The following is a 72,089-nucleotide window of genomic DNA, read 5'->3' as shown; positions in this document are numbered from 1 at the left end:
AAACCTAGAAATCCGTCCGTTTTCGACATTTGTTATCGAATCCACTTAAAGCCAGATCGTCATATTGGCCGCATTTATGTCTAAAACGGTTGTACTTATCGACTGCAAAGCTATGTCGCGTGCTGCGGTATGCGGAGACACTAAAAGCATCATAGTAGAACACAGATGAAGCTTCTAAGTTGATGTAATAGCCAGTAAGAAGTAGACCAATTCAAGTTTTAGGTATCGATTATTGATTTTTTAGCAGGCTTTGGTTCCTTGGACATGAGCTAGGACCTTAAGATTCTGCATGAAAAGAGGACTAGCTGCCGAGTTGCACGAGAGAATGTGAAAAGTGTTCATATGTAGTAAAAACCTGAGAAATCCGTCCGTTTTCGTCATTTGTTATCGACTCGACTTAAAGCCAGATCTTCACATTGGCCGCTCTTCTCTCTGAAACGGTCCTAATTATCGTCTGCAAAGCTATGTCTCGTGCTCCGGTATGCGGAGACACTAAAAGCACCATAGTAGAAAACAGATGAAGCTTCTAAGTTGATGTAATAGCGAGTAAGATATAGTACAATTCAAGTTTTAGGTTTCGATTATTGACTTTTTAGCTGGCTTTGGTGCCTTGGACATGAGCTAGGACCTTAAGATTCTGCATGAAAGGAGGACTAGCAGCCGAGTTGCACGGGAGAATGTGAAAAGTGTTCAGTTGAATTAAAAACCTAGAAATCCGTCCGTTTTTGTCATTTGTTATCGAATCGACTTAAAGCCAGATCGTCACATTGGTCGCTCTTCTCTCTGAAACGATTGTACGTATCGTCTGCAAAGCTATGTCGCGTGCTGCGGAATGCGGAGACACTAAAAGCACCATAGTAGAACACAGATGAAGCTTCTAAGTTGATGTAATAGCCAGTAAGATATAGTACAATTCAAGTTTTAGGTATCGATTATTGACTTTTTAGCTGGCTTTGGTGCCTTGGACATGAGCTAGGACCTTAAGATTCTGCATGAAAGGAGGACTAGCAGCCGAGTTGCACGGAAGAATGTGGAATGTGTTCATATGTAGTAAAAACCTAGAAATCCGTCCGTTTTCGTCATTTGTTATCGAATCGACTTAAAGCCAGATCGTCACATTGTCCGCTCTTTTCTCTGAAACGGTTGTACTTATCGTCTGCAAAGCTATGTCGTATGCTGCGGTAGGCGGAGACACTGAAACCACCACAGTAGAACACAGATGAAGCTTCTAAGTTGATGTAATAGCCAGTAAGAAGTAGCACATTTCAAGTTTTAGGTATCGATTATTGACTTTTTAGCTGGCTTTCGTGCCTTTGACATGAGCTAGGACCTTAAGATTCTGCATGAAAGGAGGACTATCAGCCGAGTTGTACCGGATAATGTGAAAAGTGTTCATATGTAGTAAAAACCTAGAAATCCGTCCGTTTTCGACATTTGTTATCGAATCCACTTAAAGCCAGATCGTCATATTGGCCGCATTTATGTCTAAAACGGTTGTACTTATCGACTGCAAAGCTATGTCGCGTGCTGCGGTATGCGGAGACACTAAAAGCATCATAGTAGAACACAGATGAAGCTTCTAAGTTGATGTAATAGCCAGTAAGAAGTAGACCAATTCAAGTTTTAGGTATCGATTATTGATTTTTTAGCAGGCTTTGGTTCCTTGGACATGAGCTAGGACCTTAAGATTCTGCATGAAAAGAGGACTAGCTGCCGAGTTGCACGAGAGAATGTGAAAAGTGTTCATATGTAGTAAAAACCTGAGAAATCAGTCCGTTTTCGTCATTTGTTATCGACTCGACTTAAAGCCAGATCTTCACATTGGCCGCTCTTCTCTCTGAAACGGTCCTAATTATCGTCTGCAAAGCTATGTCTCGTGCTCCGGTATGCGGAGACACTAAAAGCACCATAGTAGAAAACAGATGAAGCTTCTAAGTTGATGTAATAGCGAGTAAGATATAGTACAATTCAAGTTTTACGTTTCGATTATTGACTTTTTAGCTGGCTTTGGTGACTTGGACATGAGATGGGACCTTAAGATTCTGCATGAAAGGAGGACTAGCAGCCGAGTTGCATGGGAGAATGTGGAATGTGTTCATATGTAGTAAAAACCTAGAAATCCGTCCGTTTTCGTCATTTGTTACCGAATCGACTTAAAGCCAGATCGTCACATTGGCCGCTCTTCTCTCTGAAACGGTTGTACTTATCGTCTGCAAAGCTATGTCGCGTGCTGCGGTATGCGGAGACAATAAAAGGACCATAGTAGAACACAGATGAAGCTTCTAAGATGATGTAATTGCCAGTAAGAAGTAGTACAATTCAAGTTTTAGTTACTGATTATTGACTTTTTAGCTGGCTTTGGTGCCTTGGACATGAGCTAGGACCTTAAGATTCTGCATGAAAGGAGAACTAGCAGCCGAGTTGCACGGGAGAATTTGAAAAGGGGTCATATGTAGTAAAAACCTGAGTAATCCGTCCGTTTTCGTCAATAGTTATCGAATCGACTTAAAAGCCTGATCGTCACATTGGCCGCTCTTCTCTCTGAAACCGTTGTACTTATCGTCTGCAAAGCTATGTCGCGTGCTGCGATATGCGGAGACACTAAAAGCACCATAGTAGAACACAGATGAAGCTTCTAAGTTGATGTAATAGCCAGTAAGAAGTAGTACAATTCAAGTTTTAGGTATCGATTATTGACTTTTTAGCTGGCTTTGGTGCCTTGGACATGAGCTAGGACCTTAATATTCTGCATGAAAGGAGAACTAGCCCCGGAGTTGCACGGGAGAATGTGAAAAGTGTTTATATGTAGTAAAAACCTAAGAAATCCGTCCGTATTCGTCATTTGTTATCGACTCAACTTAAAGCCAGATCATCATATTGGCCGCTCTTCTCTCTGAAACGATCGTAATTATCGTCTGCAAAGCTATGTCTCGTGCTCCAGTATGCGGAGACACTAAAAGCACCATAGTAGAAAACAGATGAAGCTTCTAAGTTGATGTAATAGCCAGTAAGATATAGTACAATTCAAGTTTTAGGTATCGATTATTGACTGTTTAGCTGGCTTTGGTGCCTTGGACATGAGCTAGGACCTTAAGATTCTGCATGAAAGGAGGACTAGCAGCCGAGTTGCACGGGAGAATGTGGAATGTGTTCATATGTAGTAAAAAACTAGAAATCCTTCCGTTTTCGTCATTTGTTATCGAATCGACTTAAAGCCAGATCGTCATATTGGCCGCATTTATGTCTAAAACGGTTGCACTTATCGTCTGCAAAGCTATGTCGCGTGCTGCGGTATGCGCAGACACTAAAAGCACCATAGTAGAAAACAGATGAAGCTTCTAAGTTGATGTAATAGCCAGTAAGAAGTATTACAACTCAAGTTTTAGGTATCGATAATTGACTTTTTAGCTTGCTTTTGTGCCTTGGATATGAGCTAGGACCTTAAGATTCTGCATGAAAGGAGGACTAGCAGCCGATTTGCCTGGGAGAATGTGGAATGTGTTCATATGTAGTAAAAACCTAGAAATCCGTCCGTTTTCGTCATTTGTTACCGAATCGACTTAAAGCCAGATCGTTACATTGGCCGCTCTTCTCTCTGAAACGGTTGTACTTATCGTCTGCAAAGCTATGTGGCGTGCTGCGGTATGTGGAGACACTAAAAGCACCATAATAGAACACAGATGAAGCTTCTAAGTTGATGTAATAGCCAGTAAGAAGTAGTCCAATTCAAGTTTTAGGTATCGATTATTGACTTTTTAGCTGGCTTTGGTTCCTTGAACATGAGCTAGGACCTTAAGATTCTGCATGAAAGGAGGCCTAGCTGCAGAGTTGCACGGGAGAATGTGAAAAGTGTTCATATGTAGTAAAAACCCGAGAAATCGGTCCGTTTTCGTCATTTGTTATCGACTCGACTTAAAGCCAGATCATCACATTGGCCGCTCTTCTCTCTGAAATGGTCCTAATTATCGTCTGCAAAGCTATCTCTCTTGCTCCGGTATGCGGAGACACTAAAAGCAACATAGTAGAAAACAGATGAAGCTTCTAAGTTGATGTAATAGCCAGTAAGATATAGTACAATTCAAATTTTAGGTTTCGATTATTGACTTTTTAGCTGGCTTTGGTGTCTTGGACATGAGCTAGGACCTTAAGATTCTGCATGAAAGGAGGACTAGCAGCCGAGTTGCACAGGCGAATGTGGAATGTGTTCATATGTAGTAAAAACCTAGAAATCCGTCCGTTTTCGTCATTTGTTACCGAATCGACTTAAAGCCAGATCGTCACATTGGCCGCTCTTCTCTCTGAAACGGTTGTACTTATCGTCTGCAAAGCTATGTCGCGTGCTGCGGTATGCGGAGACACTAAAAGCACCATAGTAGAACACAGATGAAGCTTCTAAGTTGATGTAATAGCCAGTAAGAAGTAGTACAATTCAAGTTATAGGTATCGATTATTGACTTTTTAGGGGGCTTTGGTGCCTTGGACTTGAGCTAGGACCTTAAGATTCTGCATGAAAGGAGGACTAGCAGCTGAGTTGCACGGGAGAATGTGAAAAGTGTTGATATGCAGTAAAAACCTGAAAAGTCCGTTCGTTATCGTCATTTTTTGTATCGAATCGTCATAAGGCCAGATCGTCACATTGGCCGCTCTTCTCTCTGAAATGGTTGTACTTATCGTCTGCAAAGCTATGTCGCGTGCTGCGGTATGCGGAGACACTAAAAGCACCATAGTAGAACACAGATGAAGGTTCTAAGTTGATGTAATAGCCAGTAAGAAGTAGACCAATTCAAGTTTTAGGTATCGATTATTGACTTTTTAGCTGGCTTTGGTGTCTTGGACATGAGCTAGGACCTTAAGATTCTGCATGAAAGGAGGACTAGCTGCCGAGTTGCACGGGAGAATGTGAAAAGTGTTCATATGTAGTAAAAACCTGAGAAATCCGTCCGTTTTCGTCATTTGTTATCGACTCGACTTAAAGCCAGATCTTCACATTGGCCGCTCTTCTCTCTGAAACGGTCCTAATTATCGTCTGCAAAGCTATGTCTCGTGCTCCGGTATGCGGAGACACTAAAAGCACCATAGTAGAAAACAGATGAAGCTTCTAAGTTGATGTAATAGCCAGTAAGATATAGTACAATGCAAGTTTTAGGTTTCGATTATTGACTTTTTAGCTGGCTTTGGTGCCTTGGACATGAGCTAGGACCTTAAGATTCTGCATGAAAGGAAGACTAGCAGCCGAGTTGCATGGGAGAATGTGGAATGTGTTCATATGTAGCAAAATCCTAGAAATCCGTCCGTTTTCGACATTTGTTACCGAATCGACTTAAAGCCAGATCGTCACATTGGCCGCTCTTCTCTCTGAAACGGTTGTACTTATCGTCTGCAAAGCTATGTCGCGTGCTGCGGTATGCGGAGACACTAAAAGCACCATAGTAGAACACAGATGAAGCTTCTAAGTTGATGTAATAGCCAGTAAGAAGTAGTACAATTCAAGTTTTAGGTATCGATTATTGACTTTTTAGGGGGCTTTGGTGCCTTGGACTTGGGCTAGGACCTTAAGATTCTGCATGAAAGGAGGACTAGCAGCTGAGTTGCACGGGAGAATGTGAAAAGTGTTGATATGCAGTAAAAACCTGAAAAATCCGTTCGATATCGTCATTTTTTTATCGAATCGTCATAAGGCCAGATCGTCACATTGGCCGCTCTTCTCTCTGAAATGGTTGTACTTATCGTCTGCAAAGATGTGACGTGTGCTGCGGTATGCGGAGACACTAAAATCACCATAGTAAAACACAGATGAAGCATCTAATTTAATGTAATAGCCAGTAAGAAGTAGTACAATTCAAGTTTTAGGTATCGATTATGGACTTTTTAGCTGGCTTTGGTGCCTTGGACATGAGCTAGGACCTTAAGAATCTGCATGAAAGGAGGACTAGCAGCCGAGTTGCACGGGAGAATGTGAAAAGTGTTCATATGTAGTAAAAACCTGAGAAATCCGTCCGTATTCGTCATTTGTTTTCGAATCGACTTAAAGCCAGATCGTCACATTGGTCGCTCTTCTCTCTGAAACGATTGTACTTATCGACTGCAAAGCTATGTCGCGTGCTGCGGTATCCGGAGACACTAAAAGCACCATAGTAGAACACAGATGAAGGTTCTAAGTTGTTGTAATAGCCAGTAAGAAGTAGTCCAATTCAAGTTTTAGGTATCGATTATTGACTTTTTAGCTGGCTTTGGTGCCTTGGACATGAGCTACGACCTTAAGATTCTGCATGAAAGAAGGACTAGCAGCAGAGTTGCACGGGACAATGTGAAAAGTGTTCATATGTAGTAAAAACCTAGAAATCCGTCCGTTTTCGTCATTTGTTATCGAATCGAATTAAAGCCAGATCGTCACATTGGCCGCTCTTCTCTCTGAAACGATTGTACTTATCGTCTGCAAAGCTATGTCGCGTGCTGCGGTATGCGGAGACACTAAAAGCACCATAGTAGAACACAGATGAAGGTTCTAAGTTGATGTAATAGCCAGTAAGAAGTAGACCAATTCAAGTTTTAGGTATCGATTATTGACTTTTTAGCTGGCTTTGGTACCTTGGACATGAGCTAGGACCTTAAGATTCTGCATGAAAGGAGGACTAGCTGCCGAGTTGCACGGGAGAATGTGAAAAAGTGTTCACATGTAGTAAAAACCTGAGAAATCCGTCCGTTTTCGTCATTTGTTATCGACTCGACTTAAAGCCAGATCTTCACATTGGCCGCTCTTCTCTCTGAAACGGTCCTAATTATCGTCTGCAAAGCTATGTCTCGTGCTCCGGTATGCGGGGACACTAAAAGCACCATAGTAGAAAACAAGATGAAGCTTGTAAGTTGATGTAATAGCCAGTAAGATATAGTACAATTCAAGTTTTAGGTATCGATTATTGACTTTTTAGCTGGCTTTGGTGCCTTGGACATGAGCTAGGACCTTAAGATTCTGCATGAAAGGAGGACTAGCAGTCGAGTTGCACGGAAGAATTTGGAATGTGTTCATATGTAGTAAAAACCTAGAAATCCGTCCGTTTTCGTCATTTGTTATCGAATCGACTTAAAGCCAGATCGTCACATTGGCCGCTCTTCTCTCTGAAACGGTTGTACTTATCGTCTGCAAAGCTACGTCGCGTGCTGCGGTATGCGGAAACACTAAAAGATCCATAGTAGAACACAGATGAAGCTTCTAAGTTGATGTAATAGCCAGTAAGAAGTAGCACAATTCAAGTTTTAGGTATCGATTATTGACTTTTTAGCTGGCTTTGGTGCCTTGGACATGAGCTAGGACCTTAAGATTCTGCATGAAAGGAGGACTATCAGAAGAGTTGTACGGGAGAATGTGAAAAGTGTTCATATGTAGTAAAAACCTAGAAATCCGTCCGTTTTCGTCATTTGTTATCGAATCGACTTAAAGCCAGATCGTCACATTGGCCGCATTTATGTCTAAAACGTTTGTACTCATCGTCTGCAAAGCTATGTCGCGTGCTGCGGTATGCGGAGACAGTAAAAGCATCATAGTAGAACACAGATGAAGCTTCTAAGTTGATGTAATAGATAGTAAGAAGTAGTACAATTCAAGTTTTAGGTATCGATTATTGACTTTATAGCTATCTTTGGTGCCTTGGACATGAGCTAGGACCTTAAGATTCTTCATGAAAGGACGACTAGCAGCTGATTTGCACGGGAGAATGTGAAAAGTGTTCATATGTAGTAAAAACCTGAGAAATCCGTCCGTTTTCGTCATTTGTTATCGACTCGACTTAAAGCCAGATCTTCACATTGGCCGCTCTTCTCTCTGAAACGGTTGTACTTATCGTCTGCAAAGCTATGACGTGTGTTGCGGTATGCGGAGACACTAAAACCACCATAGTAAAAGACAGATGAAGCTTCTAAGTTGATGTAATAGCCAGTAAGATATAGTACAATTCTAGTTTTAGGTATCGATTATTGACTTTTTAGCTGGCTTTGGTGCCTTGGACATGAGCTAGGACGTTAAGATTCTGCATGAAAGGAGGACTAGCAGCCGCGTTGCACGGGAGAATGTGAGAAGTGTTCATATGTAGTAAAAACCTGAGAAATCCGTCCTTTTTCGTCATTTGTTATCGAATCGACTTAAAGCCAGAATGTCACATTGGCCGCTCTTCTCTCTGAAACGGTTGTACTTATCGTCTGCAAAGCTATGACGTGTGCTGCGGTATGCTGAGAAACTAAAACCACAATAGTAAAACACAGATGAAGCATCTAATTTAATGTAATAGCCAGTAAGAAGTAGTCCAATTCAAGTTTTTGGTATCGATTATTAATTTCTTAGCTGGCTTTGGTGCCTTGGACATGAGCTAGGACCTTAAGATTCTGCATGAAAGGAGGACTAGCAGCTGAGTTGCACGGGAGAATGTGAAAAGTGTTCATATGCAGGAAAAACCCGAAAAATCCGTTCGTTATCGTCATTTGTTATCGAATCGACTTAAAGCCAGATCGTCACATTGGTCGCTCTTCTCTCTGAAACGATTGTACTTATCGTCTGCAAAGCTATGTCGCGTGCTGCGGTATGCGGAGACACTAAAAGCACCATAGTAGAACACAGATGAAGGTTCTAAGTTGATGTAATAGCCAGTAAGAAGTAGACCAATTCAAGTTTTAGGTATCGATTATTGACTTTTTAGCTGGCTTTGGTTCCTTGGACATGAGCTAGGAATTTAAGACTCTGCATGAAAGGAGGACTAGCTGCCGAGTTGCACGGGAGAATGTGAAAAGTGTTCATATGTAGTAAAAACCTGAGAAATACGTCCGTTTTCGTCATTTGTTATCGACTCGACTTAAAGCCAGATCTTCACATTGGCCGCTCTTCTCTCTGAAACGGTCCTAATTATCGTCTGCAAAGCTATGTCTCGTGCTCCGGTATGCGGAGACACTAAAAGCACCATAGTAGAAAACAGATGAAGCTTCTAAGTTGATGTAATAGCCAGTAAGATATAGTACAATGCAAGTTTTAGGTTTCGATTATTGACTTTTTAGCTGGCTTTGGTGCCTTGGACATGAGCTAGGACCTTAAGATTCTGCATGAAAGGAAGACTAGCAGCCGAGTTGCATGGGAGAATGTGGAATGTGTTCATATGTAGTAAAATCCTAGAAATCCGTCCGTTTTCCACATTTGTTACCGAATCGACTTAAAGCCAGATCGTCACATTGGCCGCTCTTCTCTCTGAAACGGTTGTACTTATCGTCTGCAAAGCTATGTCGCGTGCTGCGGTATGCGGAGACACTAAAAGCACCATAGTAGAACACAGATGAAGCTTCTAAGTTGATGTAATAGCCAGTAAGAAGTAGTACAATTCAAGTTTTAGGTATCGATTATTGACTTTTTAGGGGGCTTTGGTGCCTTGGACTTGAGCTAGGACCTTAAGATTCTGCATGAAAGGAGGACTAGCAGCTGAGTTGCACGGGAGAATGTGAAAAGTGTTGATATGCAGTAAAAACCTGAAAAATCCGTTCGATATCGTCATTTTTTTATCGAATCGTCATAAGGCCAGATCGTCACATTGGCCGCTCTTCTCTCTGAAATGGTTGTACTTATCGTCTGCAAAGATGTGACGTGTGCTGCGGTATGCGGAGACACTAAAATCACCATAGTAAAACACAGATGAAGCATCTAATTTAATGTAATAGCCAGTAAGAAGTAGTACAATTCAAGTTTTAGGTATCGATTATGGACTTTTTAGCTGGCTTTGGTGCCTTGGACATGAGCTAGGACCTTAAGAATCTGCATGAAAGGAGGACTAGCAGCCGAGTTGCACGGGAGAATGTGAAAAGTGTTCATATGTAGTAAAAACCTGAGAAATCCGTCCGTATTCGTCATTTGTTTTCGAATCGTCTTAAAGCCAGATCGTCACATTGGTCGCTCTTCTCTCTGAAACGATTGTACTTATCGACTGCAAAGCTATGTCGCGTGCTGCGGTATCCGGAGACACTAAAAGCACCATAGTAGAACACAGATGAAGGTTCTAAGTTGTTGTAATAGCCAGTAAGAAGTAGTCCAATTCAAGTTTTAGGTATCGATTATTGACTTTATAGCTGGCTTTGGTGCCTTGGACATGAGCTACGACCTTAAGATTCTGCATGAAAGAAGGACTAGCAGCAGAGTTGCACGGGACAATGTGAAAAGTGTTCATATGTAGTAAAAACCTAGAAATCCGTCCGTTTTCGTCATTTGTTATCGAATCGACTTAAAGCCAGATCGTCACATTGGCCGCTCTTCTCTCTGAAACGATTGTACTTATCGTCTGCAAAGCTATGTCGCGTGCTGCGGTATGCGGAGACACTAAAAGCACCATAGTAGAACACAGATGAAGGTTCTAAGTTGATGTAATAGCCAGTAAGAAGTAGACCAATTCAAGTTTTAGGTATCGATTATTGACTTTTTAGCTGGCTTTGGTTCCTTGGACATGAGCTAGGACCTTAAGATTCTGCATGAAAGGAGGACTAGCTGCCGAGTTGCACGGGAGAATGTGAAAAGTGTTCACATGTAGTAAAAACCTGAGAAATCCGTCCGTTTTCGTCATTTGTTATCGACTCGACTTAAAGCCAGATCTTCACATTGGCCGCTCTTCTCTCTGAAACGGTCCTAATTATCGTCTGCAAAGCTATGTCTCGTGCTCCGGTATGCGGAGACACTAAAAGCACCATAGTAGAAAACAAGATGAAGCTTGTAAGTTGATGTAATAGCCAGTAAGATATAGTACAATTCAAGTTTTAGGTATCGATTATTGACTTTTTAGCTGGCTTTGGTGCCTTGGACATGAGCTAGGACCTTAAGATTCTGCATGAAAGGAGGACTAGCAGTCGAGTTGCACGGAAGAATTTGGAATGTGTTCATATGTAGTAAAAACCTAGAAATCCGTCCGTTTTCGTCATTTGTTATCGAATCGACTTAAAGCCTGATCGTCACATTGGCCGCTCTTCTCTCTGAAACGGTTGTACTTATCGTCTGCAAAGCTACGTCGCGTGCTGCGGTATGCGGAAACACTAAAAGATCCATAGTAGAACACAGATGAAGCTTCTAAGTTGATGTAATAGCCAGTAAGAAGTAGCACAATTCAAGTTTTAGGTATCGATTATTGACTTTTTAGCTGGCTTTGGTGCCTTGGCATGAGCTAGGACCTTAAGATTCTGCATGAAAGGAGGACTATCAGGAGAGTTGTACGAGAGAATGTGAAAAGTGTTCATATGTAGTAAAAACCTAGAAATCCGTCCGTTTTCGTCATTTGTTATCGAATCGACTTAAAGCCAGATCGTCACATTGGCCGCATTTATGTCTAAAACGGTTGTACTTATCGTATGCAAAGCTATGTCGCGTGCTGCGGTATGTGGAGACAGTAAAAGCATCATAGTAGAACACAGATGAAGCTTCTAAGTTGATGTAATAGATAGTAAGAAGTAGTACAATTCAAGTTTTAGGTATCGATTATTGACTTTATAGCTATCTTTGGTGCCTTGGACATGAGCTAGGACCTTAAGATTCTTCATGAAAGGACGACTAGCAGCTGATTTGCACGGGAGAATGTGAAAAGTGTTCATATGTAGTAAAAACCTGAGAAATCCGTCCGTTTTCGTCATTTGTTATCGACTCGACTTAAAGCCAGATCTTCACATTGGCCGCTCTTCTCTCTGAAACGGTTGTACTTATCGTCTGCAAAGCTATGACGTGTGTTGCGGTATGCGGAGACACTAAAACCACCATAGTAAAAGACAGATGAAGCTTCTAAGTTGATGTAATAGCCAGTAAGATATAGTACAATTCTAGTTTTAGGTATCGATTATTGACTTTTTAGCTGGCTTTGGTGCCTTGGACATGAGCTAGGACGTTAAGATTCTGCATGAAAGGAGGACTAGCAGCCGCGTTGCACGGGAGAATGTGAGAAGTGTTCATATGTAGTAAAAACCTGAGAAATCCGTCCTTTTTCGTCATTTGTTATCGAATCGACTTAAAGCCAGAATGTCACATTGGCCGCTCTTCTCTCTGAAACGGTTGTACTTATCGTCTGCAAAGCTATGACGTGTGCTGCGGTATGCGGAGACACTAAAACCACAATAGTAAAACACAGATGAAGCATCTAATTTAATGTAATAGCCAGTAAGAAGTAGTCCAATTCAAGTTTTAGGTATCGATTATTAATTTCTTAGCTGGCTTTGGTGCCTTGGACATGAGCTAGGACCTTAAGATTCTGCATGAAAGGAGGACTAGCAGCTGAGTTGCACGGGAGAATGTGAAAAGTGTTCATATGCAGGAAAAACCCGAAAAATCCGTTCGTTATCGTCATTTGTTATCGAATCGACTTAAAGCCAGATCGTCACATTGGTCGCTCTTCTCTCTGAAACGATTGTACTTATCGACTGCATCGTTATGTCGCGTGCTGCGGTATACGGAGACACTAAAAGCACCATAGTAGAACAAAGATGAAGCTTCTAAGTTGATGTAATAGCCAGTAAGAAGTAGTACAATTCAAGTTTTAGGTATCGATTATTGACTTTTTTGCTGGCTTTGGTGCCTTGGACATGAGCTAGGACCTTAAGATTCTGCATGAAAGGAGAACTAGCAGCCGAGTTGCACGGGAGTATGTGAAAAGTGTTCATATGTAGTAGAAACCTGAGAAATCCGTCCGTATTCGTCATTTGTTATCGAATCGACCTAAAGCCAGAATGTCACACTGGCCGCTCTTCTCTCTGAAACGGTTGTACTTATCGTCTGCAAAGCTATGACGTGTGCTGCGGTATGCGGAGACACTAAAACCACCATAGTAAAACACAGATGAAGCATCTAATTAATTGTAATAGCTAGTAAGAAGTAGTACAATTCAAGTTTTAGTTATCGATAATGGACTTTTTAGCTGGCTTTGGTGCCTTGGACATGAGGTAGGACCTTAAGAATCTGCATGAAACGAGGACCAGCAGCCGAGTTGCACTGGAGAATGTGAAAAGTGTTCATATGTAGTAAAAAAATGAGAAATCCGTCCGTTTTCGTCATTTTTTATCGAATCGACTTAAAGCCAGATAGTCACATTGGTCGCTCTTCTCTCTGAAACGATTGTACTTATCGTCTGCAAAGCTATGTCGCGTACTGCGGTATGCGGAGACACTAAAAGCACCATAGTAGAACACAGATGAAGGTTCTAAGTTGATGTAATAGCCAGTAAGAAGTAGTACAATTCAAGTTTTAGTTATCGATTATTGACTTTTTAGCTGGCTTTGGTTCCTTGGACATGAGCTAGGACCTTAAGATTCTGCATGAAAGGTGGACTAGCAGCTGAGTTCCACGGGACAATGTGAAAAGTGTTCATATGCAGTAAAAACCTGAGAAATCCGTCCGTTTTCTTCATTTGTTATCGAATCGACTTAAAGCCAGATCGTCACATTGGTCGCTCTTCTCTCTGAAACGATTGTACTTATCGTCTGCAAAGCTATGTCGCGTGCTGCGGTATGTGGAGAACTAAAAGCACCATAGTAGAACACAGATGAAGCTTCTATGTTGAGGTAATAGCCAGTAAGAAGTAGTACAATTCAAGTTTTAGGAATCGATTATTGACTTTTTAGGTGGCTTTGGTGCCTTGGGCATGAGCTACGACCTTAAGATTCTGCATGAAAGGAGGACTAGCAGCTGAGTTGCACGGGAGAATGTGAAAAGTGTTCATATGCAGTAAAAACCAGAAAAATCCGTTCGTTATCGTCATTTGTTATCGAATCGCTTAAAGCCAGATCGTCACATTGGCCGCTCTTCTCTCTGAAACGGTTGTACTTACCGTCTGCAAAGCTAAGCCGTGTGCTGCGGTATGTGGCGACACTAAAACCACCATAGTAAAACACAGATGAAGCATCTAATTAAATGTAATAGCCTGTAAGAAGTAGTACAATTCAAGTTTTAGGTATCGATTATGGACTTTTTAGCTGGCTTTGGCGCCTTTAACATGTGCTAGGGCCTTAAGAATCTGCATGAAAGGAAGACTGGCAGCCGAGTTGCACGGGAGAATGTGAAAAGTGTTCATATGTAGTAAAAACCTGAGAAATCCGTCCGTATTCGTCATTTGTTATCGAATCGACTTAAAGCCAGATCGTCACATTGGTCGCTCTTCTCTCTGAAATGGTTATACTTATCGTCTGCAATACTATGACGTGTGCTGCGGTAAGCGGAGACACTAAAACCACCATAGTAAAACACAGATGAAGCATCTAATTAAATGTAATAGCCTGTAAGAAGTAGTACAATTCAAGTTTTAGGTATCGATTATGGACTTTTTAGCTGGCTTTGGCGCCTTGGACATGAGCTAGGACCTTAAGAATCTGCATGAAAGGAGGACTGGCAGCCGAGTTGCACGGGAGAATGTGAAAAGTGTTCATATGTAGTAAAAACCTGAGAAATCCGTCCGTATTTGTCATTTGTTATCGAATCGACTTAAAGCCAGATCGTCACATTGGTCGCTCTTCTCTCTGAATCGATTGTACTTATCGTCTGCAAAGCTATGTCGCGTGCTGCGGTATGCGGAGACACTAAAAGCACCATAGTAGACCACAGATGAAGGTGCTAAGTTGATGTAATAGCCAGTAAGAAGTAGTCCAATTCAAGTTTTAGGTATCGATTATGGACATTTTAGCTGGCTTTGGCGCATTTAACATGAGCTAGGGCCTTAAGAATCTGCATGAAAGGAAGACTGGCAGGCGAGTTGCACGGGAGAATGTGAAAAGTGTTCATATGTAGTAAAAACCTGAGAAATCCGTCCGTTTTCGTCATTTGTTATCGACTCGACTTAAAGCCAGATCTTCACATTGGCCGCTCTTCTCTCTGAAACGGTTGTACTTATCGTCTGCAAAGCTATGACGTGTGTTGCGGTATGCGGAGACACTAAAACCACCATAGTAAAAGACAGATGAAGCTTCTAAGTTGATGTAATAGCCAGTAAGATATAGTACAATTCTAGTTTTAGGTATCGATTATTGACTTTTTAGCTGGCTTTGGTGCCTTGGACATGAGCTAGGACGTTAAGATTCTGCATGAAAGGAGGACTAGCAGCCGCGTTGCACGGGAGAATGTGAGAAGTGTTCATATGTAGTAAAAACCTGAGAAATCCGTCCTTTTTCGTCATTTGTTATCGAATCGACTTAAAGCCAGAATGTCACATTGGCCGCTCTTCTCTCTGAAACGGTTGTACTTATCGTCTGCAAAGCTATGACGTGTGCTGCGGTATGCGGAGACACTAAAACCACAATAGTAAAACACAGATGAAGCATCTAATTTAATGTAATAGCCAGTAAGAAGTAGTCCAATTCAAGTTTTAGGTATCGATTATTAACTTCTTAGCTGGCTTTGGTGCCTTGGACATGAGCTAGGACCTTAAGATTCTGCATGAAAGGAGGACTAGCAGCTGAGTTGCACGGGAGAATGTGAAAAGTGTTCATATGCAGGAAAAACCCGAAAAATCCGTTCGTTATCGTCATTTGTTATCGAATCGACTTAAAGCCAGATCGTCACATTGGTCGCTCTTCTCTCTGAAACGATTGTACTTATCGACTGCATCGTTATGTCGCGTGCTGCGGTATACGGAGACACTAAAAGCACCATAGTAGAACAAAGATGAAGCTTCTAAGTTGATGTAATAGCCAGTAAGAAGTAGTACAATTCAAGTTTTAGGTATCGATTATTGACTTTTTAGCTGGCTTTGGTGCCTTGGACATGAGCTAGGACCTTAAGATTCTGCATGAAAGGAGAACTAGCAACCGAGTTGCACGGGAGTATGTGAAAAGTGTTCATATGTAGTAGAAACCTGAGAAATCCGTCCGTATTCGTCATTTGTTATCGAATCGACCTAAAGCCAGAATGTCACACTGGCCGCTCTTCTCTCTGAAACGGTTGTACTTATCGTCTGCAAAGCTATGACGTGTGCTGCGGTATGCGGAGACACTAAAACCACCATAGTAAAACACAGATGAAGCATCTAATTAATTGTAATAGCTAGTAAGAAGTAGTACAATTCAAGTTTTAGTTATCGATAATGGACTTTTTAGCTGGCTTTGGTGCCTTGGACATGAGCTAGGACCTTAAGAATCTGCATGAAACGAGGACCAGCAGCCGAGTTGCACTGGAGAATGTGAAAAGTGTTCATATAAAGTAAAAAAATGAGAAATCCGTCCGTTTTCGTCATTTTTTATCGAATCGACTTAAAGCCAGATACTCACATTGGTCGCTATTCTCTCTGAAACGATTGTACTTATCGTCTGCAAAGCTATGTCGCGTGCTGCGGTATGCGGAGACACTAAAAGCACCATAGTAGAACACAGATGAAGGTTCTAAGTTGATGTAATAGCCAGTAAGAAGTAGTACAATTCAAGTTTTAGTTATCGATTATTGACTTTTTAGCTGGCTTTGGTTCCTTGGACATGAGCTAGGACCTTAAGATTCTGCATGAAAGGTGGACTAGCAGCTGAGTTGCACGGGACAATGTGAAAAGTGTTCATATGCAGTAAAAACCTGAGAAATCCGTCCGTTTTCTTCATTTGTTATCGAATCGACTTAAAGCCAGATCGTCACATTGGTCGCTCTTCTCTCTGAAACGATTGTACTTATCGTCTGCAAAGCTATGTCGCGTGCTGCGGTATGTGGAGAACTAAAAGCACCATAGTAGAACACAGATGAAGCTTCTATGTTGAGGTAATAGCCAGTAAGAAGTAGTACAATTCAAGTTTTAGGTATCGATTATTGACTTTTTAGGTGGCTTTGGTGCCTTGGGCATGAGCTACGACCTTAAGATTCTGCATGAAAGGAGGACTAGCAGCTGAGTTGCACGGGAGAATGTGAAAAGTGTTCATATGCAGTAAAAACCCGAAAAATCCGTTCGTTATCGTCATTTGTTATCGAATCGCTTAAAGCCAGATCGTCACATTGGCCGCTCTTCTCTCTGAAACGGTTGTACTTATCGTCTGCAAAGCTAAGACGTGTGCTGCGGTATGTGGCGACACTAAAACCACCATAGTAAAACACAGATGAAGCATCTAATTAAATGTAATAGCCTGTAAGAAGTAGTACAATTCAAGTTTTAGGTATCGATTATGGACTTTTTAGCTGGCTTTGGCGCCTTTAACATGAGCTAGGGCCTTAAGAATCTGCATGAAAGGAAGACTGGCAGCCGAGTTGCACGGGAGAATGTGAAAAGTGTTCATATGTAGTAAAAACCTGAGAAATCCGTCCGTATTCGTCATTTGTTATCGAATCGACTTAAAGCCAGATCGTCACATTGGTCGCTCTTCTCTCTGAAATGGTTATACTTATCGTCTGCAATACTATGACCTGTGCTGCGGTAAGCGGAGACACTAAAACCACCATAGTAAAACACAGATGAAGCATCTAATTAAATGTAATAGCCTGTAAGAAGTAGTACAATTCAAGTTTTAGGTATCGATTATGGACTTTTTAGCTGGCTTTGGCGCCTTGGACATGAGCTAGGACCTTAAGAATCTGCATGAAAGGAGGACTGGCAGCCGAGTTGCACGGGAGAATGTGAAAAGTGTTCATATGTAGTAAAAACCTGAGAAATCCGTCCGTATTTGTCATTTGTTATCGAATCGACTTAAAGCCAGATCGTCACATTGGTCGCTCTTCTCTCTGAATCGATTGTACTTATCGTCTGCAAAGCTATGTCGCGTGCTGCGGTATGCGGAGACACTAAAAGCACCATAGTAGAACACAGATGAAGGTTCTAAGTTGATGTAATAGCCAGTAAGAAGTAGCACAATTCAAGTTTTAGGTATCGATTATTGACTTTTTAGCTGGCTTTGGTGCCTTGGACATGAGCTAGGACCTTAAGATTCTGCATGAAAGGAGGACTATCAGAAGAGTTGTACGGGAGAATGTGAAAAGTGTTCATATGTAGTAAAAACCTAGAAATCCGTCCGTTTTCGTCATTTGTTATCGAATCGACTTAAAGCCAGATCGTCACATTGGCCGCTCTTCTCTCTGAAACGGTTGTACTTATCGTCTGCAAAGCTATGACGTGTGTTGCGGTATGCGGAGACACTAAAACCACCATAGTAAAAGACAGATGAAGCTTCTAAGTTGATGTAATAGCCAGTAAGATATAGTACAATTCTAGTTTTAGGTATCGATTATTGACTTTTTAGCTGGCTTTGGTGCCTTGGACATGAGCTAGGACGTTAAGATTCTGCATGAAAGGAGGACTAGCAGCCGCGTTGCACGGGAGAATGTGAGAAGTGTTCATATGTAGTAAAAACCTGAGAAATCCGTCCTTTTTCGTCATTTGTTAACGAATCGACTAAAAGCCAGAATGTCACATTGGCCGCTCTTCTCTCTGAAACGGTTGTACTTATCGTCTGCAAAGCTATGACGTGTGCTGCGGTATGCGGAGACACTAAAACCACAATAGTAAAACACAGATGAAGCATCTAATTTAATGTAATAGCCAGTAGGAAGTAGTCCAATTCAAGTTTTAGGTATCGATTATTAATTTCTTAGCTGGCTTTGGTGCCTTGGACATGAGCTAGGACCTTAAGATTCTGCATGAAAGGAGGACTAGCAGCTGAGTTGCACGGGAGAATGTGAAAAGTGTTCATATGCAGTAAAAACCCGAAAAATCCGTTCGTTATCGTCATTTGTTATCGAATCGCTTAAAGCCAGATCGTCACATTGGCCGCTCTTCTCTCTGAAACGGTTGTACTTATCGTCTGCAAAGCTAAGACGTGTGCTGCGGTATGTGGCGACACTAAAACCACCATAGTAAAACACAGATGAAGCATCTAATTAAATGTCATAGCCTGTAAGAAGTAGTACAATTCAAGTTTTAGGTATCGATTATGGACTTTTTAGCTGGCTTTGGCGCCTTGGACATGAGCTAGGACCTTAAGAATCTGCATGAAAGGAGGACTGGCAGCCGAGTTGCACGGGAGAATGTGAAAAGTGTTCATATGTAGTAAAAACTTGAGAAATCCGTCCGTATTCGTCATTTGTTATCGAATCGACTTAAAGCCAGATCGTCACATTGGTCGCTCTTCTCTCTGAAATGGTTATACTTATCGTCTGCAATACTATGACGTGTGCTGCGGTAAGCGGAGACACTAAAACCACCATAGTAAAACACAGATGAAGCATCTAATTAAATGTAATAGCCTGTAAGAAGTAGTACAATTGAAGTTTAAGTATCGATTATGGACTTTTTAGCTGGCTTTGGCGCCTTGGACATGAGCTAGGACCTTAAGAATCTGCATGAAAGGAGGACTGGCAGCCGAGTTGCACGGGAGAATGTGAAAAGTGTTCATATGTAGTAAAAACCTGAGAAATCCGTCCGTATTCGTCATTTGTTATCGAATCGACTTAAAGCCAGATCGTCACATTGGTCGCTCTTCTCTCTGAATCGATTGTACTTATCGTCTGGAAAGCTTTGTCGCGTGCTGCGGTATGCGGAGACACTAAAAGCACCATAGTAGAACACAGATGAAGCTTCTAAGTTGATGTAATAGCCAGTAAGAAGTAGTCCAATTCAAGTTTTAGGTATCGATTATTGACTTTTTAGCTGGCTTTGGTGCCTTGGACATGAGCTAGGACTTTAAGATTCTGCATGAAAGGAGGACTAGCAGCCGGGTTGCACTGGAGAATGTGAAAAGTGTTCATATGTAGTAAAAACCTGAGAAATCCGTCCGTTTTCGTCATTTGTTATCGACTCGACTTAAAGCCAGATCTTCACATTGGCCGCTCTTCTCTCTGAAACGGTTGTACTTATCGTCTGCAAAGCTATGACGTGTGTTGCGGTATGCGGAGACACTAAAACCACCATAGTAAAAGACAGATGAAGCTTCTAAGTTGATGTAATAGCCAGTAAGATATAGTACAATTCTAGTTTTAGGTATCGATTATTGACTTTTTAGCTGGCTTTGGTGCCTTGGACATGAGCTAGGACGTTAAGATTCTGCATGAAAGGAGGACTAGCAGCCGCGTTGCACGGGAGAATGTGAGAAGTGTTCATATGTAGTAAAAACCTGAGAAATCCGTCCTTTTTCGTCATTTGTTATCGAATCGACTTAAAGCCAGAATGTCACATTGGCCGCTCTTCTCTCTGAAACGGTTGTACTTATCGTCTGCAAAGCTATGACGTGTGCTGCGGTATGCGGAGACACTAAAACCACAATAGTAAAACACAGATGAAGCATCTAATTTAATGTAATAGCCAGTAAGAAGTAGTCCAATTCAAGTTTTAGGTATCGATTATTAACTTCTTAGCTGGCTTTGGTGCCTTGGACATGAGCTAGGACCTTAAGATTCTGCATGAAAGGAGGACTAGCAGCTGAGTTGCACGGGAGAATGTGAAAAGTGTTCATATGCAGGAAAAACCCGAAAAATCCGTTCGTTATCGTCATTTGTTATCGAATCGACTTAAAGCCAGATCGTCACATTGGTCGCTCTTCTCTCTGAAACGATTGTACTTATCGACTGCATCGTTATGTCGCGTGCTGCGGTATACGGAGACACTAAAAGCACCATAGTAGAACAAAGATGAAGCTTCTAAGTTGATGTAATAGCCAGTAAGAAGTAGTACAATTCAAGTTTTAGGTATCGATTATTGACTTTTTAGCTGGCTTTGGTGCCTTGGACATGAGCTAGGACCTTAAGATTCTGCATGAAAGGAGAACTAGCAACCGAGTTGCACGGGAGTATGTGAAAAGTGTTCATATGTAGTAGAAACCTGAGAAATCCGTCCGTATTCGTCATTTGTTATCGAATCGACCTAAAGCCAGAATGTCACACTGGCCGCTCTTCTCTCTGAAACGGTTGTACTTATCGTCTGCAAAGCTATGACGTGTGCTGCGGTATGCGGAGACACTAAAACCACCATAGTAAAACACAGATGAAGCATCTAATTAATTGTAATAGCTAGTAAGAAGTAGTACAATTCAAGTTTTAGTTATCGATAATGGACTTTTTAGCTGGCTTTGGTGCCTTGGACATGAGCTAGGACCTTAAGAATCTGCATGAAACGAGGACCAGCAGCCGAGTTGCACTGGAGAATGTGAAAAGTGTTCATATAAAGTAAAAAAATGAGAAATCCGTCCGTTTTCGTCATTTTTTATCGAATCGACTTAAAGCCAGATAGTCACATTGGTCGCTATTCTCTCTGAAACGATTGTACTTATCGTCTGCAAAGCTATGTCGCGTGCTGCGGTATGCGGAGACACTAAAAGCACCATAGTAGAACACAGATGAAGGTTCTAAGTTGATGTAATAGCCAGTAAGAAGTAGTACAATTCAAGTTTTAGTTATCGATTATTGACTTTTTAGCTGGCTTTGGTTCCTTGGACATGAGCTAGGACCTTAAGATTCTGCATGAAAGGTGGACTAGCAGCTGAGTTGCACGGGACAATGTGAAAAGTGTTCATATGCAGTAAAAACCTGAGAAATCCGTCCGTTTTCTTCATTTGTTATCGAATCGACTTAAAGCCAGATCGTCACATTGGTCGCTCTTCTCTCTGAAACGATTGTACTTATCGTCTGCAAAGCTATGTCGCGTGCTGCGGTATGTGGAGAACTAAAAGCACCATAGTAGAACACAGATGAAGCTTCTATGTTGAGGTAATAGCCAGTAAGAAGTAGTACAATTCAAGTTTTAGGTATCGATTATTGACTTTTTAGGTGGCTTTGGTGCCTTGGGCATGAGCTACGACCTTAAGATTCTGCATGAAAGGAGGACTAGCAGCTGAGTTGCACGGGAGAATGTGAAAAGTGTTCATATGCAGTAAAAACCCGAAAAATCCGTTCGTTATCGTCATTTGTTATCGAATCGCTTAAAGCCAGATCGTCACATTGGCCGCTCTTCTCTCTGAAACGGTTGTACTTATCGTCTGCAAAGCTAAGACGTGTGCTGCGGTATGTGGCGACACTAAAACCACCATAGTAAAACACAGATGAAGCATCTAATTAAATGTAATAGCCTGTAAGAAGTAGTACAATTCAAGTTTTAGGTATCGATTATGGACTTTTTAGCTGGCTTTGGCGCCTTTAACATGAGCTAGGGCCTTAAGAATCTGCATGAAAGGAAGACTGGCAGCCGAGTTGCACGGGAGAATGTGAAAAGTGTTCATATGTAGTAAAAACCTGAGAAATCCGTCCGTATTCGTCATTTGTTATCGAATCGACTTAAAGCCAGATCGTCACATTGGTCGCTCTTCTCTCTGAAATGGTTATACTTATCGTCTGCAATACTATGACCTGTGCTGCGGTAAGCGGAGACACTAAAACCACCATAGTAAAACACAGATGAAGCATCTAATTAAATGTAATAGCCTGTAAGAAGTAGTACAATTCAAGTTTTAGGTATCGATTATGGACTTTTTAGCTGGCTTTGGCGCCTTGGACATGAGCTAGGACCTTAAGAATCTGCATGAAAGGAGGACTGGCAGCCGAGTTGCACGGGAGAATGTGAAAAGTGTTCATATGTAGTAAAAACCTGAGAAATCCGTCCGTATTTGTCATTTGTTATCGAATCGACTTAAAGCCAGATCGTCACATTGGTCGCTCTTCTCTCTGAATCGATTGTACTTATCGTCTGCAAAGCTATGTCGCGTGCTGCGGTATGCGGAGACACTAAAAGCACCATAGTAGAACACAGATGAAGGTTCTAAGTTGATGTAATAGCCAGTAAGAAGTAGTCCAATTCAAGTTTTAGGTATCGATTATTGACTTTTTAGCTGGCTTTGGTGCCTTGGACATGAGCTAGGACTTTAAGATTCTGCATGAAAGGAGGACTAGCAGCCGAGTTGCACTGGAGAATGTGAAAAGTGTTCATATGTAGTAAAAACCTAGAAATCCGTCCGTATTCGTCATTTGTTATCGAATCGACTTGAAGCCAGATCGTCACATTGGCCGCACTTCAGTCTGAAACGGTTACATTTATCGTCTGCAAAGCTATGTCGCGTGCTGCGGTATGCGGGGACACTAAAAGCACCATAGTAGAACACAGATGAAGCCTCTATGTTGATGTAATAGCAAGTGAGAAGTAGTACAATTCAAGTTTTAGTTATAGATTATTGAATTTTTAGCTGGCTTTGGTGCCTTGGACATGAGCTAGGACCTTAACATTTTGCATGGAAGGAGGACCAGCAGCCGAGTTGCACGGGAGAATGTGAAAAGTATTCATATGTAGTAGAAAACCTAAGAAATCCGTCCGTTTTCGTCATTTGTTATCGAATCGATTTAAAGCCAGATTGTCACATAGGCCGCTCTTCTATCTGAAACGGTTACATTTATCGTCTGCAAAGCTATGTCGCGTGCTGCGGTATGCGGAAACACTAAAAGATCCATAGTAGAACACAGATGAAGCTTCTAAGATGATGTAATAGCCAGTAAGAAGTAGCACAATTCAAGTTTTAGGTATCGATTATTGACTTTTTAGCTGGCTTTGGTGCCTTGGACATGAGCTAGGACCTTAAGATTCTGCATGAAAGGAGGACTATCAGAAGAGTTGTACGGGAGAATGTGAAAAGTGTTCATATGTAGTAAAAACCTAGAAATCCGTCCGTTTTCGTCATTTGTTATCGAATCGACTTATAGCCAGATCGTCACATTGGCCGCTCTTCTCTCTGAAACGGTTGTACTTATCGTCTGCAAAGCTATGACGTGTGTTGCGGTATGCGGAGACACTAAAACCACCATAGTAAAAGACAGATGAAGCTTCGAAGTTGATGTAATAGCCAGTAAGATATAGTACAATTCTAGTTTTAGGTATCGATTATTGACTTTTTAGCTGGCTTTGGTGCCTTGGACATGAGCTAGGACGTTAAGATTCTGCATGAAAGGAGGACTAGCAGCCGCGTTGCACGGGAGAATGTGAGAAGTGTTCATATGTAGTAAAAACCTGAGAAATCCGTCCTTTTTCGTCATTTGTTAACGAATCGACTTAAAGCCAGAATGTCACATTGGCCGCTCTTCTCTCTGAAACGGTTGTACTTATCGTCTGCAAAGCTATGACGTGTGCTGCGGTATGCGGAGACACTAAAACCACAATAGTAAAACACAGATGAAGCATCTAATTTAATGTAATAGCAAGTAGGAAGTAGTCCAATTCAAGTTTTAGGTATCGATTATTAATTTCTTAGCTGGCTTTGGTGCCTTGGACATGAGCTAGGACCTTAAGATTCTGCATGAAAGGAGGACTAGCAGCTGAGTTGCACGGGAGAATGTTAAGAGCGTTCATATGCAGTAAAAACCCGAAAAATCCGTTCGTTATCGTCATTTGTTATCGAATCGCTTAAAGCCAGATCGTCACATTGGCCGCTCTTCTCTCTGAAACGGTTGTACTTATCGTCTGCAAAGCTAAGACGTGTGCTGCGGTATGTGGCGACACTAAAACCACCATAGTAAAACACAGAGGAAGCATCTAATTAAATGTCATAGCCTGTAAGAAGTAGTACAATTCAAGTTTTAGGTATCGATTATGGACTTTTTAGCTGGCTTTGGCGCCTTGGACATGAGCTAGGACCTTAAGAATCTGCATGAAAGGAGGACTGGCAGCCGAGCTGCACGGGAGAATGTGAAAAGTGTTCATATGTAGTAAAAACCTGAGAAATCCGTCCGTATTCGTCATTTGTTATCGAATCGACTTAAAGCCAGATCGTCACATTGGTCGCTCTTCTCTCTGAATCGATTGTACTTATCGTCTGGAAAGCTTTGTCGCGTGCTGCGGTATGCGGAGACACTAAAAGCACCATAGTAGAACACAGATGAAGCTTCTAAGTTGATGTAATAGCCAGTAAGAAGTAGTCCAATTCAAGTTTTAGGTATCGATTATTGACTTTTTAGCTGGCTTTGGTGCCTTGGACATGAGCTAGGACTTTAAGATTCTGCATGAAAGGAGGACTAGCAGCCGAGTTGCACTGGAGAATGTGAAAAGTGTTCATATGTAGTAAAAACCTAGAAATCCGCCCGTATTCGTCATTTGTTATCGAATCGACTTGAAGCCAGATCGTCACATTGGCCGCACTTCAGTCTGAAACGGTTACATTTATCGTCTGCAAAGCTATGTCGCGTGCTGCGGTATGCGGGGACACTAAAAGCACCATAGTAGAACACAGATGAAGCCTCTATGTTGATGTAATAGCAAGTGAGAAGTAGTACAATTCAAGTTTTAGTTATAGATTATTGAATTTTTAGCTGGCTTTGGTGCCTTGGACATGAGCTAGGACCTTAACATTTTGCATGGAAGGAGGACCAGCAGCCGAGTTGCACGGGAGAATGTGAAAAGTATTCATATGTAGTAAAAACCTGAGAAACCCGTCAGTTTTCGTCATTTGTTATCGAATCGATTTAAAGCCAGATTGTCACATTGGCCGCTCTTCTATCTGAAACGGTTACATTTATCGTCTGCAAAGCTATGTCGCGTGCTGCGGTATGCGGAAACACTAAAAGATCCATAGTAGAACACAGATGAAGCTTCTAAGTTGATGTAATAGCCAGTAAGAAGTAGCACAATTCAAGTTTTAGGTATCGATTATTGACTTTTTAGCTGGCTTTGGTGCCTTGGACATGAGCTAGGACCTTAAGATTCTGCATGAAAGGAGGACTATCAGAAGAGTTGTACGGGAGAATGTGAAAAGTGTTCATATGTAGTAAAAACCTAGAAATCCGTCCGTTTTCGTCATTTGTTATCGAATCGACTTAAAGCCAGATCGTCACATTGGCCGCTCTTCTCTCTGAAACGGTTGTACTTATCGTCTGCAAAGCTATGACGTGTGCTGCGGTATGCGGAGACACTAAAACCACAGTAGTAAAACACAGATGAAGCATCTAATTTAATGTAATAGCCAGTAAGAAGTAGTCCAATTCAAGTTTTAGGTATCGATTATTAATTTCTTAGCTGGCTTTGGTGCCTTGGACATGAGCTAGGACCTTAAGATTCTGCATGAAAGGAGGACTAGCAGCTGAGTTGCACGGGAGAATGTGAAAAGTGTTCATATGCAGTAAAAACCCGAAAAATCCGTTCGTTATCGTCATTTGTTATCGAATCGCTTAAAGCCAGATCGTCACATTGGCCGCTCTTCTCTCTGAAACGGTTGTACTTATCGTCTGCAAAGCTAAGACGTGTGCTGCGGTATGTGGCGACACTAAAACCACCATAGTAAAACACAGATGAAGCATCTAATTAAATGTCATAGCCTGTAAGAAGTAGTACAATTCAAGTTTTAGGTATCGATTATGGACTATTTAGCTGGCTTTGGCGCCTTGGACATGAGCTAGGACCTTAAGAATCTGCATGAAAGGAGGACTGGCAGCCGAGTTGCACGGGAGAATCTGAAAAGTGTTCATATGTAGTAAAAACCTGAGAAATCCATCCGTATTCGTCATTTGTTATCGAATCGACTTAAAGCCAGATAGTCACATTGGTCGCTCTTCTCTCTGAAATGGTTATACTTATCGTCTGCAATACTATGACGTGTGCTGCGGTAAGCGGAGACACTAAAACCACCATAGTAAAACACAGATGAAGCATCTAATTAAATGTAATAGGCTGTAAGAAGTAGTACAATTCAAGTTTTAAGTATCGATTATGGACTTTTTAGCTGGCTTTGGCGCCTTGGACATGAGCTAGGACCTTAAGAATCTGCATGAAAGGAGGACTGGCAGCCGAGTTGCACGGTAGAATGTGAAAAGTGTTCATATGTAGTAAAAACCTGAGAAATCCGTCCGTATTCGTCATTTGTTATCGAATCGACTTAAAGCCAGATCGTCACATTGGTCGCTCTTCTCTCTGAATCGATTGTACTTATCGTCTGGAAAGCTTTGTCGCGTGCTGCGGTATGCGGAGACACTAAAAGCACCATAGTAGAACACAGATGAAGCTTCTAAGTTGATGTAATAGCCAGTAAGAAGTAGTCCAATTCAAGTTTTAGGTATCGATTATTGACTTTTTAGCTGGCTTTGGTGCCTTGGACATGAGCTAGGACTTTAAGATTCTGCATGAAAGGAGGACTAGCAGCCGAGTTGCACTGGAGAATGTGAAAAGTGTTCATATGTAGTAAAAACCTAGAAATCCGTCCGTATTCGTCATTTGTTATCGAATCGACTTGAAGCCAGATCGTCACATTGGCCGCACTTCAGTCTGAAACGGTTACATTTATCGTCTGCAAAGCTATGTCGCGTGCTGCGGTATGCGGGGACACTAAAAGCACCATAGTAGAACACAGATGAAGCCTCTATGTTGATGTAATAGCAAGTGAGAAGTAGTACAATTCAAGTTTTAGTTATAGATTATTGAATTTTTAGCTGGCTTTGGTGTCTTGGACATAAGCTAGGACCTTAACATTTTGCATGGAAGGGGGAACAGCAGCCGAGTTGCACGGGAGAATGTGAAAAGTATTCATACGTAGTAAAAACCTGAGAAATCCGTCCGTTTTCGTCATTTGTTATCGAATCGATTTAAAGCCAGATTGTCACATTGGCCGCTCTTCTATCTGAAACGGTTACATTTATCGTCTGCAAAGCTATGTCGCGTGCTGCGGTATGCGGAGACACTAGAAGCACCATAGTAGAACACAGATGAAGCTTCTAAGTTGATGTAATAGCCAGTAAGAAGTAGTACAATTCAAGTTTTAGTTATAGATTATTGACTTTTTAGCTGGCTTTTGTGACTTGGTCATGAGCTAGGACCTTAACATTTTGCATGAAAGGAGGACTAGCAGCCGAGGTGCACTGGAGAATGTGAATAGTGTTCATATGTAGTAAAAACCTGAGAAATCCGTCCGTTTTCGTCATTTGTTATCGAATCGACTTAAAGCCAGATCGTCACATTGGCCGCTCTTCTCTCTGAAACGGTTGTACTTATCGTCTGCAAAGCTACGTCGCGTGCTGCGGTATGCGGAAACACTAACAGATCCATAGTAGAACACAGATGAAGCTTCTAAGTTGATGTAATAGCCAGTAAGAAGTAGCACAATTCAAGTTTTAGGTATCGATTATTGACTTTTTAGCTGGCTTTGGTGCCTTGGACATGAGCTAGGACCTTAAGATTCTGCATGAAAGGAGGACTATCAGAAGAGTTGTACGGGAGAATGTGAAAAGTGTTCATATGTAGTAAAAACCTAGAAATCCGTCCGTTTTCGTCATTTGTTATCGAATCGACTTAAAGCCAGATCGTCACATTGGCCGCATTTATGTCTAAAACGGTTGTACTTATCGTATGCAAAGCTATGTCGCGTGCTGCGGTATGCGGAGACACTAAAAGCATCATAGTAGAACACAGTTGAAGCTTCTGAGTTGATGTAATAGATAGTAGGAAGTAGTACAATTCAAGTTTTAGGTATCGATTATTGACTTTATAGCTATCTTTGGTGCCTTGGACATGAGCTAGGACGTTAAGATTCTGCATGAAAGGAGGACTAGCAGCCGCGTTGCACGGGAGAATGTGAGAAGTGTTCATATGTAGTAAAAACCTGAGAAATCCGTCCTTTTTCGTCATTTGATATCGAATCGACTTAATGCCAGAATGTCACATTGGCCGCTCTTCTCTCTGAAACGGTTGTACTTATCGTCTGCAAAGCTATGACGTGTGCTGCGGTATGCGGAGACACTAAAACCACAATAGTAAAACACAGATGAAGCATCTAATTTAATGTAATAGCCAGTAAGAAGTAGTCCAATTCAAGTTTTAGGTATCGATTATTAATTTCTTAGCTGGCTTTGGTGCCTTGGACATGAGCTAGGACCTTAAGATTCTGCATGAATGGAGGACTAGCAGCTGAGTTGCACAAGAGAATGTGAAAAGTGTTCATATGCAGGAAAAACCCGAAAAATCCGTTCGTTATCGTCATTTGTTATCGAATCGACTTAAAGACAGATCGTCACATTGGTCGCTCTTCTCTCTGAAACGATTGTACTTATCGACTGCATCGCTATGTCGCGTGCTGCGGTATGCGGAGACACTAAAAGCACCATAGTAGAACACAGATGAAGCTTCTAAGTTGATGTAATAGCCAGTAAGAAGTAGTACAATTCAAGTTTTAGGTATCGATTATTGACTTTTTAGCTGGCTTTGGTGCCTTGGACATGAGCTAGGACCTTAAGATTCTGCATGAAAGGAGAACTAGCAGCCGAGTTGCACGGGAGTATGCGAAAAGTGTTCATATGTAGTAGAAACCTGAGAAATCCGTCCGTATTCGTCATTTGTTATCGAATCGACCTAAAGCCAGAATGTCACACTGGCCACTCTTCTCTCTGAAACGGTTGTACTTATCGTCTGCAAAGCTAAGACGTGTGCTGCGGTATGCTGAGACACTAAAACCACCATAGTAAAACACAGATGAAGCATCTAATTTATTGTAATAGCTAGTAAGAAGTAGTACAATTCAAGTTTTAGGTATCGATAATGGACTTTTTAACTGGCTTTGGTGCCTTGGACATGAGCTAGGATCTTAAGAATCTGCATGAAAGGAGGACCAGCAGCCGAGTTGCACGGGAGAATGTGAAAAGTGTTCATATGTAGTAAAAAAATGAGAAATCCGTTCGTTTTCGTCATTTGTTATCGAATCGACTTAAAGCCAGATCGTCACATTGGTCGCTCTTCTCTCTGAAACGATTGTACTTATCGTCTGCAAAGCTATGTCGCGTGCTGCGGTAAGCGGAGACACTAAAAGCACCATAGTAGAACACAGATGAAGCTTCTAAGTTGATGTAATAGCCAGTAAGAAGTAGTACAATTCAAGTTTTAGGTATCGATTATTGACTTTTTAACTGGCTTTGGTTCCTTGGACATGAGGTAGGACCTTAAGATTAAGCATGAAAGGTGGACTAGCAGCTGAGTTGCACGGGAGAATGTGAAAAGTGTTCATATGCAGTAAAAACCTGAGAAATCCGTCCGTTCTCTTCATTTGTTATCGAATCGACTTAAAGCCAGATCGTCACATTGGTCGCTCTTCTCTCTGAAACGATTGTACTTATCGTCTGCAAAGCTATGTCGCGTGCTGCGGTATGTGGAGAACTAAAAGCACCATAGTAGAACAGAGATGAAGCTTCTATGTTGATGTAATAGCCAGTAAGAAGTAGTACAATTCAAGTTTTAGGTATCGATTATTGACTTTTTAGGTGGCTTTGGTGCCTTGGGCATGAGCTAGGACCTTAAGCTTCTGCATGAAAGGAGGACTAGCAGCTGAGTTGCACGGGAGAATGTGAAAAGTGTTCATATGCAGTAAAAACCCGAAAAATCCGTTCGTTATTGTCATTTGTTATCGAATCGCTTAAAGCCAGATCGTCACATTGGCCGCTGTTCTCTCTGAAATGGTTGTACTTATCGTCTGCAATGCTATGACGTGTGCTGCGGTATGCGGAGTCACTAAAACCACCATAGTAAAACACAGATGAAGCATCTAATTAAATGTAATAGCCTGTAAGAAGTAGTACAATTCAAGTTTTAGTTATCGATTATGGACTTTTTAGCTAGCTTTGGCGACTTGGACATGAGCTAGCACCTTAAGAATCTGCATGAAAGGAGAACTAGCAGCCGAGTTGCACGGGAGAATGTGAAAAGTGTTCACATGTAGCAAAACCTGAGAAATCCATCCGTTTTCGTCATTTGTTATCGAATCGACTTAAAGCCAAATCGTCACATTGGCGTCTCTTCTCTCTGAAACGGTTGTACTTATCGTCTGCAAAGCTATGTCGCGTGCTGCGGTATGTGGAAATACTAAAAGCACCATAGCAGAACACAGATGAAGCTTCTATGTTGATGTAATAGCCAGTAAGAAGTAGTACAATTCAAGTATTAGGTATCGATTATTGACTTTTTAGCTGCGCTTTGGTGCGGTTGGACATGAGCTAGGACCTTAAGATTCTGCATGAAAAGAGAACTAGCAGCCGAGTTGCACGGCAGAATGTGAAAAGTGTTCATATGTAGTAAAAACCTGAGAAATCCGTCCGTTTTCGTCATTTGTTATCGAATCGACTTAAAACCAGAATGTCGCACTTGCCGCTCTTCTCTCTGAAACGGTTGTACTTATCGTCTGCAAAGCTAAGACGTGTGCTGCGGTATGTGGCCACACTAAAACCACCATAGTAAAACACAGATGAAGCATCTAATTAAATGTAATAGCCTGTAAGAAGTAGTACAATTCAAGTTTTAGGTATCGATTATGGACTTTTTAGCTGGCTTTGGCGCCTTGGACATGAGCTAGGACCTTAAGAATCTGCATGAAAGGAGGACTGGAAGCCGAGTTGCACGGGAGAATGTGAAAAGTGTTCATATGTAGTAAAAACCTGAGAAATCCGTCCGTATTCGTCATTTGTTATCGAATCGACTTAAAGCCAGATCGTCACATTGGTCGCTCTTCTCTCTGAAATGGTTGTACTTATCGTCTGCAATACTATGTCGTGTGCTGCGGTTTGCGGAGACACTAAAACCACCTTAGTAAAACACAGATGAAGCATCTAATTAAATGTAATAGCCTGTAAGAAGTAGTACAATTCAAGTTTTAGGTATCGATTATGGACTTTTTAGCTGGCTTTGGTGCCTTGGACATGAGCTAGGACCTTAAGAATCTGCATGAAAGGAGGACTGGCAGCCGAGTTGCACGGGAGAATGTGAAAAGTGTTCATATGTAGTAAAAACCTAAAATATCCGTCCGTATTCGTCATTTGTTATCGAATCGACTTAAAGCCAGATCGTCACATTGGTCGCTCTTCTCTCTGAATCGATTGTACTTATCGTCTGCAAAGCTATGTCGCGTGCTGCGGTATGCGGAGACACTAAAAGCACCATAGTAGAACACAGATGAAGGTTCTAAGTTGATGTAATAGCCAGTAAGAAGTAGTCCAATTCAAGTTTTAGGTATCGATTATTGACTTTTTAGCTGGCTTTGGTGCCTTGGACATGAGCTAGGACTTTAAGATTCTGCATGAAAGGAGGACTAGCAGCCGAGTTGCACTGGAGAATGTGAATAGTGTTCATATGTAGTAAAAACCTGAAAAATCCGTTCGTTTTCGTCATTTGTTATCGAATCGACTTAAAGCCAGATCGTCACATTGGCCGCACTTCAGTCTGAAACGGTTACATTTATCGTCTGCAAAGCTATGTCGCGTGCTGCGGTATGCGGGGACACTAAAAGCACCATAGTAGAACACAGATGAAGCCTCAATGTTGATGTAATAGCAAGTGAGAAGTAGTACAATTCAAGTTTTAGTTATAGATTATTGAATTTTTAGCTGGCTTTGGTGCCTTGGACATGAGCTAGGACCTTAACATTTGCATGGAAGGAGGACCAGCAGCCGAGTTGCACGGGAGAATGTGAAAAGTATTCATATGTAGTAAAAACCTGAGAAATCCGTCAGTTTTCGTCATTTGTTATCGAATCGATTTAAAGCCAGATTGTCACATTGGCCGCTCTTCTATCTGGAACGGTTACATTTATCGTCTGCAAAGCTATGTCGCGTGCTGCGGTATGCGGAGACACTAGAAGCACCATAGTAGAACACAGATGAAGCTTCTAAGTTGATGTAATAGCCAGTAAGAAGTAGTACAATTCAAGTTTTAGTTATAGATTATTGACTTTTTAGCTGGCTTTTGTGACTTGGTCATGAGCTAGGACCTTAACATTTTGCATGAAAGGAGGACTAGCAGCCGAGTTGCACTGGAGAATGTGAATAGTGTTTATATGTAGTAAAAACCTGAGAAATCCGTTCGTTTTCGTCATTTGTTATCGAATCGACTTAAAGCCAGATCGTCACATTGGCCGGTCTTCTCTCTGAAACGGTTGTACTTATCGTCTGCAAAGCTATGTCGCGTGCTTCGGTATGCGAGACACTAAGAGCACCATAGTAGAACACACATGAAGCTTCTCAACTGATGTAATAGCCAGTAAGAAGTAGTACAATTCAAGTTTTAGTTATGGATTATTGACTTTTTAACCTTCTTTGGTGCCCTGGACATGAGCTAGGAACTTAAGATTTTGCATGAAAGGAGGACTAGCAGCCGCGTTGCACAGGAGAATGTGAAAAGTGTTCATATGTAGTAAAAGCCTGAGAAATCCGTCCGTTTTTGTCATTTGTTATCGAATCGACTTAAAGCTAGATTGTCACATTGTCCGCTCTTCTGTCTGAAACAGTTACATTTATCGTCTGCAAAGCTATGTCGCGTGCTGCGGTATGCGGAGACACTAGAAGCACCGTAGTAGAACACTGATGAAGCTTCTAAGTTGATGTAATAGCCAGTAAGAAGTAGTACAATTCAAGTTTTAGTTATAGATTATTGACTTTATAGCTGGCTTTGGTGCCTTGGACATGATCTAGGACCTTAACATTTTGCTTGAAAGGAGGATTAGCAGCCGAGTTGCACGGGAGAATGTGAATTGTGTTCATATGTAGTAAAAACCTGAGAAATCCGCCCGTTTTCGTCATTTGTTATCGAATCGCCTTAAAGCCAGATCGTCACATTGGCCGGTATTCTCTCTGAAACGGTTGTACTTATCGTCTGCAAAGCTATGTCGCGTGCTGTGGTATGCGAGACATTAAATGCACCATAGTAGAACACAGATGAAGCTTCACAACTGATATAATAGCCAGTAAGAAGTAGTACAATTCAAGTTTTTGTTATCGATTATTGACTTTTTAACCTTGTTTGGTGCCCTGGACATGTGGTAGGACCTTAAGAAATTTCATGAAATTAGGACTAGCAGCCGCGTTTCACGGGAGAATGTGAAAAGTGTTCATATGTAGTAAAAACCTGAGAAATCCGTTCGTTTTCGTCATTTGTTATCGAATCGACTTGAAGCCACATCGTCACATTGGCCGCACTTCAGTCTTAAACGGTTACATTTATCGTCTGCAAAGCTATGTCTCGAGCTGCGGTATGCGGAGACACTAAAAGCACCATAGTAGAACAGAGATGGAGCTTCTAGGTTGATGTAATAGCCAGTAAGAAGTAGAACAATTCAAGTTTTAGTTTTCGATTATTGACTTTTTACACTACTTTGGTGCCTTGGACATGTTCTAGGACCTTAACGTTTTGCATGAAAGGAGGACTAGCAGCCGCGTTGCACGGGAGACTGTGGAAGGTGTTCATATGTAGTAAAAACCTGAGAAAGGCGTCCGTTTTCTTCATTTGTTATCGAATCGACTTAAAGCCAGATCATCACATTGGCCGCTCTTCTCTCTGAAACGGTTACATTTATCGTCTGCAAAGTTATGTCGCGTGCTGCGGTATGCGGGGACACTAAAGGCACCATAGTAGAACACAGATGAAACTTCTATGTTGATGTAATAGCAAGTAGTGAGAAGTAGTACAATTCACGTTTGAGGTATCGATTAATGACTTTTTACACTTCTTTGGTGCCTTGGATATGAGCTAGGACCTTAACATTTTGCATGAAAGGATGACCAGCAGCCGAGTTGCACGGGAGAATGTGAATAGGTTTCATATGTAGTAAAAACCTGAGATATCCGCCCGATTTCGTCATTTGTTATCGAATCGACTTAAAGCCAGATCGTCACATTGGCCGCTCTTCTCTCTGAAACGGTTGTACTTATCGTCTGCAAAGCTATGTCGCGTGCTGCGGTATGCGGAGACACTAAAATCGCCATAGTAGAACACAGATGAAGCTTCAAAGTTGATGTAATAGCCAGTAAGAAGTAGTACAATTCAAGTTTAAGGCATCGATTATTGACTTTTTAGCTGGCTTTGATGCCTTGGACATGAATTAGAACCTTAACGTTTTGCATGAAAGGAGGACTAGCAGCCGAGTTTCACGGGAGAATGTGAGAAGTGTTCATATGTAGTAAAAACCTGAGAAATCCGTCCGTTTTCGTCATTTGTTAACGAATCGACTTAAAGCCAGATCGTCACATTGTCCGCTCTTCTCTCTGAAACGGTAGTAATTACCGTCTGCAAAGCTATGTCGCGTGCTGCTGTATGCGGCGACACTGAAAGCACCATAGTAGAATACAGATGAAGCTTCTAAGAAGGTGTAATAGCCAGTAAGAAGTAGTACAATTCAAGTTTTAGGTATCGATTTTTGAATTTCTACCCTTCTTTTGTGCCTTGGACATGAGCTAGGAACTTAATTTTTTGCATGAAAAGAGGACTAGTAGCTGCGTTGCACGGGAGAATGTGAAAAGTGTTCATATGTAGTAAAAACCTGAGAAATCCTTCCGTTTTCGTCATTTGTTATCGAATCGACTTAAAGCCAGATTGTCACATTGGCCGCTCTTCTGTCTGAAACGGTTACATTTATCGCCTGCAAACCTATGTCGCGTGCTGCGGTATGCGGAGACACTAAACGCACCATAGTAGAACACAGATGAAGCTTCAAAGTTGATGTAATAGCCAGTAAGAAGTAGTACAATTCAAGTTTTAGTTATAGATTATTGAATTTTTAGCTGGCTTTGGTGCCTTGGACATGAGCTAGGACCTTAACATTTTGCATGAAAGGAAGACTAGCAGCCGAATTGCACAGGAGAATGTGAATAGTCTTCATATGTAGTAAAAACCTGAGAAATCCGCCCGTGTTCGTCATTTGTTATCGAATCGACTTAAAGCCAGATCTTACCATTGGCCGCTCGTCTCTCTGAAACGGTTGTACTTATCGTCTGCAAAACTATGTCGCGTGCTGCGGTATGCGGAGACACTAAAAGCACCATAGTAGAACACAGATGAAGCTTCTAAGTTGATGTAATAGCCAGTAAGATGTAGTACAATTCATGTTTTCGTTATGGATTATTGACTTTTTACCCTTCTTTGGTGCCTTGGACATGAGCTAGGACCTTAACATTTTGCATGGAAGGAGGACCAGCAGCCGAGTTGCACGGAAGAATGTGAAAAGTATTCATATGTAGTAAAAACCTGAGAAATCCTTCCGTTTTCGTCATTTGTTATCGAATCGACTTAAAGCCAGATTGTCACATTGGCCGCTCTTCTGTCTGAAACGGTTACATTTATCGTCTGCAAAGCTATGTCGCGTGCTGCGGTATGCGGAGACACTAGAAGCACCATAGTAGAACACAGATGAAGCTTCTAAGTTGATGTAATAGCCAGTAAGAAGTAGTACAATTCAAGTTTAGAGGACCATACGCAACCGTCTCCATGAAGCTGGGCTACGGTCCCGCACACCGTTAGGCCGTCTTCCGCTCACGCCCCAACATCGTGCAGCCCACCTCCAGTCGTGTCGCGACAGGCGTGAATGTAGGGACAAATGGAGACGTGTCGTCTTCAGTGATGAGTATCGCTTCTGCCGTGGTGCCAATGATGGTCGTATGCGTTTTTGGCGCTGTGCAGGTGAGCGCCACAATCAGGACTGCATACGACCGAGGCACACAGGGCCAACACCCGGCCTCATGGTGTGGGGAGCGATCTCCTACACTGGCCGTACACCTCTGGTGATCGTCGAGGGGACACTGAATAGTGCACGGTACATCCAAACCGTCATCGAACCCATCGTTCTACGATTCCTAGACCGGCAAGGGAACTTGCTGTTCCAACAGGACAATGCACGTCCGCATGTATCCCGTGCCACCCAACGTGCTCTAGAAGGTGTAAGTCAACTACCCTGGCCAGCAAGATCTCCGGATCTGTCCCCCATTGAGCATGTTTGGGACTGGATGAAGCGTCGTCTCACGCGGTCTGCACGTCCAGCACGAACGCTGGTCCAAGTCGCCACGTGGAAATGGCATGGCAAGCCGTTCCACAGGACTACATCCAGCATCTCTACGATCGTCTCCGTGGGAGAATAGCAGTTTGCATTGCTGCGAAAGGTGGATATACCCTGTACTAGTGCCGACATTGTGCATGCTCTGTTGCCTGTGTCTATGTGCCTGTGGTTCTGTCTGTGTGATCATGTGATGTATCCGACCCCAGGAATGTGTCAATAAAGTTTCCCCTTCCAGGGACAATGAATTCACGGTGTTCGTATTTCAATTTCCAGGAGTGTATTATGGTGCTACTAGTGTCTCCGCATACTGCAGCACGCGACATAGTTTTCCACATGATAAATGTAACCGATTCAGATAGAGGAGCGGCCAATATGACGATCTGGCATTACGTCGATTCGATAGCAAGTGACAAAAACCTGCGAATTCCTCACGTTTTCACTACATATGAAGAGTTTTCACATTCCCCGGTGCAACGCGGCTGCTAGACCTCCCTTCATGCAAAAGCTTAAGGTCCTAGCACATATCCAAGGCACCAAAGAAGGGTAAAAAGTCAATAATCGATAACTAAAGCTTGAATTGTACTACTTCTAACTGGCTATTATATCAACTTAGAAGCTTCATCTGTGTTTTACTATGGTGCTTTTACTGTCTCCTCGTACCGCAGCACACGACATAGCTTTGCAGACGATAAATATAATCGTTAAAGAGAGACGTGTGGCCAATGTGACGATCTGGCATTAAGTCGATTCGATAGCAAATGACGAAAACGTGCGAATTTCTCAGGATTCCACTACAAACGAACGCGTTTCACATTCCCCCGTGCAACGCGGCTGCTAGACCTCCCTACATGCAAAATCTTAAGGGTCTAGCTCATATCCAAGGCACCAAAGCCTTCGAAAATTTCAATAATCGATAAATAAAATTTGAATTGTACTGCTTCGTACTCATTATCACATCAAATTAGAAGCTTCTTCTGTGTTCTATTATAGTGCTATCAGTGTCTCCGCATACCGCAGCACGCTATATAGCCTTGCACACGATAAATGTAACCGTTTCAGAGAGAAGAGCGGCCAATATGACGATCTGGCTTTAAGTCGATTCGATAGCAAATGACGAAAACGGGCGCATTTCTGAGGTTTTCACTACGTATGAACACTTTTCACATTCCCCGTGCAACGCGTATTCTAGACAACCACTCATGCAAAATCGTAAGGTCATAGCTCATGTCCAAGGCAACGCGGCTGTTAGTCCTCCTTTCGTGCAAAATCTTAAGTTCCTAGCTCATGTCCAAGGCACCAAAGAAGGGTAAATAGTCAATAATCGATACCTAAAACTTGAATTGTACTACTTCTTACTGTCTATTACACCTTCTTAGAAGCTTCATCTGTGTTCTACTATGGTGCTTTTAGTGGCTCCGCATACCGCATCACGCGACATAGCTTTGGAGACGATAAGTACAACCGTTTCAGAGAGAAGAGCGGCCAATGTGACGATCTGGCTTTAAGTCGATTCGATAACAAATGACGAAAACGGACGGATTTCTCTAGTTTTTACTACATATGAACGCTTTTCACATTCTCCCGTGCAACTCGGCTGCTAGTCCTCCTTTCATGCAAATCGTTAACGTCCTAGCTCATGTCCAAGGCATCAAAGCCAGCTAAAAAGTCAATAATCGATAACTAAAACTTGAATTGTACTACTTCTTTCTGGCTATTACATCAACTTAGAAGCTTCATCTGTGTTCTACTATGGTGCATTTAATGTCTCGCATACCACAGCACGCGACATAGCTTTGCAGACGATAAATGTAACTGTTTCAGACAGAAGAAAGGACAATGTGACAATCAACCTTTAAGTCGATTCGATAACAAATGACGAAAACGGACGAATTTCTCAGGTTTTTACTACATAAGAACACTTTTCACATTCTCCCGTGCAACGCGGCTGCTAGTCCTCCTTTCATGCAGAATCTTAAGTTCCTAGCTCATGTCCAAGGCACCAAAGAAGGGTAAAAAGTCAACAATCGATACCGAAAACTTGAATTGTACTACTTCTTAATGGCTATTACATCAACTTAGAAGCTTCATCTGTTTTCTACTATGGTGCTTTTAGTGTCTCCGCATACCGCAGCACGCGACATAGCTTTGCAGATGATAAGTAGAACCGTTTCAGAGAGACGAGCGGCCAATATCAAGATCTGGCTTAAAATCGATTCAATAATAAATGACGATACGGACGGATTTCTCAGGTTTTTTACTACATATGAACACTTTTCACATTCTCCCGTGCAACTCGGCTGCTAGTCCTCCTTTCATGCGGAATATTAAGGTCCTAGCTCATGTCCAAGCCACCAAAGCCAGCTAAAAAGTCAATAATCGATACCTAAAACTTGAATTGTACTACTTCTTACTTCTAAGCTTCTAAGTTGATATAATAGCCAGTTAGAAGTAGTACAATTCAAGCTTTAGTTATCGATTATTGACTTTTTACCCTTCTTTGGTGCCTTGGATATGTGCTAGGACCTTAAGATTTTGCATGAAGTGAGGTCTAGCAGCCACGTTTCATGGGGGAATGTGAAACGTGTTCATATGTAGTGAAAACTTGAGAAATCAGCCCGTTTCGTCTTTTGCTATCGAATCAACTTAATGCCAGATTGTCATATTGGCCGCTCTTTTCTCTGAAACGGTTCCATTTATCGTGTGCAAACCTATGTCGCGAGCTGCGGAATGCCTGAACACTAAAAGCATAATAATAGAACACAGAAGAACCTTCTAAGTTGATGTGACTGTCATGTGCAAAGCTATGTCGCGTGCTGCGGTATGCGGAGACACTAAAAACTGCATAATAGAACACACAAGAAACTACTAAGTTGATGTGATAGCCAGTACGAAGCAGTACAATTCAAGTTTTACTTACCGATTATTGACTTGTCAGACGGCTTTGGTGCCGTGGACATGAGCTAGGACTTTAAGATTTTGCAGGAATGGAGGTCTCGCAGCCGCGTTGCACGGGGGAATGTGAAAAGTGTTCATATGTATTGAAAACCTGAGAAATCCGCCCGTTTTCGTCATTTGCTATCGAATCGACTTAATGCCAGATCGTCATATTGGCCGCTCTTCTCTCTGTAACTGTTACATTTGTCGTGTGCAAAGCCATATCGCGTGCTGCGGTATGCGGAGACACTAAAAACAGCTTAATAGAACACACAAGAAGCTTCTATGTTGATCTGATAGCCAGTACGAAGCAGTGTAATTCAAGTTTTTGTTATCGATTATTGACTTTTTAGACGGCTTTGGTGCATTGGACATGAGCTAGGACCTTAAGATTTTGCATGAAGGGAGGTCTAGCAGCCACGTTGCACGACAGAATGTGAAATGTGTTCATATGTTGTAAAAACCTGAGAAATCCGCCCGTTTTCGTCATTTGCTATCGAATCGACTTAATGCCAGATCGTCATATTGGCCGCTCTTCTCTCTGAAACTGTTACATTTGTCATGTGCAAAGCTATGTCGCGTGCTGCGGTATGCGGAGACACTAAAAACTGCATAATAGAACACACAAGAAACTACTAAGTTGATGTGATAGCCAGTACGAAGCAGTGCAATTCAAGTTTTAGTTATCGATTATTGACTTTTTAGACGGCTTTGGTGCCGTGGGCATGAGCTAGGACCTTAAGATTTTCCGAGGAGGGAGGTCTAGCCGCCGCGTTGCATTGGGGAGTGTGAAAAGTGTTCATATGTAGTGAAAACCGGAGAAATCCGCCTGCTTTCGTCATTTTGCTATAGAATCGACTTAATGCCAGATCGTCATATTGGCCGCTTTTCTCTCTGAAACGGTTACATTAATCGTGTGCAAAGCTATGTCGCGTGCTGCGGTATGAGGAGACACTAAAAGCACCATAACAGAACACAGAAGAAATTTCTAAGTTGATGTGTTAGAACACAGGAGAAGCATCTACGTTGATGTGAAAGCCAGCACGTAGCAGTACAATTTAAGTTTTAGTTATCGATTATTGCCTTTTTAGACGGCTTTGGTGAAAGGACATGAGCTCGGAGCTTGAGATTTTGCAGGGAGGGAAGTATAGCTGCCGCGTTGCATGGGGGAATGTGAAAAGTGTTCATATGTAGTGAAAACCGGAGAAATCCGCCCGTTTTCGTCATATGCTAATGAATCGACTTAATGCCAGATCGTCAAATTGGCCGCTCTTCTCTCTGAAACGGTTACATTTGTCATGTGCAAAGCTATGTCGCGTGCTGCGGTATGCGGAGACACTAAAAACTGCATAATAGAACATACAAGAAACTACTAAGTTGATGTGATAGCCAGTACGATGCAGTACAATACAAGTTTTACTTACCGATTATTGACTTGTCAGACGGCTTTGGTGCCGTGGACATGAGCTAGGACTTTAAGATTTTGCAGGAATGGAGGTCTCGCAGCCGCGTTGCACGGGGGAATGTGAAAAGTGTTCATATGTATTGAAAACCTGAGAAATCCGCCCGTTTTCGTCATTTGCTATCGAATCGACTTAATGTCAGATCGTCATATTGGCCGCTCTTCTCTCTGAAACTGTTACATTTGTCGTGTGCAAACCTATGTCGCGAGCTGCGGAATGCCTGAACACTAAAAGCACCATAATAGAACACAGAAGAAGCATCTAAGTTGATGTGATAGAAAGTACTTAGCCGTACATTTCAAGTTTTAGTTATCGATTATTGACTTTTTAGACGGCTTTGGTGCCTTGGACATGAGCTAGTACCTTAAGTTTTTTGTAAGAAGGTACGTATAGCGGCCGCGTTGCACAGGGGAATGTGAAAAGTGTTCATATGTAGTGAAAACCTGAGAAATCTGCCCGTTTTCGTCATTTGCTATAGAATCGACTTAATGCCAGATCGTCATATTGGCCGCTTTTCTCTCTGAAACGGTTACATTTATCGTGTGCAAAGCTATGTCGCGTGCTGCGGTATGAGGAGACACTAAAAGCACCATAACAGAACACAGAAGAAATTTCTAAGTTGATGTGATAGAACACAAAAGAAGCTTCTAAGTTGATGTGAAAGCCAGCACGTAGCAGTACAATTCAAGTTTTGGTTATCGATTATTGAGTTTTTAGACGGCTTTGGTGAATCGAACATGATCTAAGACCTTAAGATTTGGCATGAAGGGAATTCTAGCAGCCAATTTGCACGGGGTGATGTGAAAAGTTTCGTATGTAGTGAAAAGCTGAGAAATCCGCCCGTTTCCGTTATTTGCTATCGAATCGACCTAATGCCAGATCTTCATATTGGCCGCTCTTCTCTCTTGAACGGTTACATTTATCGTGTGCAAAGCTATCTCGCCTGCTGCGGAATGCCTAGACACTAAAAGCACCATAATGGAACATAGGAGAAGCATCTAAGTTGATGTGATAGCCCGTACGAAGCCGTACATTTCAAGTTTTAGTTATCGATTATTGACTTTTTAGACGGCTTTGGTGCCTTGGACATGAGCTAGTACCTTAAGATTTTGTAAGAAGGTAGGTATAGCAGCCGCGTTGCACAGGGGAATGTGAAAAGTGTTCATATGTTGTAAAAACCTGAGGAATTCGCCCGTTTTCTTTATTTGCTATCGAATCGACTTAATGCCAGATCGTCATATTGGACGCTCTTCTCTCTGAAACGGTTACATTTATCGCGTGCAAAGCTATGTCGCGTGCTGCGGTATGAGGAGACACTAAAAGCACCATAACAGAACACAGAAGAAATTTCTAAGTTGATGTGTTAGAACACAGAAGAAGCTTCTAAGTTGATGTGAAAGCCAGCACGTAGCACTACAATTCAAGTTTTAGTTATCGATTATTGCCTTTTTTAGACGGCCTTGGTGCCTTGGACATGAGCTAGGACCTTAAGATTTTGCATGAAGGGAGGTCTAGCAGCCACGTTGCACAACAGAATGTGAAAAGTGCTCATATATATTAAACACCTGAGAAATCCGCCCGTTTTCGTCATTTGCTATCGAATCGATTTAATGTCATATCGTCAAATTTGTCGCCCTTCTCTCTGAAACGGTTACATTCATCGTGTGCAAACCTATGTCGCGGGCTGCGGAATGCCTGGACACTAAAAGCACCATAATAGAACACAGAAGAAGCATCTAAGTTGATGTGATAGAAAGTACTTAGCCGTACATTTCAAGTTTTAGTTATCGATTATTACTTTTAGACGGCTTTGGTGCCTTGGACATGAGCTGGGACCTTAAGATTTTGCATGAACGGAGGTCTAGCAGCCACGTTACAAGAGAGAATGTGAAAAGTGTTCATATGTTGTAAAAACCTGAGAAATCCGCCCGTTTTCTTTATTTGCTATCGAATCGACCTAATGCCAGAGCGTCATATTGGCCGTTCTTCTCTCTGAAATGGTTACATTTATCGTGTGCAAAGCTATGTCGCGTGCTGCGGTATGTGGTAACACCAAAAGCACCATAATATAATACAAAAGAAGCATCTAAGTTGATGTGATAGCCAGTACGAGGCAGTACTATTCAAGTTTTACGTATCGATTATTGACTTGTCAGACGGCTTTGGTGCCGTGGACATGAGCTAGGACTTTAAGATTTTGCAGGAATGGAGGTCTCGCAGCCGCGTTGCACGGGGGAATGTGAAAAGTGTTCATATGTAGTGAATACCTGAGAAATCCGCCCGTTTTCGTCATTTGCTATCGACTCGACTTAAAGCCAGATCTACACATTGTCCGCTCTTCTCTCTGAAACTGTTACATTTGTCGTGTGCAAAGCCATATCGCGTGCTGCGGTATGCGGAGACACTAAAAACAGCGTAATAGAACACACAAGAAGCTTCTAAGTTGATGTGATACCAGTACGAAGCAGTATAATTCAAGTTTTAGTTATCGATTATTGACTTGTCAGACGGCTTTGGTGCCTTCAACAAGAGCTGTGACATTAAGATTCTGCATGAAGGGAGGTCTAGCAGCCACGTTGCACGGGGGAATGTGAAAAGTGTTCATATGTAGTGAAAACCTGAGAAATCCGCCCGTTTTCGTCTTTTGCTATCGAATCGACTTAATGCCAGATCGTCATATTGGCCGGTATTCTCTCTGAAACGGTTACATTTATCGTGTGCAAACCTATGTCGCGAGCTGCGGAATGCGTGAACACTAAAAGCACCATAATAGAACACAGAAGAAGCATCTAAGTTGATGTGATAGAAAGTACTTAGCCGTACATTTCAAGTTTTAGTTATCGATTATTGACTTTTTAGACGGCTTTGGTGCATTGGACATGAGCTAGGACCTTAAGATTTTGCATGAAGGGAGGTCTAGCAGCCACGTTGCACGAGACAATGTGAAGAGTGTTCATATGTTGTAAAAACCTGAGAAATCCGCCCGTTTTCGTTATTTGCTATCGAATCGACTTAATGCGAGATCGTCATATTGACGGTTCTTCTCTCTGAAATGGTTACATTTATCGTGTGCAAAGCTATGTCGCGTGCTGCGGTATGTGGAGACACGAAAAGCACCATAATATAATACAAAAGAAGCACCTAAGTTAATGTGATAGCCAGTACGAAGCAGTACAATTCAAGTTTCAGTTATCGATTATTGCATTTTTTAGACGGCTTTGGTGCCTTGGACATGAGCTACGACCTTCAGATTTTGCAGGAAGGGAGGTCTAGCAGCCGCGTTGCTTGGGAGAATGTGAAAAGTGTTGATATGTAGTGAAAACTTGTGAAATCCGCCCGTTTTCGTTATTTGCTATCGATTCGACTTAATGCCAGATCGTCATCTTGGCCGCTGTTCTCTCTGAAACGGTTACATTTATCGTGTGCAAAGCTATGTCGCGTGCTGCGGTATGAGGAGACACTAAAAGCACCATAACAGAACACAGAGGAAATTTCTAAGTTGATGTGATAGAACACAGAAGAAGCTTCTAAGTTGATGTGAAAGCCAGCACGTAGCAGTACAATTCAAGTTTTGGTTATCGATTATTGAGTTTTTAGACGGCTTTGGTGAATCGAACATGATCTAAGACCTTAAGATTTGGCATGAAGGGAATTCTAGCAGCCACGTTGCACGGGGTGATGTGAAAAGTTTCGTATGTAGTGAAAAGCTGAGAAATCCGCCCGTTTTCGTTATTTGCTATCGGATCGACTAATGCCAGATCTTCATATTTGCCGCTCTTCTCTCTTGAACGGTTACATTTATCGTGTGCAAAGCTATCTCGCCTACTGCGGAATGCCTAGACACTAAAAGCACCATAATGGAACATAGGAGAAGCATCTAAGTTGATGTGATAGCCAGTACGAAGCCGTACATTTCAAGTTTTAGTTACCGATTATTGACTTTTTAGACGGCTTTGGTGCCTTGGACATGAGCTAGTACCTTAAGATTTTGTAAGAAGGTAGGTATAGCAGCCGCGTTGCACAGGGGAATGTGAAAAGTGTTCATATGTAGTGAAAACCTGAGAAATCGGCCCGTTTTCGTCATTTGCTATCGAATCGACTTAATGCGAGATCGTCATATTGACGGTTCTTCTCTCTGAAATGGTTACATTTATCGTGTGCAATGCTATGTCGCGTGCTGCGGTATGTGGAGACACGAAAAGCACCATAATATAATACAAAAGAAGCACCTAAGTTAATGTGATAGCCAGTACGAAGCTGTGCAATTCAAGTTTTAGTTATCGATTATTGACTTTTTAGACGGCTATGGTGCATTGGACATGAGCTAGGACGTGAAGATTTTGCATGAAGGGAATTCTAGCAGCCGCGTTGCACGGGGTGATGTGAAAAGTTTCGTATGTAGTGAAAAGCTGAGAAATCCGCCCGTTTTCTTTATTTCTATCGAATCGACCTAATGCCAGATCGTCTTATTGGCCGCTCTTCTCTCTGAAATGGTTACATTTATCGTGTGCAAAGCTATGTCGCGTGCTGCGGTATGTGGAAACAGTAAAAGCACCATAATATAATACAAAAGAAGCATCTAAGTTGATGTGATAGCCAGTACGAAGCAGTACAATTCAAGTTTTAGTTATCGATTATTGCCCTTTTTTAGACGGCCTTGGTGCCTTGGACATGAGCTAGGACCTTAAGATTTTGCATGAAGAGAGGTCTCGCAGCCACGTTGCACGACAGAATGTGAAAAGTACTCATATATATTAAACACCTGAGAAATCCGCCCGTTTTCGTCATTTGCTATCGAATCGATTTAATGCCATCTCGTCAAATTTGCCGCCCTTCTCTCTGAAACGGTTACATTTATCGTGTGCAAAGCTATGTCGCGTGCTGCGGTATGCGGAGACACTAAAAGCACCATAACAGAACACAGAAGAAGCTTCTATGATGAAGTGATAGCCACTACGAAGCAGTACAATTCAAGTTTTAGTTATCGATTATTGACTTTTTAGACGGCATTGGTTCCTTTGACATGAGCTACGACCTTACGATATTGCATGAAAGGATGTCTAGGAGCTGCGTTGCACGGGGGAATGTGAAAAGTGTTCATATATAGTGGAAACCTTTTTCCTTTGACATGAGCTACGACCTTACGATATTGCATGAAAGGATGTCTAGGAGCTGCGTTGCACGGGGGAATGTGAAAAGTGTTCATATATAGTGGAAAACTGAGAAATCCGCCCGTTTTCGACATTTGCTATCGAATCGACTTAGTGCCAGATCGTCATATTGCCCGCTCTTCTCTCTTAAATGGTTACATGTATCGTGTGCAAAGCTATGTCGCGTGCTGCGGTATGTGGAGACACTAAAAGCACCATAACAGAACACAGAAGAAGCGTCTAAATTGATGTGATAGCCAGTACCAAGCAGTACAATTAATGATTTTGTTATCGATTATTGACTTTTTAGACGGCTTTGGTTCCTTTGACATGAGCTACGACCTGTCCTGATGTGATAGCCTGTATGAAGCAGTACAATTCAAGTTTTAGTTATCGGTTATTGAATTTTTAGACTATATTGGTGAATTGGACATTAGCTAGGACCTTACGACCTTGAATGAAGGGGGGTCTAGCAGCCGCGTTGCACGGGAGAATGTGAAAACTGTTCATATGCATTGAAAACCTGAGAAATCCGCTTGTTTTCGTCATTTCCTATCGAATCGACTTAATGCCAGATCGTCATATTGGCCGGTATTCTCTCTGAAACGGTTACATTTATAGTGTGCAAAGATATGTCGCGTGCTGTGGTATGCGGAGACACTAAAAGCACCATAATGGAACACAGAAGATGCTTCTAAGTTGATGTGATAGCGAGTAAGAAGCAGTACAATTCAAGTTTTAGTTATCGATTATTGACTTTTTAGATGGAGATGAGCTGGGACTTTACGATTTGCATGAGGGAGTTATAGCAGCCGCGTTGCACGTTGGAATGTGAAAAATGTTCATATGTAGTGAAAACCTGAGAAATCCTCCAGTTTTCGTCATTTGCTATCGAATCGACTTTTGCCAGATGGTCATATTGGCCGCTCTTCTCTCTGAAACGGTTACATTTATCGTGTGCAAAGCTACGTTTCGTGCTGCGTTATGCGGAGACACTAAAAGGACCATAATGGATCACAGAAGAAGCTTCTAAGTTGATGTGATAGCCAGTACGAAGCAGTACTATTGTAGTTTTAGTTATCAATTATTGACTTTTTAGACGGGTTTGGTGCCTTGTACATGAGCTAGGACCTTACGATTTTGTATGAAGGGAGGTCTAGCAGCCGCGTTGCACGGGAGAATGTGAAATGTGTTCATGTGTGGTGAAAACCTGAGAAATCCGCCTGTTTTCGTCATTTGCTATCGAATCGAATTAATGCCAGATCGTCATATTGCCCGCTATTCTCTCTGAAATGATTACGTTTATCGTGTGCAAAGCTATGTCGCGTGCTGCGGTATGCGGAGACACTAAAAGCACCATAACAGAACACAGAAGAAGCTTCTATGATGACATGATATCCAGTACGAAGCAGTACAATTCAAGTTTCAGTTATCGATTATTGACTTTTAAGAAGGCTTTGGTTCCTTTGACATAAGCGTCGACCTTAAGATATTGCATGAAGGGAGATCTAGGAGCTGCGTTGCATGGGGGAATGTGAAATGTGTTCATATGTAGTGAAAACCTGAGAGATCCGCCCGTTTTCGTCACTTGCTATCGAATCGACTTAATGCCAGATCGTCATATTGGCCGCTCTTCTCTCTGAATCGGTTACATTTATAGTGTGCAAAGCAAGGCCTCGCGCTGCGGTATGCGGAGACACTAAACGCACCATAATAGATCACAGAAGAAGCTTCTCAGCTGATGTGATAGACAGTACGAAGCAGTACAGTTCAAGTTTTAGTTATCGATTATTGACTTGTTAGACTGCTTTGGTGCCTTGGACATGAGCTAGGACCTTACGATTTTGAATGAAGGGAGGTCAAACAGCCGCGTTGCACTGGAGACCGTGAAAAGTTTTCATATGCAAAAAAAACCTGAGAAATCCGCCCGTTTTCGTCATTTGCTATCGAATCGACTAAATGCCAGATCGCCATTTTGGCTGGTATTCTCACTAAAACGGTTACATTTATCGTGTGCAAAGCCATGTCGCGAGCTGCGCTATGCGGAGACACTAAAAGCACCATAATAGAACACGGAAGAAGCTTCTAAGTTGATGTGATAGCCAAAACGAAGCAATACAATTCAATTTTTAGCTATCGATTGTTGACTTTTTAGACGGCTTCGGTGCCTTGGACATGAGCTAGGACCTTAAGATTTTGCATAAAGGTAGGTCTAGTAGCCGCGTTGCACTGTGGAATGTGAAAACTGTTCATACGTTGTGAAAACCTGAGAAATCCGCCCGTTTTCGTCATTTGCTATCGAATCGACTTAATGCCAGATCGTCATATTGGCCGGTATTCTCTCTGAAACGGTTACATTTATCGTGTGCAAAGCAATGCCGCTGCTGTGGTATGCGGAGACACTAAAAGCACCATAATAGAACACAGAACAAGCTTCTAAGTTGATGAGATAGTCAGTACTAGGCAGTAATATTGAAGTTTTAGTTATCGATTATTGACTTTTCAGACGATTTTGGTGACTTGGGCATGAGCTAGGACCTTACGACCTTGCATGACGGGAGGTTTAGCAACCGCGTTGGACGGGGGAATGTGAAAAGTGTTCATATGTAGTGTAAACGTGAGAAATCCGCCCGTTTTCGTCATTTGCTATCGAATCGACTTAATGCCAGATCGCCATATTGGCAGCTCTTCACTCTGAAACGGTTACATTTATCGTGTGCAAAGCTATGTCGCGTGCTGTGGAATACGGAGACACTAGAAGCACTATAATAGAACACAGAAAAAGCTTCTAGGTTGATGTGATCGCCAGTACGAAGCAGTACAATTCAAGATTTAGTTACAGATTATTGACTTTTTAGACGATTTTGGTGCCATGTACATGCGCTAGGACCTTACGACCTTGCATGAAAGGAGTCTAGCAGCCGCGTTGCACGGGGGAATGTGAAAAGTGTTCATATGTAGTGAAATCCTGAGAAATCCGCTCGTTTTCGTCATTTGCTATCGAATCGACTTAATCCCAGATCGTCATATTGGCCGCTCTTCTCTCTGAAATGTTTACATTTCTCGTGTGCAAAGCTATGAAAGCTATGTCGCGTGCTGCGGTATGCGGAGACACTAAAAGCTCCATAATAGAACACAGAATAAGCTTCTAAGTTGATGTGATAGAAAGTACGCAGCAGTACAATTCAAGTTTTAGGTATCGATTATTACCTTTTTAGACGGCTTCGGTGCCTTGGACATGATCCAGGACCTTAAGATTTTGCATGAAGGGAGGTCTAGCAGCCGCGTTGCACGGGGGAATGTGAAAAGTGTTCATATGTTGTAAAAACCTGAGAAATTCGCCCGTTTTCGTTATTTGCTATGGAATAGACTTTAGGCAGATCGTCATATTGGGCGCTCTTTTCTCTGAAACGGTTACATTTATCGTGTGCAAAGCTTTGTCGCGTGCTGCGGTATGTGGAGACACTAAAAGCACGATAATATAAAAGATAAGAAGCTTCTAAGATGGTGTGATAGCCAAAACGAAGCAGTACAATTCAATTTTTAGCTATCGATTGTTGACTTTTTAGACGGCTTTGGTGCCTTGGACATGAGCTTGGACGTTAAGATTTTGCATGAGGGAGTTCTAGCACCGGTCTTTCACGGGGGAATGTGAAATGTGTTCATATGTAGTGAAAACCTGAGAAATCCCCCCGTTTTGGTCATTTGCTATCGAATCGACTTCATGCCATATCGTCATATTGGACGCTCTTCTCTCGGAAACGATTATTTTTTTCGTGTGCAAAGCTATGTCGCGTGCTGTGGTTGCGGAGGCACTAGAAGCACCATAATAGAACACAGAAGAAGCTTCTAGGTTGATGTGATAGCCAGTACGAAGCAGTACAATTCAAGATTTAGTTATCGATTATTGACTTTTTAGACGATATTTGTGCCTTGGACATGCGCTGGGACCTTAAGACCTTGCATGAAAGCACTCTAGCTGCCACGTTGGACGGGGGAATGTGAAAAGTGTTCAAATGTAGTGAAATCCTGAGAAATCCACTCGTTTTCGTCATTTGCTATCGAATCGACTTAATGCCAGATCGTCATATTGGCCTCTCTTCTCTCTTAAACGGTTACATTTATCCTGTGCAAAGCTATGTCGCGTGCTGCGGTATGCGGAGACACTAAAGGCATCATAATAGAACACAGAAGAAGCTTCTAAGTTGAAGTGATAGCCAGTACGAAGCAGTCCAATTCAAGTTTTAGTTAATGATTATTTACTTTTTAGACGGCTTTGGTGCCTTGGACATGAGCTAATACCTTATGATTTTGCATGAAGGGAGTTCTAGCAGCGCCGTTGGATGGGGGTATGTGAAAGGTGCTCATATGTAGTGAAAACCTGAGAAATCGGCAAGTTTTCATCATTTGCTATCGAATCGACTTCATGCCATATCGTCATATTGGCCGCTCTTCTCTCGGAAACTATTATTTTTTTCGTGTTCAAAGCTATGTCGCGTGCTGTGGTATGTGGAGACACTAGAAGCACCATAATAGAACACAGAAGAAGCTTCTAGGTTGATGTGATAGCCAGTACGAAGCAGTACAATTCAAGATTTAGTTATCGATTTTTGACTTTTTAGACTATATTGGTGCCTTGGACATGCGCTAGGACCTTACGACCTTGCATGAAAGCAGTCTAGCTGCCGCGTTGGACGGGGGAATGTGAAAAGTGTTCAAATGTAGTGAAATCCTGAGAAATCCATTCGTTTTCGTCATTTGCTATCGAATCGACTTAATGCCAGATCGTCATATTGGCCGCTCTTCTCTCTTAAACGGTTACATTTATCGTGTGCAAAGCTATGTCGCGTGCTGCGGTATGCGGAGACACTAAAGGCATCATAATAGAACACAGAAGAAGCTTCTAAGTTGATGTGATAGCCAGTACGAAGCAGTACAATTCAAGTTTTAGTTACCGATTATTGACTTTTTAGACGGCTTTGGTGCTTTGGACATGAGCTAGGACCTTAAGATTCTGCATGAAGGGAGATCTAGCAGCCGCGTTGCACGGGGGAATGTGAAAAGTGGTTATATGCAGTGAAAACGTGAGAAATCTGCCCGTTTTCGACATTAGCTATCGAATCGACTTTTGCCAGATCGTCAATTTGGCCGCTCTTCTCTCTGTAACGGTTACATTTATCGGGTGCAAAGCTATGTTGCGTGCTGCGGTATGCGTAGACACTAAAAGCAACATAATAGAACACAGATGAAGCTTCTAAATTGATGTGATAGCCTGTACGAAGCAGTACAATTCAAGTTTTATTTATCGATTATTGAATTTTTAGACGATTTTGTGCCTTGGACATGGGCTAGGACCTTGTGACCTTGCATGAAGGGAGGTCTAGCATCCGCGTTGCACGGGGGAATGTGAAAAGTGTTCATATGTAGTGAAAACCTGAGAAATCCCCCCGTTTTCGTCATTTGCTATCGAATCGACTAAATGCCAGATCGTCATATTGCCCGCTCTTCTCTCTGAAACGGTTACATTTATCGTGTGCAACGCTATGTCGCGTGCTGCGGTATGCGGAGACACTAAAAGCACCATAACAGAACTCAAAAGAAGCTTCTAAATTGGTGTGATAGCCAGTCCGAAGCAGTACATTTCAAGTTTCAGTTATCGATTATTGACTTTTTAAACGGCTTTGGTGCCTTGGACATGAGCTAGGACCTTAAGATTTTGCATAAAGGTAGGTCTAGTAGACGCGTTGCACTGGGGAATGTGAAAAGTGTTCATACGTTGTGAAAACCTGAGAAATCCGCCCGTTTTCGTCATTTGCTATCGAATCAAATTAATGACAGATCGTCATATTGGCCGGTATTCTCTCTGAAACGGTTACATTCATCGTGTGCAAAGCAATGTCGCTGCTGTGGTATGTGGAGACACTAAAAGCAACATAATAGAACACAGAAGAAGCTTCTAAGTTGATGAGATAGTCAGTCCTAAGCAGTACAATTGAAGTTTTAGTTATCGATTATTGACTTTTCAGACGATTTTGGTGACTTGGTCATGAGCTAGGACCTTACGACCTTGCATGACGGTAGGTTTAGCAACCGCGTTGGACGGGGGAATGTGAAAAGTGTTCATATGTAGTGTAAACGTGAGAAATCCGCCCTTTTTCGTCATTTGCTATCGAATCGACTTAATGCCAGATCGTCATATTGGCAGCTCTTCACTCTGAAACGGTTACATTTATCGTGTGAAAAGCTATGTCGCGTGATGTGGTATGCGGAGACACTAGAAGCACCATAATAGAACACAGAAAAAGCTTCTAGGTTGATGTGATCGCCAGTACGAAGCAGTAAAATTCAAGATTTAGTTACAGATTGTTGACTTATTAGACGATGTTGGTGCCATGTACATGCGCTAGGACCTTACGACCTTGCATGAAAGGAGTCTAGCAGCCGCGTTGCATGGGAGAATGTGAAATGTGTTCATGTGTGGTGAAAACCTGAGAAATCCGCCCGTTTTCGTCATTTGCTATCGAATCGAATTAATGCCAGATCGTCATATTGCCCGCTATTCTCTCTGAAATGATTACGTTTATCGTGTGCAAAGCTATGTCGCGTGCTGCGGTATGCGGAGACACTAAAAGCACCATAACAGAACACAGAAGAAGCTTCTATGATGACATGATATCCAGTACGAAGCAGTACAATTCAAGTTTCAGTTATCGATTATTGACTTTTAAGAAGGCTTTGGTTCCTTTGACATAAGCGTCGACCTTAAGATATTGCATGAAGGGAGATCTAGGAGCTGCGTTGCACGGGGGAATGTGAAATGTGTTCATATGTAGTGAAAACCTGAGAGATCCGCCCGTTTTCGTCACTTGCTATCGAATCGACTTAATGCCAGATCGTCATATTGGCCGCTCTTCTCTCTGAATCGGTTACATTTATCGTGTGCAAAGCAAGGTCTCGCGCTGCGGTATGCGGAGACACTAAACGCACCATAATAGATCACAGAAGAAGCTTCTCAGTTGATGTGATAGACAGTACGAAGCAGTACAGTTCAAGTTTTAGTTATCGATTATTGACTTTTTAGACTGCTTTGGTGCCTTGGACATGAGCTAGGACCTTACGATTTTGAATGAAGGGAGGTCTAACAGCCGCGTTGCACTGGAGACCGTGAAAAGTTTTCATATGCAAAAAAAACCTGAGAAATCCGCCCGTTTTCGTCATTTGCTATCGAATCGACTAAATGCCAGATCGCCATTTTGGCTGGTATTCTCACTAAAACGGTTACATTTATCGTGTGCAAAGCTATGTCGCGTGCTTCGGTATGCGGAGACACTAAAAGCACCATAATACAACACAGATGAAGTTTCTAAGTTGTTCTGATAGCCAGTAAGAAGCAGTACAATTCAAGTTTTAGTTATCGATTACTGACTTTTTAGACGGCTTTGGTGCCTTGGACATGAGCTAGGACATTAAGATTTTGCATGAGGGAGTTCTAGCAGCCGTCTTTCACGGGGGAATGTAAAATGTGTTCATATGTAGTGTAAACCTGAGAAATCGCCCCGTTTTCGTCATTTGCTATCGAATCGACTAAATGCCAGATCGTCATATTGCCCGCTCTTCTCTTTGAAACGGTTACATTTATCGTGTGCAAAGCCATGTCGCGTGCTGCGCTATGCGGAGACACTAAAAGCACCATAATAGAACACAGAAGAAGCTTCTAAGTTGATGTGATAGCCAAAACGAAGCAATACAATTCAATTTTTAGCTATCGATTGTTGACTTTTTAGACGGCTTCGGTGCCTTGGACATGAGCTAGGACCTTAAGATTTTGCATAAAGGTAGGTCTAGTAGCCGCGTTGCACTGTGGAATGTGAAAACTGTTCATACGTTGTGAAAACCTGAGAAATCCGCCCGTTTTCGTCATTTGCTATCGAATCGACTTAATGCCAGATCGTCATATTGGCCGGTATTCTCTCTGAAACGGTTACATTTATCGTGTGCAAAGCAATGCCGCTGCTGTGGTATGCGGAGACACTAAAAGCACCATAATAGAACACAGAACAAGCTTCTAAGTTGATGAGATAGTCAGTACTAAGCAGTAATATTGAAGTTTTAGTTATCGATTATTGACTTTTCAGACGATTTTGGTGACTTGGGCATGAGCTAGGACCTTACGACCTTGCATGACGGGAAGTTTAGCAACCGCGTTGGACGGGGGAATGTGAGAAGTGTTCATATGTAGTGTAAACGTGAGAAATCCGCCCGTTTTCGTCATTTGCTATCGAATCGACTTAATGCCAGATCGCCATATTGGCAGCACTTCACTCTGAAACGGTTACATTTATCGTGTGCAAAGCTATAACGCGTGCTGTGGAATACGGAGACACTAGAAGCACTATAATAGAACACAGAAAAAGCTTCTAGGTTGAAGTGATCGCCAGCACGAAGGAGTACAATTCAAGATTTAGTTACAGATTATTGACTTTTTAGACAATTTTGGTGCCATGTACATGCGCTAGGACCTTACGACCTTGCATGAAAGGAGTCTAGCAGCCGCATTGCACGGGGGAATGTGAAAAGTGTTCATATGTAGTGAAATCCTGAGAAATCCGCTCGTTTTCGTCATTTGCTATCGAATCGACTTAATCCCAGATCGTCATATTGGCCGCTCTTCTCTCTGAAATGTTTACATTTCTCGTGTGCAAAGCTATGAAAGCTATGTCGCGTGCTGCGGTATGCGGAGACACTAAAAGCTCCATAATAGAACACAGAATAAGCTTCTAGGTTGATGTGATAGCCAGTACGAAGCAGTACAATTAAAGATTTAGTTATCGATGATTGACTTTTTAGACGATATTTGTGCCTTGGACATGCGCTGGGACCTTAAGACCTTGCATGAAAGCAGTCTAGCTGCCACGTTGGACGGGGGAATGTGAAAAGTGTTCAAATGTAGTGAAATCCTGAGAAATCCACTCGTTTTCGTCATTTGCTATCGAATCGACTTAATGCCAGATCGTCATATTGGCCTCTCATCTCTCTTAAACGGTTACATTTATCCTGTGCAAAGCTATGTCGCGTGCTGCGGTATGCGGAGACACTAAACGCACCATAACACAACACAAAAGAAGCTTCTAAATTGGTGTGATAGCCAGTCCGAAGCAGTACATTTCAAGTTTCAGTTATCGATTATTGACTTTTTAAACGGCTTTGGTGCCTTGGACATGAGCTAGGACCTTAAGATTTTGCATAAAGGTAGGTCTAGTAGCCGCGTTGCATTGTGGAATGTGAAAACTGTTCATACGTTGTGAAAACCTGAGAAATCCGCCCGTTTTCGTCATTTGCTATCGAATCGACTTAATGCCAGCCCGTCATATTGGACGGTATTCTCTCTGAAACGGTTACATTTATCGTGTGCAAATCAATGCCGCTGCTGTGGTATGCGGAGACACTAAAAGCACCATAATAGAACACAGAAGAAGCTTCTAAGATGATGAGATAATCAGTACTAAGCAGTAATATTGAAGTTTTAGTTATCGATTATTGACTTTTCAGACGATTTTGGTGACTTGGGTATGAGCTAGGACCTTACGACCTTGCATGACGGGAGGTTTAGCAACCACGTTGGACGGGGGAATGTGAAAAGTGTTCATATGTAGTGTAAACGTGAGAAATCCGCCCGTTTTCGTCATTTGCTATCGAATCGACTTAATGCCAGATCGCCATATTGGCAGCTCTTCACTCTGAAACTTTTACATTTATCGTGTGCAAAGCTATGTCGCGTGCTGTGGAATACGGAGACACTAGAAGCACTATAATAGAACACAGAAAAAGCTTCTAGGTTGATGTGATCGCCAGTACGAAGCAGTACAATTCAAGATTTAGTTACAGATTATTGACTTTTTAGACGATTTTGGTGCCATGTACATGCGCTAGGACCTTACGACCTTGCATGAAAGGAGTCTAGCAGCCGCGTTGCACGGGGGAATGTGAAAAGTGTTCATATGTAGTGAAATCCTGAGAAATCCGCTCGTTTTCGTCATTTGCTATCGAATCGACTTAATGCCAGATCGTCATATTGGCCGCTCTTCTCTCTGAAATGTTTACATTTCTCGTGTGCAAAGCTATGAAAGCTATGTCGCATGCTGCGGTATGCGGAGACACTAAAAGCTCCATAATAGAACACAGAATAAGCTTCTAAGTTGATGTGATAGAAAGTACGCAGCAGTACAATTCAAGTTTTAGGTATCGATTATTACCTTTTTTGACGGCTTCGGTGCCTTGGACATGATCCAGGACCTTAAGATATTGCATGAAGGGAGGTCTAGCAGCCGCGTTGCACGGGGGAATGTGAAAAGTGTTCATATGTTGTAAAAACCTGAGAAATTCGCCCGTTTTCGTTATTTGCTATGGAATAGACTTTAGGCAGATCGACATATTGGGCGCTCTTTTCTCTGAAACGGTTACATTTATCGTGTGCAACGCTATGTCGCGTGCTGCGGTATGTGGGGACACTAAAAGCACGATAATAGAAAAGATAAGAAGCTTCTAAGATGGTGTGATAGCCAAAACGAAGCAGTCCAATTCAAGTTTTAGTTAACGATTATTTACTTTTTAGACGGCTTTGGTGACTTGGACATGAGCTAGGACCTTATGATTTTGCATGAAAGGAGTTCTAGCAGCCGCGTTGGATGGGGGTATGTGAAAGGTGCTCATATGTAGTGAAAACCTGAGAAATCGGCAAGTTTTCATCATTTGCTATCGAATCGACTTCATGCCATATCGTCATATTGGCCGCTCTTCTCTCGGAAACTATTATTTTTTTCGTGTTCAAATCTATGTCGCGTGCTGTGGTATGTGGAGACACTAGAAGCACCATAATAGAACACAGAAGAAGCTTCTAGGTTGATGTGATAGCCAGTACGAAGCAGTACAATTCAAGATTTAGTTATCGATTTTTGACTTTTTAGACGATATTGGTGCCTTGGACATGCGCTGGGACCTTACGACCTTGCATGAAAGCAGTCTAGCTGCCGCGTTGGACGGGGGAATGTGAAAAGTGTTCAAATGTAGTGAAATCCTGAGAAATCCATTCGTTTTCGTCATTTGCTATCGAATCGACTTAATGCCAGATCGTCATATTGGCCGCTCTTCTCTCTTAAACGGTTACATTTATCCTGTGCAAAGCTATGTCACGTGCTGCGGCATGCGGAGACACTAAAGGCATCATAATAGAACACAGAAGAAGCTTCTAAGTTGATGTGATAGCCAGTACGAAGCAGTACAATTCAAGTTTTAGTTATCGATTATTGACTTTTTAGACGGCTTTGGTGCTTTGGACATGAGCTAGGACCTTAAGATTCTGCATGAAGGGAGATCTAGCAGCCGCGTTGCACGGGGGAATGTGAAAAGTGGTTATATGCAGTGAAAACGTGAGAAATCTGCCCGTTTTCGACATTAGCTATCGAATCGACTTTTGCCAGATCGTCAATTTGGCCGCTCTTCTCTCTGTAACGGTTACATTTATCGTGTGCAAAGCTATGTTGCGTGCTGCGGTATGCGTAGACACTAAAAGCAACATAATAGAACACAGATGAAGCTTCTAAATTGATGTGATAGCCTGTACGAAGCAGTACAATTCAAGTTTTATTTATCGATTATTGAATTTTTAGACGATTTTGTGCCTTGGACATGGGCTAGGACCTTGTGACCTTGCATGAAGGGAGGTCTAGCATCCGCGTTGCACGGGGGAATGTGAAAAGTGTTCATATGTAGTGAAAACCTGAGAAATCCCCCCGTTTTCGTCATTTGCTAACGAATCGACTAAATGCCAGATCGTCATATTGCAAACTCTTCTCTCTGAAACGGTTACATTTATCGTGTGCAACGCTATGTCGCGTGCTGCGGTATGCGGAGACACTAAAAGCACCATAACAGAACTCAAAAGAAGCTTCTAAATTGGTGTTATAGCCAGTCCGAAGCAGTACATTTCAAGTTTCAGTTATCGATTATTGACTTTTTAAACGGCTTTGGTGCCTTGGACATGAGCTAGGACCTTAAGATTTTGCATAAAGGTAGGTCTAGTAGACGCGTTGCACTGGGGAATGTGAAAAGTGTTCATACGTTGTGAAAACCTGAGAATTCCGTCCGTTTTCGTCATTTGCTATCGAATCAAATTAATGACAGATCGTCATATTGGCCGGTATTCTCTCTGAAACGGTTACATTTATCGTATGCAAAGCAATGTCGCTGCTGTGGTATGCGGAGACACTAAAAGCAACATAATAGAACACAGAAGAAGCTTCTAAGTTGACGTGATAGCCAGTAAGAAGCAGTACAATTCAAGTTTTAGTTATCGATTATTGACTTTTTAGATGGCTTTGGTGCCTTGGACATGAGCTGGGACCATAAGATTTTGGATGAAGGAGTTATAGCAGCCGCGTTGCACGGGGGAATGTGAAATGCGTTCATATGTAGTGAATACCTGAGAAATCCGCCCGTTTTCCTCATTTGCTATCGAATCGACTTAATGCCAGATCGTCATATTGCACGCTCTTCGCTTTGAAACGGTTACATTTGTCGTCTGCAAAGCAATGTCGCGTGCTGCGGTATGCGGAGACACTAAACGCTCCATAATAGAACACAGAATAAGCTTCTAAGTTGAAGTGATAGAAAGTACGCAGCAGTACAATTCAAGTTTTAGGTATCGATTATTACCTTTTTAGACGGCTTCGGTGCCTTGGACATGATCCAGGACCTTAAGATTTTGCATGAAGCGAGTTCTAGCAACCGCGTTGCACGGGGGAATGTGAAAAGTGTTCATATGTAGTGGAAACATGAGAAATCCGCCCGTTTTCGTCATTTGCTATCGAATCGACTTTTGCCAGATCGTCATATTTGCCGCTCTTCTCTATGAAACGGTTACAATTATCGTGTGCAAAGCTATGTCGCGTGCTGCGGTATGCGTAGACAATAAAAGCACCATAATAGAACACAGAAGAAGCTTCTAAGTTGATGTGATAGCTAGTACGAAATAGTACAATTTAACTCTTAGTTATCGATTATTGAATTTTTAGACGGCTTCGGTGCCTTGGACATGAGCTAGGACATTACCATTTTGCATTAAGGGAGGTCTAGCGACCGCGTTGCACGGGGGAATGTGAAAAGTGTTCATATGTAGTGAAAACCTGAGAAATCCGCCCGTTTTCGTCATTTGCTATCGAATCGTCTTAGTGCCAGATCGATATATTACCCGCAATTATCTCTGAATCCGTTACATTTATGGTGTGCAAAGCTATGTTGGGTGCTGCGGTATGCGTAGATACTAAAAGCACCATAATAGAACACAGAATAAGCTTCTAGGTTGATGTGATAGCCAGTACGAAGCAGTACAATTAAAGATTTAGTTATCGATGATTGACTTTTTAGACGATATTTGTGCCTTGGACATGAGCTAGGACCTTAAGATTCTGCATGAAAGGAGGACTAGCAGCCGCGTTGCACGGGGGAATGTGAAAAGTGTTCATATGTAGTGAAATCCTGAGAAATCCGCTCGTTTTCGTCATTTGCTATCGAATCGACTTAATCCCAGATCGTCATATTGGCCGCTCTTCTCTCTGAAATGTTTACATTTCTCGTGTGCAAAGCTATGAAAGCTATGTCGCGTGCTGCGGTATGCGGAGACACTAAAAGCTCCATAATAGAACACAGAATAAGCTTCTAGGTTGATGTGATAGCCAGTACGAAGCAGTACAATTAAAGATTTAGTTATCGATGATTGACTTTTTAGACGATATTTGTGCCTTGGACATGCGCTGGGACCTTAAGACCTTGCATGAAAGCAGTCTAGCTGCCACGTTGGACGGGGGAATGTGAAAAGTGTTCAAATGTAGTGAAATCCTGAGAAATCCACTCGTTTTCGTCATTTGCTATCGAATCGACTTAATGCCAGATCGTCATATTGGCCTCTCATCTCTCTTAAACGGTTACATTTATCCTGTGCAAAGCTATGTCGCGTGCTGCGGTATGCGGAGACACTAAACGCACCATAACACAACACAAAAGAAGCTTCTAAATTGGTGTGATAGCCAGTCCGAAGCAGTACATTTCAAGTTTCAGTTATCGATTATTGACTTTTTAAACGGCTTTGGTGCCTTGGACATGAGCTAGGACCTTAAGATTTTGCATAAAGGTAGGTCTAGTAGCCGCGTTGCATTGTGGAATGTGAAAACTGTTCATACGTTGTGAAAACCTGAGAAATCCGCCCGTTTTCGTCATTTGCTATCGAATCGACTTAATGCCAGCCCGTCATATTGGACGGTATTCTCTCTGAAACGGTTACATTTATCGTGTGCAAATCAATGCCGCTGCTGTGGTATGCGGAGACACTAAAAGCACCATAATAGAACACAGAAGAAGCTTCTAAGATGATGAGATAATCAGTACTAAGCAGTAATATTGAAGTTTTAGTTATCGATTATTGACTTTTCAGACGATTTTGGTGACTTGGGTATGAGCTAGGACCTTACGACCTTGCATGACGGGAGGTTTAGCAACCACGTTGGACGGGGGAATGTGAAAAGTGTTCATATGTAGTGTAAACGTGAGAAATCCGCCCGTTTTCGTCATTTGCTATCGAATCGACTTAATGCCAGATCGCCATATTGGCAGCTCTTCACTCTGAAACTTTTACATTTATCGTGTGCAAAGCTATGTCGCGTGCTGTGGAATACGGAGACACTAGAAGCACTATAATAGAACACAGAAAAAGCTTCTAGGTTGATGTGATCGCCAGTACGAAGCAGTACAATTCAAGATTTAGTTACAGATTATTGACTTTTTAGACGATTTTGGTGCCATGTACATGCGCTAGGACCTTACGACCTTGCATGAAAGGAGTCTAGCAGCCGCGTTGCACGGGGGAATGTGAAAAGTGTTCATATGTAGTGAAATCCTGAGAAATCCGCTCGTTTTCGTCATTTGCTATCGAATCGACTTAATGCCAGATCGTCATATTGGCCGCTCTTCTCTCTGAAATGTTTACATTTCTCGTGTGCAAAGCTATGAAAGCTATGTCGCGTGCTGCGGTATGCGGAGACACTAAAAGCTCCATAATAGAACACAGAATAAGCTTCTAAGTTGATGTGATAGAAAGTACGCAGCAGTACAATTCAAGTTTTAGGTATCGATTATTACCTTTTTTGACGGCTTCGGTGCCTTGGACATGATCCAGGACCTTAAGATATTGCATGAAGGGAGGTCTAGCAGCCGCGTTGCACGGGGGAATGTGAAAAGTGTTCATATGTTGTAAAAACCTGAGAAATTCGCCCGTTTTCGTTATTTGCTATGGAATAGACTTTAGGCAGATCGTCATATTGGGCGCTCTTTTCTCTGAAACGGTTACATTTATCGTGTGCGAAGCTTTGTCGCGTGCTGCGGTATGTGGGGACACTAAAAGCACGATAATAGAAAAGATAAGAAGCTTCTAAGATGGTGTGATAGCCAAAACGAAGCAGTCCAATTCAAGTTTTAGTTAACGATTATTTACTTTTTAGACGGCTTTGGTGACTTGGACATGAGCTAGGACCTTATGATTTTGCATGAAAGGAGTTCTAGCAGCCGCGTTGGATGGGGGTATGTGAAAGGTGCTCATATGTAGTGAAAACCTGAGAAATCGGCAAGTTTTCATCATTTGCTATCGAATCGACTTCATGCCATATCGTCATATTGGCCGCTCTTCTCTCGGAAACTATTATTTTTTTCGTGTTCAAATCTATGTCGCGTGCTGTGGTATGTGGAGACACTAGAAGCACCATAATAGAACACAGAAGAAGCTTCTAGGTTGATGTGATAGCCAGTACGAAGCAGTACAATTCAAGATTTAGTTATCGATTTTTGACTTTTTAGACGATATTGGTGCCTTGGACATGCGCTGGGACCTTACGACCTTGCATGAAAGCAGTCTAGCTGCCGCGTTGGACGGGGGAATGTGAAAAGTGTTCAAATGTAGTGAAATCCTGAGAAATCCATTCGTTTTCGTCATTTGCTATCGAATCGACTTAATGCCAGATCGTCATATTGGCCGCTCTTCTCTCTTAAACGGTTACATTTATCCTGTGCAAAGCTATGTCACGTGCTGCGGCATGCGGAGACACTAAAGGCATCATAATAGAACACAGAAGAAGCTTCTAAGTTGATGTGATAGCCAGTACGAAGCAGTACAATTCAAGTTTTAGTTATCGATTATTGACTTTTTAGACGGCTTTGGTGCTTTGGACATGAGCTAGGACCTTAAGATTCTGCATGAAGGGAGATCTAGCAGCCGCGTTGCACGGGGGAATGTGAAAAGTGGTTATATGCAGTGAAAACGTGAGAAATCTGCCCGTTTTCGACATTAGCTATCGAATCGACTTTTGCCAGATCGTCAATTTGGCCGCTCTTCTCTCTGTAACGGTTACATTTATCGTGTGCAAAGCTATGTTGCGTGCTGCGGTATGCGTAGACACTAAAAGCAACATAATAGAACACAGATGAAGCTTCTAAATTGATGTGATAGCCTGTACGAAGCAGTACAATTCAAGTTTTATTTATCGATTATTGAATTTTTAGACGATTTTGTGCCTTGGACATGGGCTAGGACCTTGTGACCTTGCATGAAGGGAGGTCTAGCATCCGCGTTGCACGGGGGAATGTGAAAAGTGTTCATATGTAGTGAAAACCTGAGAAATCCCCCCGTTTTCGTCATTTGCTAACGAATCGACTAAATGCCAGATCGTCATATTGCAAACTCTTCTCTCTGAAACGGTTACATTTATCGTGTGCAACGCTATGTCGCGTGCTGCGGTATGCGGAGACACTAAAAGCACCATAACAGAACTCAAAAGAAGCTTCTAAATTGGTGTTATAGCCAGTCCGAAGCAGTACATTTCAAGTTTCAGTTATCGATTATTGACTTTTTAAACGGCTTTGGTGCCTTGGACATGAGCTAGGACCTTAAGATTTTGCATAAAGGTAGGTCTAGTAGACGCGTTGCACTGGGGAATGTGAAAAGTGTTCATACGTTGTGAAAACCTGAGAATTCCGTCCGTTTTCGTCATTTGCTATCGAATCAAATTAATGACAGATCGTCATATTGGCCGGTATTCTCTCTGAAACGGTTACATTTATCGTATGCAAAGCAATGTCGCTGCTGTGGTATGCGGAGACACTAAAAGCAACATAATAGAACACAGAAGAAGCTTCTAAGTTGACGTGATAGCCAGTAAGAAGCAGTACAATTCAAGTTTTAGTTATCGATTATTGACTTTTTAGATGGCTTTGGTGCCTTGGACATGAGCTGGGACCATAAGATTTTGGATGAAGGAGTTATAGCAGCCGCGTTGCACGGGGGAATGTGAAATGCGTTCATATGTAGTGAATACCTGAGAAATCCGCCCGTTTTCCTCATTTGCTATCGAATCGACTTAATGCCAGATCGTCATATTGCACGCTCTTCGCTTTGAAACGGTTACATTTGTCGTCTGCAAAGCAATGTCGCGTGCTGCGGTATGCGGAGACACTAAACGCTCCATAATAGAACACAGAATAAGCTTCTAAGTTGAAGTGATAGAAAGTACGCAGCAGTACAATTCAAGTTTTAGGTATCGATTATTACCTTTTTAGACGGCTTCGGTGCCTTGGACATGATCCAGGACCTTAAGATTTTGCATGAAGCGAGTTCTAGCAACCGCGTTGCACGGGGGAATGTGAAAAGTGTTCATATGTAGTGGAAACATGAGAAATCCGCCCGTTTTCGTCATTTGCTATCGAATCGACTTTTGCCAGATCGTCATATTTGCCGCTCTTCTCTATGAAACGGTTACAATTATCGTGTGCAAAGCTATGTCGCGTGCTGCGGTATGCGTAGACAATAAAAGCACCATAATAGAACACAGAAGAAGCTTCTAAGTTGATGTGATAGCTAGTACGAAATAGTACAATTTAACTCTTAGTTATCGATTATTGAATTTTTAGACGGCTTCGGTGCCTTGGACATGAGCTAGGACATTACCATTTTGCATTAAGGGAGGTCTAGCGACCGCGTTGCACGGGGGAATGTGAAAAGTGTTCATATGTAGTGAAAACCTGAGAAATCCGCCCGTTTTCGTCATTTGCTATCGAATCGTCTTAGTGCCAGATCGATATATTACCCGCAATTATCTCTGAATCCGTTACATTTATGGTGTGCAAAGCTATGTTGGGTGCTGCGGTATGCGTAGATACTAAAAGCACCATAATAGAACACAGAGGAAGCTTCTATGTTGATGTGATAGCCAGTACGAAGCGGTACAATTCAGGTTTTAGTTATCGATTATTGACTTCTTAGACGGCTTTGGTGCCTTGGACATGAGCTAGGACCTTAAGATTTTGCATGAGGTAGTTCTAGCAGCCACGTTGCACGGGGGAATGTGAAAAGTGTTCATATGTAGTGAAAACCTGAGAAAACCGCCGATATCGTCATTTGCTATCGAATCGACTTAACGCCAAATCGTCATATTGGCCGCTCTTCTCTCTGAAACGGTTACATTTATCGTGTTCAAAGCTATGTCGCGTGCTGCGGTATGCGTAGACATTAAAAGCAACATAATAGAACACAGAAGAAGTTTCTAAGTTGATGTAATAGCCAGTACGAAGCAGTACAATTCAAGTTTTAGTTATTGATTATTGACTTTTTAGACGGCTTTGGTTCCTTTGAGATGAGCTAGGACCTTAAGATATTGCATAAAGGGATGACTAAGAGAAGCGATGCACGGGTGAATGTGAAAATTGTTCATATGTAGAGAAAACCTGAGATATCCGAGCGTTTTCGTAATTTGCTATCGAATCCACTTAATTTCAGATCGTCATATTGCCCGCTATTCTCTCTGAAACCGTCACATTTATCGTGTACAAAGCTATGTCGCGTGCTGCGGTATGGAGAGACACTAAAAGCACCATAATAGAACACAGAAGATGCTTCTAAGTTGATGTGATAGCCAGTAAGAATCAGTGCAATTCAGGTTTTAGTTATCGATTATTGACTTCCTAGACGGCTTTTGTGCCTTGGACATGAGATAGAACCTTAAGATTTTGCATGAATGGAGGTCTAGCAGCCGCGTTGCACGACGGAATTTGAAAAGTGTTCATATGTAGTGGAAACCGGGGAAATCCGCCCGTTTTCGTCATTTGCTATCGAATCGACTTAATGCCAGATCTTCGTATTGGCCGCTCATCGCTCTGAAACTGTTACATTTATCGTGTGCAAAGCTATATGGCGTGCTGCGGTATGTGGAGACACTAAATGCACCATAATAGAACACAGATGAAGCTTCTAAGATAATGTGATAATCAGTACGATGCAGTACAATTCAAGTTTTAGTTATCGATTATTAACTTTTTAGACGGCTTCGGTGTCTTGGACATGATCCAGGAACTTAAGATTTGGCATGAACCGAGGTCTAGCAGCCACGTTGTACGGGAGATTGTGAAAACTGTTCATATGTAGTGAAAAACTAGAAATACGCCGTTTTCGTCATTTTCTATCGAATCGAATTAATGCCAGATCGTCATATTGGCCGCTCTTCTCTCTGAAACGGTTACATTTATCGTGTGCAAAGCTCTGTCGCGTGCTGCGGAATGCCTGGACCTTAAAAGCACCATAATAGAACACAGAAGAAGCTTCTAAGTTGATGTGATAGCCAGTAAGAAGTAGTACAATTCAAGTTTTAACTATCGATTATTGACTTTTTAGACGGCGTTGGTGCATTCGACATGAGCTAGGACCTTAAAATTTTGCATGAATGGAGATCTAGCAGCCGCGTTGCACGGGGGAATGTGAAAAGTGTTCTTATGTAGCGAAAACCTGAGAAATCCGCCCGTCTTCGTGATTTGCTGTCGATTCGAGTTTTGCCTGATCGTCATATTGGCCGCTCTTCTCAATGAAACGGTTACAATTATCGTGTGCAAAGCTATGTCGCGTGCTGAGGTATGCGGAGACAATAAAAGCACCATAATAGGACACAGAAGAAGCTTCAAAGATGATGTGATAGCCTGTACTAAGCATTACAATTTTTGTTTTAGTTATCGATTATTGACCTTTCACACGGCTTTGGTGCCTTTGACATGAGCTAGGATCTTAAGATATTGCATGAAGGGAGGTCTAGGAGCTGTGTTGCACTGGGGAATGTGAAAAGTGTTCATATGTAGTGAAAAAATGAGAAATCCGCCCGTTTGCGTCATTTGCTATCGAATCAGGTTAATGCAAGATCGTCATATAGCCCGCTTTTCTCTCTGAAACCGTTACATTTATCGTGTGCAAAGATATGTCGCGTGCTGCGGTATGCGGAGACACTAAAAGCACCATAATAGAATACAGAAGAAGCTTCTAAGTTCATGTGATAGCTAGTACGAAGCAGTACAATTCAAATTTAGTTATCGATTATTGATTTTATAGACGGCTTTGTTGCGTTGGGCATGAGCTAGGACCTACAGACTTTGCATGAAGGGAGCTCTAGTAGCCGCGTTGCTCGGGGGAATGTGCAAAAGTGTTCATATGTAGTGAAAACCTGAGAAACCCGCCCGTTTTCGTCATTTGCTATCGAATCGACTTATGCCAGATCGTCAGATTAGACGCTCTTCTCTCTGATACGGTTAAATTTATCGTCTGCAAAGCTATGGCGCGTGCTGCGTATGCGGAGATACTAAAAGCACCATAACAGAACACAGAAGAAATTTCTAAGTTGATGTGATAGAACACAGAAGAAGCTTCTAAGTTGATGTGACCATAGTAGAACAATGATGAAGCTTCTAAAATAATGTAATAGCCAGTAAGAAGCAGTACAACTCAAATTTTGGCTATCGATTATTGACTTTTTACCCATCTTTGGTGCCTTAGACATGAGCTAGGACCTCAAGATTTTGCATGAAAGGAGGCCTAGCAGCCGCATTGCACGGGAGAATGTGAAAAGTGTTCATATGTAGTAAAAACCTGAGCAATCCGTCCGTTATCGTCATTTGTTATCGATCGAGTTAAAGTCTAATCGTCACATTGGCCGCTCTTCTCTCTAAAACGGTTACATTTATCGTCTGTAAAGCTATGTCGCATGCTGCGGTACGCGGAGACACCATAGTAGAACACTGAAGAAGCTTCTAAGTTGATGTAATAGCCAGTAAGAAGTAATACAATACAAGTTTTAGATATCGATTATTGTGTTTTCAGCCTTTGGTGCCTTTGACATGAGCTAGGACCTTACGATTTTGCATGATGGGAGGTCTAGCAGCCGCGTTGCACGAGAGAATGTGAAAAGTGTTAATTTGCAGTAAAAAACAGAGAAATCAGTCCGTTTTCGTCATTTGTTATCGAATCGCCTTTTAGCTAGATCGTCACATTGGCCGGTCTTCTCTCTGAAACGGTTACATTTATGGACTGCAAATCTATGTCGCGTGCTGCGGTATGCGGAGACACTAAATGCAGCATAGCAGAACACATAAGAGGCTTCTAAGTTGATGTAATAGGCAGTAAGAAGTAGTACAAGTCAAGTTTTAGTTATCGATTATTGACTTTTTACCCTTCTTTGGTGCGTAGGACTTGAGCTAGGACCTTACAATTTTGCACCACAGAAAAACTAGCAGCCGCGGTACAAGGGAGACTGTGTTCACAAGTAGTAAAAACCTGGAAATCCGTCCGTTTTCGTCATTTGTTATCAAATCGACTTAAAGTGAGATCGTCATTTGCTATCGAGTCGACTTTTGCCAGATCGTCATATTGGCCGCTCTTTTCTCTGAAACGGTTACATTTATCGTCTGCAAAGCTAAGTCGCGTGCTGCGGTATGCGGGGACAATAAAAGCACCATAACAGAACACAGAAGAAGGTTCTATGTTGATGTAATAGCCAGTAAGAAGTAGTACAATTCAAGTTTTAGTTATCGATTATTGACTTTTTAGCCGGCTTTGGTGCCTTGGACATGAGCTAGGACCTTAAGATTTGGCATGAAGGGAGGTCGAGCAGCCGCGTTGCACGGGGGAATGTGAAATGTGTTCATATGTAGTGAAAACCTGACAAATTCGGCCGTTTTCGTCATTTGATTTCGAATCGACTTAATGCCAGATCGTCATATTGGCCGCTTTTCTCTCTGCAATGGTTATATTTATCTTCTGCAAAACTATATCGTGTCCTTCGCTATGCTTAGACACTAAAAGAACCATAGTAGAACACAGAAGAAGACTCTCAGAAGATGTAATCGGCCAGTACGAAGCATTACAATTCACATTTTACTTATCTATTATTGACTTATTAACCGGCTTTGGTTATTTGTACATGAGCTATGACCTTGAGATTGTTCATGAAACGAGGTCTGTCTGCCACGTTGCGCGGGAGAATGTGAAAAGTGTTCATATGTAGTAAAAACCTGAGAAATCCTCCCGTTTTCGTCATTTTCTATTTAATCGACTAATTGCCAGATCTGCAAGCTTATGTCGCGTGCTGCGTTATGCGGAGACAGTCAAAGCATCACAGTAGAACACAGATGAAGCTTCTCTGTTGGTGTAATCAGCGAGAAAGAACCAGTAATAAGTTGTACAATTCAAATTTTAGTTATCATTTATTGACTTATTAGCCTGCTTTGGTACCTTGGACATGAGCTAGGGCCTTAAGATTTTGCATGAAACGCGGTCTGGACGCCACGTTGCACGGGATGATGTGAAAAGTGTCCATTTGTAGTAAAAACCTGACAAATCCGACCGTTTTCTTCATTTGCTGACGAATCGACTTATTGGCAGATCGTCACATCGGCCGCTTTACGCTCTGAGACGGTTAAATTTATAGTCTGCAAACTTATGTCGCCTGCTGCGGTTTGCGGAGACACTAAAAGCACCACAGTAGAAGACAGAAGAAGGTGTTAAGAAGATGTATTCGGCCAGTAAGAAGCAGTACAATTAAAGTTTTAGTTATAGATTACTGACTTATTAGCCGGCTTTGGTGCCTTGGACATGATCGAGGACCTCAAGCTTTTGCATCAAACGAGGTCTGAACGTCACGTTGCACGGGGAAATGTGAAACGTGTTAATATATATTAAAAACCTAAGAAAACCTTTCGCATTTATTTAAGTTCCTTTAGTACAATAAGAATCTGTTAAAAAACTGACTACAATAATCATAATCTTGCTGTACAAGGGAAGTAGCTACTATTATTAACAGTATTTATCAACAGCAAATAAAACAAAAGGTAAAACAGAAAGATTATCAAACGTCTAATGGCACAGTAACGAAACTGAAAACAGTTCGCGACAATTTCTTCTGAAATTATTTCACCAGGAAACAACAAGAACACCGATTGAAGACTACTAAAGTTCCAAAATAAACCACTATACACAAACAACTAATTAGTACTTAGCTTTGGATGCGCCGCTACAGCTGCAACTGGTCAGCGCGGAATGTAAACACAGGTAAGAAGTTAAGTTGCTCGATACGAAACACTCGCAAATATCAGGTCACAACCCAAGAAAGGCGGAGGTGAATGAAAAAAACCATTAATAAGTATCTTATATAGTAAATATTATCACAAAACCGTTAAAATATGTATCTGAAACCTATAAATGTATGAAAACTTAGAGAGCGATTTCACACGCACTCACGCGCCTAATCGTAATGCCAGATCGTCGCAGTGGCAGCTTTGCTCACGGAACTGTTTACATATACATCTGGAAACTTACGTCATGTGCTGAGGTATGCGGTCGCACCACAAACAACAAAATAGGGGCTTCTAATTTGATGCAATCGGCAGGTAAGAAGTAGTACTACTCAAGTTTTAGGTATCGAAAATTCAACTGTAGGCCGGTTCTGGTGTCTTGCAGTTGATAGAGGACCTTGGAACATGCCTGTCTTTTTACCCCCCTCCCCCCTCGTAAGATGACTGTCTACGTACACCCGCCACCCCCCCCCCCCCTCGTAATATGTCTGCCTACCTACTCAATCCTTCTGAAAATGTGTGTCTACCCACTTCCCCCTCAGAAGATGACTCTCTACTTATCCCCCCAACCGGAAAACGTCAGTTTTCCCACCCCCTCCCCCCTCAGAAGATGACTGTCTACCTACACACCCTCGAAGATACCTGTCTACTTACCCCCCCCCCCCCCGTTTGGAACATGTCTGCCTACCTACCAGCCTATCTGTCTCGCGTGTGTCTATCTACATCCCCCACCCCCCTCAGAAGATCACTCTCTACCTACTCCGCACGTGGATGATGCCTGTCTCCCTAACCCACCCTTCAGAAGATGTTTGCCTACATACCCCTTCTTGGAAGATGTCTGTCTACCTACACACCTTTGGAAGAGGCCTGTCTACCTACCCCCTCCCCACCCCTTGGAAGATGTCTGCCCAGCTACCCTCCATCTAAGAAAATATTTGTCTACATACACCCCCTTCGGAAAATGTCTGTCTACCTACTACTGCTCTGATGATGTCTGTCTCCCTACCCCACCCTTCAGAAGATGTCTGCCTACCTTCTACTCCATGGAAGATGTCTCTATACATACCACCTATCGGGTGATGTTTGTCTACTCGCCCTCCCCCCCACCCCATAACATGCCAATCTAACATCCCCCCCTGTGAAGATGCCTATCTATCGCCTAGCTCGGAAGCTACCCCAACTCAGAAGATTCCTATCTATCTGCACTTGGAAGATGACTATCTCTCCATCACCTTCAGAAGACTCTTATCTACCCCCTCAGAAGATGGCTGTCTACATACCCCACCCTCAGAATATGACTGTCTCTGATCTCCCACACTATCTGTCTGTCTACCATTCTCACACATCGAGAGAGGTGGTACAGTGGTTAGCACACTGGACTCGCATTCGGGAGGACGACGGTTCAATCCCGTCTCCGGCCATCCTGATTTAGGTTTTTCGTGATTACCCTAAATCGTTTCAGGCAAATGCCGGGATGGTTCCTCTGAAAGGGCACGGCCAATTTCTTTCCCAATCCTTCCCTAACCCGAGCTTGCGCTCCGTCTCTAATGACCTCGTTGTTGACGAGACATTAAACACTAACCACCACCACCACCATTCTCACAATCAGAAACTGTCTGCCTACCTACCTCCCCCCCCCCCCCGAAGATGTCTGCCTATCTTCCTAGGTACCGCCATTTAGAAGGTGTCTGCCTACCTACACCCACTTCAAAAGATGTGTAACTGACTACCCCACCTCCGAAGATCTCTGTCAAACCCTCCTCCCATCCCCGGAGGATGTATGTGTGCAGACCCCCCTCTTGGAAGACATTTGACAACCGAAAAAACCGCTTTGGAAGATGTATGACTTCCTACCACTACCCTCGGAAGGTGTATGTCTACCTAGCACCCCCTCGAAGATGCCTGTCTATCTACCGAACCACGGTATATGGCCTGCCTCACCCTGTCAGAATATGTCTGTCTACATACCCCACAAGGAAGATGTCTGTCTATGTCTGTCTACTTACCCCCCCCCCCCCCTTGGAAGATGTTTGTCTACCTAGCCCCTCTTGGAAGATGTCTGCCCACATAAACACACACTCGGAATATGTATGACTAGCCACCACTCCCCTCGGAACATGTATATCTACCTACCCCACCTCCGGACATGTCTCTCTACCTACGCCCCCACTCATAAGTTGTGTGTCTACCAACCCGCCATTTGAAGATGTCTGTCAACCTGGCCCTCCCTCAGAAAATGTCTGTCTACCTGCCCACCTTGGAATATTTATGTCTACCAAAACCCGGAGGATATCTGTCTACCCAACACCCCCTCAGAAGATGATTGTCTACCTACCCCCGGAAGATTTCAGTCTACCTGCACCCCTCACTTCTGAAA

This window comes from Schistocerca gregaria, chromosome 9, assembly GCF_023897955.1.
Source record: "Schistocerca gregaria isolate iqSchGreg1 chromosome 9, iqSchGreg1.2, whole genome shotgun sequence".
Classification (NCBI taxonomy): Eukaryota; Metazoa; Arthropoda; class Insecta; order Orthoptera; family Acrididae; genus Schistocerca; species Schistocerca gregaria.
This window is presented reverse-complemented; position numbering follows the sequence as displayed.